Source organism: Eubalaena glacialis, chromosome 18 (assembly GCF_028564815.1).
Source record: "Eubalaena glacialis isolate mEubGla1 chromosome 18, mEubGla1.1.hap2.+ XY, whole genome shotgun sequence".
Classification (NCBI taxonomy): Eukaryota; Metazoa; Chordata; class Mammalia; order Artiodactyla; family Balaenidae; genus Eubalaena; species Eubalaena glacialis.
This window is the reverse complement of record NC_083733.1, coordinates 20095687-20156634: the sequence shown is the minus strand read 5'-3', so window position 1 is coordinate 20156634 and position 60948 is coordinate 20095687. Positions and strand designations below refer to the sequence as shown.

Here is a 60948-nt window from a genome sequence, read left to right as displayed (position 1 = left end):
TAATCCACTGCCAAAGCCCAGAGACACTGGGCACAATATTATTGTTATTAGACTCTCAACAGTGGAGGGCTGACGTCTCCAAGAGCTTGTCAATTATTTTAATAACTGTAACTCTTCAGGGTGAAGAGGCCAAGGGGATGAGTGTTACTCATTCCGCAGATGTGTGAGCATTTGAAGTGAGCTCCCCCATCCGGCCCCAGCCTCTAGGAAAACGAGGGCGATGCGGATTCCATAGCACCCAGGAGTAGACAGGTTTTGGAAACATCTCCTACCTGCTCTCAGAGCAATAAATACCTCAATCCTTCCTTCCACAGGTCAGATGGTGGGAGCCTGCGGGAGTCCCAGGAAGGGTCTCTGACTGATGCATTCCCCAGGCAGGGGGGCACTTCTCATCTAGGTGAGGGGCTCAGGTGGAAAGGAAGAAAAGAGGCAGGAAGAGAAACAGAAAGGGAAAAACAAGCTGGGTGACAGCACTTCCCAGGGTCCATGTTTAGCAAGGGCCTGCCAAGCCCTGCCACGCTCCTCATGGCCATTCCTGGGAGTCCCTGGGGAGTGCCTCCCTCTGCTGGAGGAACTGGGCCCTGTGCCTACCACGTGCCATCTGCCCTTTCCCTGCCCTGGTTCTCAGCAGTGTTCATAACTGCTCTGTGACCCCTGCCACCACCAGCCCTGCCTGCCACACGGGGGAGAGCAACCCTTGGTGGGCTGGGCTCCAGCCATTTCCTGTGACATCTCTGGGCCGGGAGATTTTTGCGACAAGCCCCAGCCACTGTGGGTACATATAGCATCCTCTCCAAGATGCCGGGGTGGGAGGACAGAGAGCTCTTATGGCCCCGGACATCCTGTTAGGAACACGGTGTTTAAAAATTAAAACATTACCCTGCTGGTACAAGGATGCTGCAGGGACCTAAAATCACTGGCATAGGAAGCACTCCAAAATTATCACCAGGTTTTAAGTGAAGGATTTATTGGCTATCACAGAGCAAGATTTTTTTTTTTTTAAATCATATTTCCCCCAAAACAGATGCTCAAATTGAGGGGAAATTGGACTGTTTGTTTGCAAAGGCCCAAAGATGGTCCCGGCATGTCCAGATGCCTGGAAGCAGAGGCGCTGCCTCCCCCAGGTTTCTGGTCCATCACCAACAACTGGGCTGAGAGACACATCCCCACCGGGCTCCCACCCTCACCCTGTGCACACGGCCCCCCACCCTCACCCTGTGCACACGGCCCAGGAGTCAGTCCAGCCAGAAAGGGCCGGAAGCCAGAGTGCTGCCCTCCTAGCGCTGCCTCTGGGCCCGGGCCACCAGGGGCACCTCTCACCTATGTAGCGTCAGAGAATTGCGTGCACAGGTGCCACACTCACACAGAGGCTGGGACGAGGCCTTCCAACCTTCAGGTACACCAACCACCACTCGGGAGAGGCCAAGGCCTGTTTCCCTAAGTTCATAATCAATCCTTCCCCGTGCCTGCAAACAGCCTTCTGGAAGCTCTCCCCACCCACCTCCAAAATTCAGGAGCTCCAGTGCTCCAAGAGCCCTTGCTTGCCAGCCCCAACTTTCCTGCCCAGACTGTCCCCGAAGAGAATGTTCTTCCTTTCTCTTGCTTCCTACTTGACTCAGGAGACAGCCGTGCCTTCAGTGCATTGTTACAGCTGAGCGGAGCTAAGATATTCTCTGAACTAATAAAGATGGTTCATGCCCTAGGGCCCATGGTGTCCCTTTGGATGGAAAAACATTTCAAAAAGATGTAAGGCCACTGTGTCTCTCCCCTGGGCCACAAACTCCCAGGAATTCCAAGGGTGAAGCTCTTCACACATGGCCACTATGGAGGAAGGGAGCCTCAGAAGCCAGGCTGGCAGCCCCTTGCCCCAGCACAGCACTGGGCACACCAGCCTGGCGCCACAGGCCATTGCCTTGCCGGGGAATCGGCAGCAGCTCAAGCAGGACCTTCGTCACCAAGAAGACCGAGCACCATTCAGGAGCCAAACCATGATTCTTCTAAGGATGGAGAAGTCCCGATGACGAGGTGGTAAGTACCACATCAGCCTCATGCTAGTGAATCACTGAACACTGGGCTCGAGCCAAATACCGCACAATTTTGTGAAAGTCTAGAAATGCTAACTGTCCTCAGGAGCTGCTCAAATCAGGAGAAAATGATGATGCTGGCTGCATGCACTGCTGCCCCCGCTACCCACACACACACACACACACTCCCACGCACGTGTGGGGCTCTCCAGCAGGGAAGGCAGGGCTCTTGGGATGAGGCAGCCTGGGGCAAGAGATTGATCATTTGGGAGTCACCAAAAGTCTGAATGGTGCTGACTCCACTGTCACTGGCTGTGTGACCCCGGGGAGTCCCTTAGCCTGAGCTTCAACTTCCTCCCCTGGGATGTAAGACCGCTACCTCGCCCTCGAGGATGGTCTGAAGGGCTAGAGACCATGAGCCCAGGGTCAGTCAGGTGGCTCTTCCCTAACTTAGAGGAATCCAGAGGTGGGAAACCACCGGGAGAAGCACCGGGGGAATGCAAGGCTGCGACACCAAAAGGCCGCGACAAACCCATTGGTCCCATCATGTCATTTACCCATGAGGGCCAGAATCCCAGGATAAAGACACTGGTAAAGGAGAGAAGACCATTAGGAAGACAAATGTGCCCAGATAGAAAGCCCTCCCGAGAGTGGATTGTTCCAAATTGCTCGTGAGAGCTAACTTGGCAGCAGCGGGCATTTCTCTGGCATGATCTTCCCCGTCCTATGGACCAATCTTCCGATCCTCTGGAATTAGTATTCGGTGCCGGTTTTGTTCAAAGAGTTCTAACATTTTCTCCATGTCGTGGTCAGCCTCAATCACCTGGAAATTAAACACACAGGTCACAGGGCTGCCCCTGACCTCAACATCATCCTCCCTTCACTGATGAAGAGAGAGAGACGGGGGCAGGCAGAATGAGGCAGGGAGAGGCAGGGAAGCCCAAGGTCACAGGCAGAGAAAAAGGAAGGTTAGGGCCAAACAGCTCCCGTTTCTAAGTCAATCCACATTCTCAACTATATTTTCACTTAAGAATCCACGATAGTCGTCCCTGCGGCAAGCTCATGAATGATTTTTTTCTCATCATTTGATATCAACCATTTTTCCATAATGAGGGAAAAAAAATAAATTTTCTTTAAAAATCCAGTACAGTAATGTCTCACTTTCCAGCAACCTCACTGCCTGGAAGAGCCATGAGTACAGCGTTTGAGCAGCCCAGACAGATGTCCCCAAGGCCATGCACACAAGTTTGTGCACAGCCCTCCCTCAGATCCCACACTGTACACGCGTTCCTAACAGTCCGAGGGACCCAATGGCCTGCCTAAAGAAAGTCGGCAGCAGCAAATCAGAAAACGAGAGGACAAGGAACTGGGGAAACACTAATGGGGCAGAAGCATCAACACAGTTAGAAATGGTGAGTGCCAGCAGGAGAAAGGAGGGTAAAAAGCAAACACGGGAATTCAAAGGCATTAGTAGTCTGGGGCAAACAGTCCTACACACCTCAGCACCTCCTAAGGGGGCATCATTGTGTGACAGACCAGAACAGCAAATGACGTTCCTTCAGATGCCCTGGGTCACCAAGAAAAGGTGCAATGAGGCTTTGGGCCTGCCACCCACTGGAGAAGGTACGGGCACGTCAGAAAGACCACCCCCCCAAGCAGTTAAGGCCAAAACCCAGGTCCAGGGGCTCCGGCCATCGGAACACTCCTTTGCTGACAATGCTGGATAAGTGAGATGCTACTGTGCCACCGGTGTAATGACACTGGGACAGGTCACCTTCTTCCAGGTCTGTCCAGCTCACTAAGGCTCAGTCCAGAACAGGGACTGTGAGACAGAGTCCCTTCCACCCTCCCCGCTTTCTTCTTTCAAATTCTCCAGCTGCAGAGTGGCCGACGTCCCCCGAGTCGCTCCTCCTTCTAGAAAAGTCTCCCGCCCTGTTAGGGGGGCTTACCAGAACAGGGGCCGCCACGGGGAAAAGGCTCCCTTTGATGAGCCACTCCTCGTACAGGTGGTGAATAGCATCCAGGTATTCCTGCCGGAGGGGGGAAAAATGCAAGGGCTGCTGGGAGCACGTAGGGGGCAGACCTCTCCCCCCCAGGGGTCTCAGGGGCAGGTGAGGTGAATGTCAGTGACCACAGGGCAGTGGCTTGGACTAAGGACCGCAACAGCCACCCTGGCTCAGGTGGACAATGATAAACGCGGCCAAGCACTCTGCAGGCCAGCCCACGTGTCGCAACAGTCAGAAGCGTCCCTCTGGCCGCCCGCCCATCCCTCCAGCGCACTCTGCTCCACTGGCGCTTTGGAGGTCCTCCCACCTGGCTGCTCTCGTTTCCTGCCACTTCTCCATCAGCAGGGCCTCTGTTCCTTCACGGGAGCCTGGGAAGCCTCTGAACCCTCCCTCTGTCCTTCCCACCAAGAGGACTGCGGCCCTCACTGGCCCAGGAGCCCCACTCGGCTGCTCTCACCCCAACAGACAACTTGTAACCTATGGATCCTTGAAAGCTTAAGGGCCAACTTCAGAAGGAGGACAAGGTGAAACCCAAGGGAAAAGAGGCCCGGACCCGCCCCTAAGGCATCCATGCCTGCGCATCCGGTAGGACTGGATGGCAAACACCTCCTCAAGCAGCAATTTACTCCCAGCCCTGAGGCTCTCGGGTAAACCACACTGCTGCCTCTTTACCCACCACCGAGTTCTCCCTTGGCAACAACAGACTTGTCCTGGAGGCCTTGTCAAAACCATTAAGACAATGTCCTGGACAATGACTTGGAAGGACTCCAGATCTGTCACTTCTTCCGAACATCTGGGTCACTGCACAGAGCTGCTGTGCCCCGTCCCAGCTTGGTCCAGCCCCGCCCCATTTCACCCTTACTCTAATCACTCCTGTCTTCAGATTTCAAAGCAGCTGCCCAGAACGAGGCCTGGGACTTCATGGCTGGAATCCACCTTGCTGGTGCCTGGGGCAAACAAGGCTGGGAGGGCCTCAGGAGCTGGACTGGCCTTCTAGGACCCCAGTCCAGCCCATCCTGGGCTCAGACCCCCATGATATCCCAGTAAATGCTTGCCCAGCCTCTGTCTGTGTACTTCCAGTGGCATTCACATGGGGTATTCCAATCAATATTAACTGAGCAACCCCTAGGTGCCAAGGCCTGGGACACATTCTAGGGATGCAGAGGGAATAAGATCTAATCTTAAAAAGTTCATGGTAGTTTTCTGAGGGATGGGGAGCAAACACATAAAGAAATAGTTTCAGAATATTTGTCCTAATGGCTGTGATCATAATAAGCACAGAGGCTGGGGGACCACAACAGAGGGAAGGTCAGAGAAAGCTTCTTGGAGGAGGTGACACCTGAGGCAAAAGAAACCACTATGGCAAAGGTACATTTGTGTAACTCCCTGGTGAGGGGTAGGGGGAGCGGGAGTGGGAGAGGGAGCGGGAGAGGGGAGAGAGGAGAGGGGAAAGGGGAAGGGGAGAGGGGGAGAGAGGGAGAGAGGGGAAGAGACAGAGCGAGAGCATGTGTAGCCACAACTAGTTCTTTATGGCCAGAGCATGAAAGGCAGGGAGTGGAAGGGGATGAAGCCAATCATGCAGGATCTCGGATGGCATGCTACAAGTGGGGACTTTATCCTAGACAGTGGTGAGGCACTGAAGCAGGTGGGGTTAGGGAATTGCACGTGTGGTGTTCTGTACTGCAGACATCACCCAAGCAGCAGTGTGGAGGATGGATTTCTGAGGGGGATGCGGATAGTGAGGGACCAGGGCAAGGAGAGCAGTCCAAGCCTGCTAAGACAGCCCTGACTAGAGTTGATGTGGCCCTGAGCCAGAACCCAGAAGGGTGAGGCACTGGGCAGACACTAGTGAGTTTCACCTCCCACCCAGGCACCGTGCCAAGCACTGGCAATGCAGCAGCGAGCAAGTGAGCACGTCCTAGCGAGGATCCAGGGGATGGCACAAAGGCAAGCAATTTTCAGGAGGTGGACCAAACAAGCCCTGGGGACACCTGGGCGGGAACGGGAGAAGGGACGCCTCTGAGCCCCGGGGGTGCCCACCACTGAGTCTGGGGCCACAGGAAGTGAAGCAGACCTGGACACCGCACAGGGTCTCCAGCTCAGAGGAAGTCAGAGTTCACCCTCCAACGTGCTCAGTTCCTGTTTCTCTCCCTGCAACAACAGCACAATGATCTCACAGAGGGTGGGGCCAGGCTGGGATGAAGTTGCACCTTTCCCCGGGTTAAAGGGGCTCTTACCAGTGGAATGACCTTCTCCTCTTCCCTGCATCTCATCTTTAGCCTCTGGTAACAGGTCTCAGGAGTGGTCTGGAGATAAACTGAGATTTTAAAAAACATATATGGGGCTTTAATTACTCTGTTCATGGCTTGGAAGTGAAAGTGAGGGGTAGGGGGAAGGAAGGTGTGTGGGCAAGGCGTGGAGAGAAACATCTGCCAGCAGCCCTGAGCAGGAGAGGCAGACCAGCTGTGTGGCCAGACAGGCATCTTGACCCTCATCCTGACTTTCATTCTCTTTCCACGTCACCAGCCCCACAGGGTCACCGTGAAGCTGAATAGGTTCCGTACATTGACAGAGCTTAGCACAGGGCCTGGCACCCGGCCTGTCTCAGTAACTGTCCAGGTTCTGTCCCTCCTCCCTCCTTTACAAACTAGAAAAAACCCATCATAACACAATGGACCGAGGGGAAAGCAGTTTGAGGAACTGGCCAGGGTGCTTCTCCAGGAGGGACCAAAAGCCCCAGATTCTATCTGCCCTTTGGGAGAAGGCTGAGTCAAGGTAGGGGAAGAATCGCTGATGGTGAGGGCCCTGCCCACCGCCCCTGCTGCATGGGCCCAGCCAACTACCTCTTCACTGGGCCCAGGGGAGGGAGGCCAGGGAGGGACTGTCTCACCGATCAAGTCAATGGACACGTCGATGTTCCTCACAATCCAGTCAAACCATTCCGACAGGACCACATAGTCCACTTCAGGCATCTTCCCACTGTAACGAGAGTTGTAAGGGTTTTATTATCCCATGAGAAAGTTCCTGGGCTGTGCCATTCCCCCAAAACATCTGGGCACTGCTTTTATTGAAAGGGCAGTGCCAAGGGCACCATGACATAGTGTGATCACATGATACTGGGCGGGTAGTGACGACAAGGACCCGAAACACCTCCGACCTCCCGCTGCCCAGGGACGGTTGATGGTATAATGCAGCAAGTATCTTGGCATTGCCCGAGGGGAGAATTCATTTGGGATTTGAACTCCAAGCCAAGGAAGGGGCTATGAAGCCTGTCCCCTGAGAGCACGGACAGCGCTCAGGATGGGAGGTGGAACAGCAAACCCGTTTCACCTCTAGAAATTTATTTTGTGGAAATAATCGTGGCTGCCCTCTGTAGCACTATTTTAAAAATATTGAAAAACTAAATCATGGTACATCTATCTAACAGAAAACCACACAGCAACTGAAAGATGATGCTATAAAATAATATTTAATGACATGGAAAATGCTCATAATCAAATTCTCATTATTCAATGAAAACAGGAGGATATAAAACTGTGCATACAGCACGACCCAACCATACTTTCAAGAGTATTCATCCACACATTTTGGAAAGGAGACTGGAAAGAAAACCACCAAAAGGTTAACAGTGCTTTTCTCCGAACTGTAGGACTATGGGAGACGTATTTTTCTTTCTCTCTCTCTGTATTTTCCAAAATTTAACAACATACTAGTTCTCAATTCGCGGCGGGGGTGGGGGGAAAATTTCTACATATTTAAAGTAATAACTGAAAAAGAAAGGAAGAAGCAGATCACAAGTGAGAGAGACCTGGCGTCTGTCCTCTGCCCTGGAGGAAATGAGCAGGGAAGAGCGGGAGGAGGGACAGCAGCTGGAGGAAACAAACCAGGCAGCTGCCCGGTGACCCTCAAAGGCCCAGGAGAGGAATTCTGCCTTTCAACATCCTCCACCCGTCCTGAATATCATCTTGGATCCACTCAGAACTGGGTTTGGCAAGGCGGGCTACGGGGGAGTGGAGGTGCCTGAGCTGTGTGCAGCTGGGGGTCTTCTGCCTGTTGACTAAAGAAGGGGAGGCGGGGAAAAGAGGCCGGTGGAGAGGGTGGTTTGCAGCTGCCCCCGCCACGGGTGGTGAACTGACTCCCACCTGGGGGAGGGGGCAGAATGGGTGTGGAGGAAGGCGCTCTGAAGATGACAGGCTCAAGCAGCCCTGCCTGGGGGCCCAAACTATGGGGCGGGGCACAGACTGGAGGGGGACATCCTCCCCTAGTCCCTGAGACCACCCAACACCCTCAGCGCAGAAGAGCTGTGCCTGGCAGAGCAGCAGGAAAATGCACGGCGCCTGGGAGAACAGCAGGGGCAGACGGGCAGTTGTCGGCGCCTTGAGGGGTCTCAGGCATCAGACTTCAGCAGGGAGACCAGAGCAGACTAACGTGTGAGGACCAGCACCCGCCTCCCCGAATAAGTGGGGGAGGCTTTGTAGGGGAGAGGAAAGGGAGGAAGTCCCAGGACATTGCAGAAGAGACCAAAATTCAGATACTAAAGGTAACAACTTTGTGATCACGGCTCATATGGTTGCCTATCCCCCAATTCTTTCCTCCTACCTCCTTAAAAGTAGCCCATGATCTATTCAGGGTCCATCCCACAGGCCTGAGTGTTCAGGGAAACCTGACCCCAGCCCAAGCTTCAGAGTAAACCAACTGGTCTGAGGGACGTCCTCTCCGCTGGCCAGGCTGAGTTGATCAGCCCAGGCCAAAGGGCCCAACCTGACCAGTGAGACATGAGGGAGGTTTGCTGGGGTTTATGGAAACCATGCTTCCTCACGCTTAGAGGAGAGCCACTGAAAGACATCCACCCTCTGGCCAGCAATGAGAAGCCTGGTTCTGCCACAGGCATTGTGTCACCAAGAGGGAATCATATTGAGGACACAAACAAGATAGAGTAGGAAAACAGAGAGAAACAGCACTAGGGCCACCGAATGAAACCAACCCCAAAGGCTGCTGTTAAGACAGCCCGTAACAACCTCAGTGTTCAGGCTACTTTGAGCTGGGCTGCAGTTAGTTGCAGCTGAGAGTATTTGATATTCAGACACCAAACCACTCTTCTTGACATGTTTTCCTTCTCTGGAACAAAGCTGACTCCGAGGGAATGAGGATTTGCAAAAAAGAAGCTGCTGATCAGCCCCACTCGCTCCACCGAACACGCAGCCTGGGGACACAGCACAGACTGGCAACTCGAGGGTGTGGGCCAGTGAGCAGCACGCGTGGAGGGAAAGTTGCCCAATAGCCTCCCACGTCATGGACGCTGGACAGCTGGTGTGAGACTGCCCCTGAGGACTTCACCGGTGTCTGTAAGGCTCAAGGGAGGTTCCGTCAAACCCCAGAGCTGGGAGGATACCCTTAGCTGTGGCCACCAAACTGAGTCACAATTCAGGATACAGGTAGCACAGTGTTAACTAAAACCAGACCAACTGACACCACAAAAAGTGTTGGGGCCTGAGAGCTGCTGCTCTGCTGGAAATCGGCTTCAGGCGGTCTCAGGACACCTCCTGGGTGGCTCAGGAACCTCCCATTCCCACCTGGCGCAGGTAAACCTGGGACTGCGAGGAAACAGAGGAAGCAGGTCCTCCCTTCCCGATGCTCTCCTCAGAGGTCCTCCGTGCAGATGGCTCCGGGGCAGCCTCCCTGAGGGCAGCGTCGGCCGGCAGACCTCCAGAAAACCCTTCCAAGACTGCCAGGAGCCATGTGCTGGGGGGTCCAGGACAACTGGCCACCGGCTGAGCAGAGTGAGGAAACGGAAGCTGCCTTCCATGATTCTGAAGGATGTCAGGCAGCGGGCGCTGTTTTATCTGTATCTGCAGTTTTCCTCCTGGGAATCTGCCCGGCTCCTCCTGTGTCTGCCTCGAGAATGGGGCGCCCAGCACCACCACCAAGGCACTGCTTTTATTTCCACAGAACACACAGAGGGCAGCACCTCTCTGCAGACCCACCAACGGTGGACTGAGGGGGTTTCACGGTGCCTTCCCCTTATCCTAGGGGGGCAAAATTGAGATCATGGGTCCACACGAATCCTGCTGTTTAGTTTGGCACGGTTTGCTGCCGCCTTCCCCCTGAGGCCCAGAGAGCATGGGTTAAAACAGAAATCACACACTCAAATGCCAGCCTCCTTGTACACATGACTTTCTTTTGTTTCTCACAAGACCTTGTGAGGTCAATTTTAGCCCCAACTTATAGATGAGGAAAACTGACGCCCAGAGAAGCTCAGCCCAGCTCTGAGCCAGGGACTGAAGCCTGGCTCTCGGCGGCCCCCAAACCCATATGCTCCTGGCTGCACCACGTGCCCCAACCCCACCTGCCCCGTCTGTCAGCTGAGGGGGCTGCCCCTGGGCCCGTCCAGTGTCTCTCTAGCCTCAGCCTGAGGAAAGCCACCGCTCGCAGGCCCATGACCCAGGCAGTGAGTCCCCAGGGCCCAACAGGGCAGTAGGCGGACCCGCCTGTTGTTCCAAACGCAGGGCCTTAATGGATGTCCGCCACCCGCAGCCGCAGGTGAGTCAGTGTGTCACTTCCCCAGCTGGGCCCCATGCAACTCCCTTCCTTCTGCTCTTAGAAAACACCAGCCAGGCGATCCTGTAAAACCTGTGTGTTCAACTAGCCCCCAGGGTCGGGCCACACAGTGGCCTGCGTGGCCGCTTTAGCTGCCTGAGTCTTTCTCGCCACCTTCAGCTGTTCATTCCAGCACAGCGCCCACACCTCAGAAGTTCTTCAGGTTCTTTAAGTCTTTAAGGAGACGGTGGAACCAGAATCTTCCTTGTTGGCAATTAACCCCTGGTGGCATAATTGCATGTATGTTCTGCCCACCCCAAACTCGCTGGGGTGAGGATGGGGGCAAAAGAGGTGGGTCTCTCCCTGGAGCTCCTCACTTGTCCGAGGCCCAAAAGGCAAGAAAGCCCTTCCAGAAATTTGGCTTTGGGGGATGCAGAACTGCAGAATGTGGGCTTTTCTGGGCACCCGAGCCTGCAACTGCAGACAGCAAGGCCATGCCTACCGTACTTCCTTCCATCCCAGTCCCTCCAGATTCCAAGCCAAGGCTGCAAGGGCTGCTGTGAAAGAGAAAAGGACCAACCCCAAGGCTGAAGGGGCAGCAGCCATGCACCCCCACCTTGTGTAAGGGCTGTCCCCACACAAGCTCCCAGGCAAGAGCTGACAGCCCACACAAGCCGTCTTGCGGTTCCCAGTACCCAGCCGAACTTCCACAGGTGGGAACCAAAACATCCTATTCTGGGTATGAGCAAAGGATCCAGCCAAACCCAGTTCTAGGCATCATTTGGTTTAGGCTCAAAATGATGGTAATCTGTATTTGGGGGGCATGGAAACATCTACTTTCGCAGCACCACTTCACTGTGGAAGGCCCATTGCATGGAGAGAAGCTGGGTTTCTAACGAAAGTGACCAAGAAGAAAGCCCACATCCTTCCCTTCCTCCCACTTGTCACTTCTTTAGCTCTGACTAGAAATGCTATTTACTGTGCCTCCAAAAAGAAAATCTTTGGCCTACAGCTGCCTCACTCCTGACCTAGGAATACACCCAGAGACCCTGAAAACAAAGGTAATACAACAAAACCCCCAACAACCAAAATCTGAAGCCACAAATGTGAAATGAAGAAACTGCAGGTGGTGCAGGAAGCTGAGGAAATCCTGCTCCATGAAGAACTTTCACTCTGGCTGGCCACCTGCCCCGCTGCCCCCCACAAAGACAGCCCGCAGGTCTTGCTTTCAACGACCCCTAAGGCCCAGGTGAGGCCCCAAGGAAGCCACGGGGCAAAACTCCCAGGGGAAAGGACCATGATTGGCACAGAGGGCCCCTTGCGGGCCACCTGGCTGCTGCCTTCTTCGGAGGCTGCCCCTCCAAGTGTGACGCCAACCAGCAGGATGATAGCTACCCAGGGTGCTTGTCTGCTAGAAATGCAGGCTCTCGGGCCCCACCCTGGAAGCAGCATGGGTGCATTAACAAGATGCACAGAGTCTGTGGGAGAAGCTGAGTGTAGGGCCTGGGTGGAAAGGGGCAGAGGCCTGGTCCCCCGTAGCCAGCACACTGGGGGCTCCCCTGGGGCCTGAAGCCTCTGGCCTTAAAGAGAGAAATCTAGATGTCTCACCACTTCCTCCTTCACTGCTGCCCCACATAGCAGTGTGCAGGTCAGCCCCCCGGTCAGTTTCCTGTCCAACCAGGAAGGAGCAAGGCCTTCGAACCCCACGTGGTTCCTGATCTGCCAAACATGGTCAACAGTGCCCATCTCAGTGCTGCCTTGAGGGTTCAAACAGAAAGACAATAACTGTAGCTCCTGCCCACGGGTCCCTGGCCTGCCCCTCAACCGCATGAGCCGTGCCTACTCTCAGATAAGCTGGACCAGTCCCACAAGTGCATGGCCTGCACTGGGAAGGTGCCCCTTGTTGCCCCTGCCCTTGGATCTCTGCCGCCCAAACTCGGGCTCTCTGGGGAGTGTGGCTGAGTGAGGGGGACTCCCAGCCACGTGCTGAGCACACTGGTCGTTACAGATACAATCACAAGGATATGTTATGGGATAGAATGCAAAGACTTCGAAGAGAAGTGTTCAAAGAAATTTCCAGTTAGTTAGCCGGCTGCTTTGGGTACACAGGCTGGGAAAACCTGCAGGGAAGCGGCAGCCTGGGTGAGCGTTTCTCTGCCTTTGGAGACTTCAGGGAAAGGGTTTGAGGAGCACTGCCTTCTCCCAGCTCCCTGAAACCAAAGTGGCGGATGGCCTGGCCCCCCAGGGTGCCACGGTGATCCCTCGGGCCAACCCACAGCCTTTGGGCTCCATCAAGTGATACCAGAGATCAGTCCCGAGGCTCCAACAAGATCTTCAAGGAAATCCGTGCCCTCTGGAGGCTGTGTGAACTTAAAACAATTAGGTCCCGGGAACAGAAACAAGGACGTTGTGAATTTCTTCTGTGGTTCACTGTCCCACAGAAATCCTACCCACAGATGCCAGGCATTCTGGGAGGGCCAGGGGGAGGTATAAATATGAAGGAAAAGAGCTCAAAAAAATGAAAAGCTACAGCCTTTCCCTACCCACCAAACAGCCCAGGGCAAGGCCCCATTAAATGGACCAGTGACCTGGACCACAGCCACGGAGATCAGGGAACAGAGAACCACCCATCAGAAGTGCTGAGATGAAGGACCATGGGTGTGAGGAACCAAAGCCCGGGACATCAGCTAAAATTTAAAACTGCGCCCAGGACCAGCAACACAAGCTCACCAGACGTTAGGCAGCCTGTTGGGGGAGGGGGGTTCAACTGGCAAATTTCGTGCAGACCAAGGTGGGCAAGGGACACAAACCTTAACTAGGCAACCACTCCAAAGGCTTTCCAGAGACGGACAACAGAATCAGAGAGCAGAAGGGGTCAGAGAGGTTCAGGAACCTGGGTGTGCTCACAATGCCTCCAGAGCCAGGATGGAACTGAGGTGCACTGAAGTCCACCCTCCACTCTCTCCCCTTGACTTCCAGTCATTCCATTCCAGGTCACCCTCTTCAAAAACAGCCACTGGCTGCCACACAGAACTAGCCAGGCTGACTGCGATTAGCAAACAGAGACAGCCCAGCTACGCGAGGGTCACAGGGAATCCCACCCACTGCCGGGGTCCGCAGTAAATGAACACCGGAGGGGTTCCCTCGTCCTCCTCTCTCCTCTCCTCTGACCGTCCTCCCCGTGGCGGAGGCACTAATGAGCAGGAGCAAGGGAGGGCGAAGGGCTGTGTAAACCTAGCAGTGGGCATGCCAGCCCCACTAGACACCCAGGCAGCCAGGTGCGGATGGGGCTCCGGCATCAGGAATGCTGCCTGCTGGAAGGGTAGAGCCCACAAGAAAGTTCTGAGGTCAAAGGACAAAGCTACAGTCAGGACTTGCCCTGGCTGCCAACCCTGACCCCATAGCACTGGGGATGCTTGGAGTGGGTGGGGGCAGAGGCTCTCACCCTGGGACCACACAGGATCTAGGGCACGATCCTTGGCAGCTCAGGACCCAGGGAGAAGCCTTTTTGTGGCGCCCTCAGAGGAAGGGGTGTGAAACATCTGGGAGACAAGTTGGGCTGGAGACCAAAGACCAGCCACAGGTCCTGACACCCAGCAATAGCTAACAAGTATCACCCAGGTGCCAGCTCTGTGCTGGGTACCAGCTAGGCCAGCAAACCAGACGTGCTCCCTTGCCTTTAAGGAGCTTATGGTCCAGTTGGCGGGACATGCAACAGACAAACAAGTAAATAGATACTAAGTTAAACCACATAAAACTGCCATTTTTGCAGGTCAAAATTGGTCAAGTGTTAACAATTTCATATGGTTCAACCTAATTAGAAGTTGTCTTGAATACCACGAAGAAAACCAACAGAAAGAAGTAATTAAGAATAACAAGAGGGGCTTCCCTGGTGGGACAGTGGTTAAGAATCCACCTGCCAACACAGGGGACGTGGGTTTGAGCCCTGGTCCGGGAAGATCCCACGTGCCACGGAGCAACTAAGCCCGTGCGCCACAACTACTGAGCCTGAGTTCTGGAGCCCGCGAGCCGCAACTACTGAAGCCCATGCGCCTAGAGCCCATGCTCCAAAACAAAGAGAAGCCACCGCAATGAGAAGCCCGCGCACCGCAACGAAGAGTAGCCCCCGCTCGCCACAACTAGAGAAAGTCCACGCACAGCAGCGAAGACCCAACGCAGCCAAAAATAAATAAAGAAAAGAAAAGAAAAAAGAAGAATGAGAGGCTCAACCCACATAGACAGGGAGGCTGGGACCACAGCTGCAGATGGGAGGGAACAGGGAGCCACGGTGTAGAGTGGAAGGCAGATATAAGGACCAGCTCTGTGAGGGAGTGAAGCTCAAAGCTACCAAGAAGGGAGACGCAGAGAAGAAGCTGCAGCCCATTCCCCAAGACCCCCAAACATCAGCAGTCAACTGAGCGCAGGAGTGGAGGACCCCACACCTCTGAGGTCACAGCACTGAAGGCCACCAGAAGCCCCCCCAGCTAGGTCTGTGTGACAGAGTCTGCTCCCGTGAGGGCAGAAGACAGCTGTGAGTGAAACCACTACAAATATCATGCACACTGCTGGACTGATTGCTCTAGTCGCTCTGAATCTTCACCCCTCCCTGTCTTCTCCCCCTTTGCCATGTAACCCACAGGGCCCTGCCCCCTCTCAGACTGGGGTGGGCTGGTGTGACCTGCTTTGGCCAATGGATGTTAGCGAACATGAGGCAGAGACCTGAAAAAGAACTACGGTGCTTTCGATCTGCCATCGCCATGAGACGTGAATGCCCAGGCCAGCTTGCCGGTCCCAGGAGGAAGATCAGCAAGCAGATAAGAGATGAGTCACCCCAGTCACCCTCACCGGGCCACCCTAGACCAGACAACCCCTGGACATATCACTGAGCCAGCCAAGGTCAGCAGAGCCGCCGGGCCAACCGCCCTGGACGGCTGAGCCATCAGCGCGGAGAGCTGTCTGTCACTGAGGTTTCGTGGTTGGTTGTTACACAGTGTTACTGTGGCAACACAGTAGGTACTCAGTATGTGTCAATTAGATAAATAAGTTCCAATTTCATTTCTAAAAATTTAATGGTTTAATAAATTATCGATTGTGCAAACTACGGTACCTTCTATACAAGTTTTCTACAAAAACGTATCTTGCGCTGTGAATCGACCGCTCCATCAACCGTACAGGCAATGTCTACAAGAAAACAAAAAGTGATTCACTAACTCAGGCAAAGAGGAAGGGGTCAGGAAGCCTTGAAGAATGCCTGTTGCTCCCCCTGCCTATGGTCTATGCTGAATACAAGAATTGAGAAGCCTCAGGAGAGGGAGGTGGACACCAGAGAACCGTGTGTCCCACGTTAGGCTCCCTGGGCCCTGGACCCTCCCCATACCATACCCTGAAGCTCAGTGGTCAGTGCAGCAAGGCTGGGCGGAGGGCCTGTCAGCAGCAGCCTCCTTCACAGGAGGGGTGAGGCTCCACTGGACTGTGGGTTTGGGGAAGTGCTAGAAAAACTGCCAAGTGCCCCCCGGGAAAGTGGTGGCAAGCACAAAGTGTGGTGATTATCATGGACCTAAATAGGATGCATTTGCTTAAGCAGAGGCAGAGCTCCGAGAGGGCTGGGCTGTGGCTTTATGGAACCCCACCAGCATGCCTGCCAACTTCACCGCCTCCTCACAGGGCTGGCTGGGGATCACTGCTGCCCTTCAAAACTGGAAAGGGCTGTGCCCAGGAAGAGGGAGGACGACACTGACGTGGTCCCTCTCTGCCAGCATGCACACACCCTCCACAGAAGGCCTTTCCCTTTGTCCACAGTGTCCCATTGGGAAGCCAGAGGTGCTCTTACTCTTGGCACCAAGTGGGCAAACACTGCTCTCACTGAGCCTGGCCCACAGCACCCAACGGGACCTGGACCAGCAAATCAGAGGCTGATACAAAGCCATAACCCAGGAATTTCCTGACTCTCCTATTTGTCTATCTGTCCATCTGCCTTCTTTTCTATTTTTCAGTCCTCTCCTTACTTATGACTCTCTGCTGCCCATCTTTTGCTAGTTCCCCATTTATCCCTCTCTCCTTCTCCTCTTTCCTCGTCTGTCCATCTCTCTTTCTCTGCCTCCTTCCTGATAGATTTCCTTAAACAGAGGAACACACATACAGCCCATTATATTCAGATATACTAGATACAATTTACATTTGCAATCGAGTGCCCACTCAGGAAAAGTAGGGTGCATGCCAACCTCAGACCATACTCTGACATGTATCTTTTAGACAGATTTTTGGGGAGATAGAAATTCATACGGTTCTGCTCGTATCTTTTTCTAATATTAAAAGACACAGATTTGTAGAAGAATGATAGCTATGGTTGCAAGTGCCCAGCCTTGCATCAAACCACTGAATGGCTGTGTCAGAGAAACTGGCCGATGGATCTCCTGTCTCCTTCAAGGAGAGCCTCCAAAGCCAGTCTCTTAGGTTGTACTTGCCATTCTGAACCACAGGTGCCAATCGGATCTCTCAGTCAGCCTTTCTTCTAAGAGACTCTGCCCCTACTCACACGCCGCTGATCGAAGGGGCCTAAGTGGCCGTGTTTGTGACCTGCCCCAATACCTGACTGGACCAGGGCTGGACACCTGACCCAAGCTGAGCCAATCAGATTCTTTCTCTCAAGAACCTGAACTGAGAATGCGAACAAGCCTTGTGAAGGTTAGATCAGCAGTTCTCATGCAAACAAATTTGCAAACAAATAAGGGATGCGTTAAAATCACCTGGAGAGCGTGATAAAACCCAGATTGCTGGGCCTCACCTCAGAATTTCTGATTCAGCAGGTCCAGGCTGGGGCCAGAAAATGTGCATTTCTAACAAGCCTCCAGGTGCCGCTGCCGCTCCTAGGCCAGGGACCACACTTTGAGAAGAACTGAGTTAAAGGGAGCTGAGCCCAGGAGCAGTTGGGTCATGAAGATTCGGGCTCACACGGCATCATAGCAAGTTCTTGCCTAGCTGAGGTTGGTGGGTGGGGGCACTGGAGGCTGGTCCTCAGAGAGCTGTAGGAACAGAGACCTTGGCCCCAGAGACAGAGAAGCCTGAGCAGCTCTGAAGGCCCAGCGGGGCTTCCTTGTGAGGTTTCCCTTCCTGGCAACCACACGCCACTCATTTGAAGAAAACTGTGTTTAAGAAGGTTGAAACCAAGCATCTGAAATGTACCTGAGGACGAGTGTGCTGGTCCAGCATGGTAAGCTGCACATATGTCTGCAGCGTGAGGCCCCATCGACAGGCGTCCTGGTACATCAGACCCTAAAGAGGGGAGAATGCAGTGCTGTATCTGTAGGACTCCCAGCCCGGTCACGGAGTGGACAGAGACAGACACTGGAGCAGTTACAGGACAGCCTGGGAACAGCTATAACAGAAGCCTACATAAAGTCCCAGGGAGCATTCATTCAGGCATATCAATCATGTTCCCTGAGCCCCTGCAGCCTGCTCTCTATCCGGCAGCCAGTCAGCCTGTTATACTACAGGAGCCAGTTATCATCACTCCCCTGCTCAGGACCCTCCCTGGCTTCCCAAGGCATTCACAATGAAATCCAAAGCCCTTACCAAGGCCCACAGGGCCCTAGACAATCACTTCCATCTTCTCTTGTCTCCAACCATTCTTCCTTTGGCTCTGTGAGCTTCCAACCACATGAGCCTCCTTAGCGTTACCCAAACACCCAAGTGCGATTTCACCTCAGGGCCTCTGCATCTGCTGTGCCTTCTGTCTGAACACTCTCCCCCAGATACCTGCACTGCTCACTCCCACACTTTGTTTAGGTTTCTGCTCAAATGTCACTTTGTCAGAGGTGCCTTCCCAACCATCCTCTCTAAAACAGAATCCATCCCCCCAATCACTCGCTACTGCCTGTAGATACAAAATACTTCCTGCTCCATGTTCCACTTGCTAATAATCCTATTCTGCTCTTTTCCACATTTTTGCTTCTTTTTCTCTTGGTGCTAACTAATGAAACTCCGGTGCTCTGCATTGAAAACTGCAAACTCCTAACTGCGGGTGAAAGAATCTCAGAAAAGTTAGGAGAAACACTCCCTCTTGCCTGACAGCTGCAGGAAAAAAGACCTTTCTGCATCAGAAAACCGATTCAGATAAAGTGATGAACTGAGACTTTTCACAAAACTATCAATCTTGCTCCTCTGTCTAGAGTGGAAACTTGTGTAAAAATGTCTAATTCTATTTTTTTTTAATCATAAAACTGTCATTGGCAATGCTCTTTGTGCCACGGTACTCAGACTTCTGAGACTGGGACTGGGTCCTGTGAATGTCACCTCTAACCCCTAACGTTTGCAACTCTAGTTGTCTTACATAACGATCCAGCCCTGGTTCCTCCCGGTTTCCTAGAAGACAGGAATGTTTCTGAGCTTCCTTGTTATGCCCACGACTGGCATTCCATCTTCTCCCCCTTGCTGAGAGGTGAAACTCTTTTCCTGTCTCTGGGATTCTTTATTCAAAAGCTCTGAGAGGTTTTGCCTTATTTAAATAATATTCTTTTACCTGCTTTAGATGCCTTCTTGGCTCCTGTCACCACCCGCCGTATCACACACTTTTTAATTGCCTTCTGCCTCCCCACACTGGGATATTAGGGCCAGCAGAGCAGAAGCTTAGAGGTGCTCACCGCCCCAGCGTCTAGAATAGTGTCTGGCACGTGGCAGGCATGCAATGAATACTGGCTGAATCAAGCAGTGAACAAGCACCTACTAAGTGCTCAGCACTGTGCTATGTTCTAGCAAAAAACGGTGAGCCAAATTAGACACAGTCCCTGCCCTTAGCGGAACTCAGAGTCTAAAGAACCACACAAGGAGATGCCAGTTGTGTTGCTAGAAATGAGGGGACAGCACAGGCTCCCCCTAGTCCAAGGTTCAAACCTAGATCTGTCATTTACCAGCTGTGTGACCTTGGGCAACCTATTTCAGCCACGGTTTCCTTACCTGAAAAACGAAACTAATCGTTCCTCCATCATGGGACAGGAGCCCAGAACCAACATCACTTTCTTGAGCTCACTCTTACAGGACCCAGACTCCACCCACCTCTTTCAAGCAGCCAGAGTTGAGCCTTCTGAACGGGGAAGGAGGTGGGAGGGGCACAGGCACATTACAGCCCCTACTTGCTAGGTCCACCCTTGGGAAAGCAGACTGGTAGCTTCAGGGTGAGCCTGAGGCAGCCCCTGGGCATTGCCAAGTGCAAACCCCAATCAGAGGTTTACCAAGGAAGCTAGTTACTTAGGGACAGGTCCTGGGGGGCTAGGCCTGAGGAGACGTGGGTTTCTTCTAGGAGAGGGTGGGGTAAGAATGAGCAGCAGGAGACGGACCCCCCGGTAGCTGGGGCCCACCACCGGGGATAGTTTGGGATAGCTGACAGGAGGTCCCCGGGCTCCTTACATGCCCAGCCAGGCCTCAAAGAACCTGGACCTCAGACCATCGACATGCCGCCATTTTCCCTTTGTCCCCTCCCTCTCCCCCACCACCCAGCGAAGAGCAAGGACACGTCTGGACGGGGTGCAGGCTCAGGCACCAGCAGCGCTGTTCCTGCACACTTAGGGGGCAGCTGGCGGTTCACGCGTCGAACAACACACTCACCAGAGGATTATGGCCTCGGACGTTTCTCCACTTGGGCACAGGCTCCGTTAACACCTGTCAGGAAAGAAAACATCAGAGAGCTGCTGCTCCTCAGTTCTGAGCTCTGTGAAGGCTCGTGTTAGGGGTGGGATGGGGCAGAGAGTCAACATTTGGGCGCCCAGGGTGGGCCAAAAGAGTGGAGCAGCCCTCCCTGAGAGGCCACAACTCCATGTAGACATGGCTCCGGGCACAGCTTCGAGAAATGACTTGAGAACCACTCTGTCCACCCCTGTATACGAGCATATGCACACGCCACTTCTCCTGCTGCCACGGGAGCTCCCCGGGGGCAAGATGGGTTCTCCCAATCCCTCCTCCATGTGTTCCATCCCGCCCCTTACTGCCCACCACATCAGGAAGGCAGGGAGGTGAGAGAAGCCAAGAGGGAGGCTGCTTCTTGCACTTCAGGCTGCAGCCTGCACCCAGCTTCCGGCCTGGGGGCTCTCCAGCGACCTCGGCAGCGTGCTCTGCCTCCCTTTCCTCCCTCTGATCTCTGTGTTGGGCACACTGACGGTAAAGAGTCCTGTTTCTTTAGTAGCCTCCCTAAGCTGTGCAGGTGTGTGCTGGAAAGGGTTTAAATGGTGCCCTTGGGACTTCCCTGGTGGTCCAGTGGGTAAGACTGCGCTGCCAATGCAGGGGGTCCGGGATCAATCCCTCGTCGGGGAACTAGATCCCGCATGCATGCCACAACTAAGAAGTCTGCCTGCCGCAACTAAGACCCGGCACAGCCAAGATAAATAAATAAGTAAATGGTGCTCTTGGGGCCAAGATTTTGAGAATATCCGGATCCCTCTGGGGACCTTCAAGTCCATGTGAGTAGGTGCCACAGGGCACAAGAGACCAAAGAAAGCACTGCATGGGACCCTTGAAGAGCAACCTCCCCCCACCTTTTACCCCTCTGTGCCTTTGCTCATGCTGTTGTTCTGCCCAGTATGCCCACCTCACCTCATTTCACCTCAACTTTCATTACATGGAAAACTCCTATACATCCTTCAGAATCCAGTTCAAATATCCCTTCCTCTGTGAATCATTCCCTGCTCCTCCCAACCTCCCTCTCCTTCTTCTGGGTCTTCAGCACTCTGATCCTGTCCCCTGAGTAGCATATGCTGTACCACTCAGGCCACCAGAGGCTGGGACACAGGCAGCCTCAACCTGTGCCCCATCTGTGGCACTGTCACTCAACAAATACTGAGCACCCACTGTGCCAGGTGCCACGCTAGGTACCAAGGATTCAGCAAGAGAAAAACCACCCCAGCCCTGCTTTCATGCTTTCAACTTTAAACTTATTGGGGAAGCAGACATTAATCAGGTCATCACAGAAAGCAACACATGTTTTCAAACCCCGAGAAGTAGTACAAAATAAGGATACAGAGGAGCCAGAAGAACCTACACCATGGAGGGTAACCTAGCTGGGGAGGTCAGAGAGCAGAGCTGAGATCTGAAGGCTGGGTGGTTTTCCTAAAGCCAAAAAAGCTCTGCATACTATAGAGCCAAACAAGGGCATGGCCCCTGAAGCAGACAGCCTGGGCTGGGACATGGCACCACATGCACTAGCCGTGCGACCCTGGCCAAGCCATGTCACCTCACTGAGCCTGTTTCCTCCTCTGCAACTGAAGTAATAACAGGACCTGTCTCATAGCGACTACTCCTGTAAGGATGAAATCAATTAGATAATATAACGACACCTCAACACAGTGCCTGGCATAGAGTATTATCCTCATTAGCTGTTCACCCTCCTTGCTGATGGTATTGTTGTTGTACATTGGCTCCAAGGTGTTCAGTGAGAATACATGTGCTTCTAAAGTGTCAGCGAGAGTTACACAGCTCAGGACAGGTGTGTCGGGAGTCCCCCAGATGCCCGCCTCCCCGGGTCTGAGGATTCACTAGGAGGACTCACAGGATACAGCATATAGTCATACTCATAGCTAAGATTTATTACAGTGAGAGGTTACAAAGCAAAATCAGCCAAGGAAAAGGGTGTGTGGAGCAAAATCTGGGGGAAAACCAGGCACAAGCTTCCAAGGGGCCTCTCCCTCCTCTCACACAGGACGCACTCCCCCAGCAGCATTTTTCTAGGGCAGGTCTGGTTTGCACCCTTTATAAATGCACCAAGCTTTTGCAGGTTCCTTCAAACCTGGTGTGGAAGCCGTACCTCGATGTCAGTTGTGTTGGAGAAGAACTCCAGGCACGTCGTCTTCCCGCTTGCAATATTGCCCTCGACACAGATCTAGCAAAAGACAAACTCACGTTAGGACCAGAAATCGAGTGCCTGGGGGAATACCAGGAAGAATGTCTAGGGAAGGGCTCAGGTGAACAGCATAACTGGTTCAGCCCAAGAGTTCAGTGTCTATACAAAAATCCCTCTGGAGAAAACCCCCAGGGTCCTGTTGTTAGTAATAGCAACCACCTGATCCTTCCCCTCAGTGGCAGGCTCCAGGCCCACCGCTGCTGGCCACCAGGCCACTGCCCTCCGGGACAGACACTCCCTTAGGTCAACCCCTAGACCCCACACAGCTTGCCCTCGGCCGCGCTAGCTCTGCCCTTCCCTAGCTCAACCCCTCAGACTATTAGATTTTAGGCCTAAATGTCCTGCCTCCTTCACCAGAACCTAATGGCTTTCAGGTTGGGAAGCACGTGTACGTTACCTACAACCTAATGCACTGCTCCGTGCAGAAAAACATGTTTGGCCGTGGACTGGAAGGTATGAGGACAGGAGAAAAGGACTAAGATGGGCAACATACACCAATCCTGCACTTAGCCTTGCCAGAACCTGAGAAGCGGGTTCTAACATTTTCACAGAAGAGAAACATGAGGCTCTCGAAGGGCATAAGGCAAGGAGTAGAGCTTGAACGTTCACTCTGCCCACACTAAGTGTACTGGGGGGAAGGGGTTGTCTTGGCACTGGTGGGAGGAGTCTACCCACAAGAAAGACAAGGAGCCTCCTACAAGTACCCACTGCAGGGAAAGAAAGCAACTGAAGCTGTGGTTCTGTCTTACGCATGTGCTACAATCACCTGGGAACTTTTAAGAATCCACACAAGGAAGCCACAACCCAGGCCAATTCTGGCATGATCTCAGGGTGGGACTCAGGCCTCAGTACCTTGGAAAGCTCTCCAGGCGATTTCAACGTGGAGGAAGCTGAGTACCACGGACCCATGGCAGGGTTTCTCAATGAGTGGTCCACAGACACCCTGCTCCAGAAGCACCAGCGGAGCACCCAGACCCTCTGAATCAGACTCTGGGCTGGGACCCTTGAACCTGCTGTCCAGCAATTCTTACAAGACACTGCTCAGCCAGGACTGGTGGTGACACAGGCCAAATGGCTTTGGTTCCATCAGATCACGAAAGGAAATGGGCAGTTCCACATACGTGAGAAGACAAACTTGCCCTTGACAACACATATTACATGTCCCCTGGGGTACACACAGCCAGAGGGGACCTGTCCTGCTGCACAGTGACCTTTACACCCAGGTTGGAAGCACCCACAGAGAAACGTGAGCCACTTAAGTGACTTGCCCCAAGTGCCAGGGCTGGCGGGGGAAAGAGCTGGAATTCACACCTAGGCCTGGCAACTCCCTTCTCATGACCCCAGTGGAGCCTCAGTCACACCCTGCATAAAACACAGGGGCACAGTGGGCTGTCTCACCTTGCCCCACTTCTACAAACTCTCCCCAGCAACTGGACTCTCAGTTGGCTGCGAAGATTTCCTCCTGCCTTGATCCTAACGGCTACCTAGGAGAGCTGGACGGACAATCGCAGTTCCAACAGAGGCCTGGCGCACCAACCCGGGCTCCCTGTCAGCTTACTCCTTCAGCACAAGAAAACACAGTGAATGTGCAAAAGGGAGACCCCATCAGGGCACCAGTGAATTTTATTTTTATTGTTGTTCTTTAAAGGAAACAACTTTTCCTAGATATTTAAAAAGAGCTCAACCTAGACATCATTCTGCACAGACTGTTTCTTTCCTGTTCATTGCAAGGAACGTGTTGTTCAGATGAGACATTCTTCCAAAACTATGTGTTCCTATTCCCACCACGAAATCCTGAAAGTTGGTAAATCTAGGGCCTTGCATTACCAACTGGTTTTCTCATTAGACCAGGCAAGGCATGGAGAATCTCACCAAGTTCCCCCGTCATGGAGGGAAGAAAGAGGAGTCAAGCAAAGGAAGTCTTTAACTTTTTTTTAAAGTGATGTCTGAAAATATTATAAGAGGAGTGCACGCCCAATGAAAAAAATTGAGAAAATCATAAAGCAGAAAATACTGCCCATAATCCCACCACTGGGAGATAAACATCACTACATTTTAGTATATTTCAGGCAAGTACTGTTTTCTCTATACATTTCTCATCTTTGAGAGTCTTTCAACTGCTCACTGAAGGCCTTGCATGTGCCAGGCAATGTGGATTCAGGAGCCAGTCCCAGCACCCACTGAGTTCATGAGTGTGAAGATGGGGAGGAAAGTAAGAGGCAATTACAAGAAAAGATGTTCACCATGCCATGGGAGCACATGGCCAGCCAGGCCCACCACTCTGCTATTAGGCCTTGATTCCAAAGTCCCATGATTATAACTGATGCTGTGATGCACCATCTATCCTTATTTTTAAATAATAACATCTCATCTTTTCTGAAAATAGACTTTAAGCATTCTCACAGTAAGAAATACGGAGAACTAAAAGAAGATAATAAAAATCACTCATAATTCCAGAGATAACCATCATTTAAATGTTTAATCAGAACCAAACTTTCCAGAGGCAAATAGGTTACAGCCCCAAAGCCCCCACTGGAAGAATCAAAATATATATTGTCCTATTAAAGACCCTGAGAAATCTGCCATAAAAAGGAAACTTGCCCAAATGGCCAACAAAGTGGGGTACGTGCACAAAACGGAACACCATAGTATCGCTATTTGGCAATAAAAAGAAATGAAGTGCTGATACATGCTACAACGTGGGTGCACCTCAAAAACATTTCGCAAAGTGAAAAAAGCTAGACACAAAGACCAAATACTATATGATTCCATTTTATAGGAAATATCCAGAAAAGGCAAATCCATAGAGACAGGAAGCAGAGTAGTGGTTGCCTGGATCTGGGGGAGTGACTGCAAATGGGCATGAGGTTTCTTTTCTGAATGATGGAAATGTTCTAAAATTAGACTGTGATGTTGCACAACTCTATAAATTTACTAAAAAAATCATTAAATTGTAAACTTAAAATTAAGTGAATTTGGGGGTATGTAAATCATAACTCAATAAAGCCATTTTTTTAAAAAAAGGAACCCAGTTTATCTAACATTCAAAGAACTAAGAGAATCTGACTTCCCACCCTCACCCCCCAAATTCTCTCTCCCTCTCCCTCATACACACCCACTGTTATGACTTCCCAACTTTCCCTTAACCAGACTGACAATTTCTTTCCTTTCTTTCCTCTATGAACAGTTATTATTTCATTTGGATCATACTTTATATTTTTTTATTCTTTTCTTTTTCATCTCTTACATACTGAGTACCTTCCTATGTCATTAAATATTTTTCAAAAACATGATTTTGAATGGCTGAATAATATTCCATCATATAAGATATATCATGAATTACTGAAATCCCTACTGTTGGATGTTACATTCTGTCCAGTTACTTTTATTATAAAACTGTGTTGTGACACCCACTTTTTTGATATGATAAGTTGTGCTGTGGTGAACATTCCTGTACATAAATCCTTGTCATTGGCTCTGATTATCCCTTCAATAGACTTCTAGAAATATAATCACTGCATCAAAGGATAAGTGAGTTTTTATAGCTGTTGATGCATGATGACAAATTACTCTCTAAAATGCTGACCCAATTCACACCCCTTTTAGAAGGATGAGAGTGAGCCTATTACCATACTGTGCCAATACTGGGCATATCCCATCCTAAATCTTCGTTAATGTCATTGTTAATAATAATAATGTCTATAAAATTAGCCCCTGTGGGTTCTGTACTTTGCAAACATTGTCACATTGATCCTCACAACAATCACAGCTACGAATATTTGCACAGATGGGGAAACTGAGGCTCTAAGAGGTTAAGGACTTATCCACCTCTACTAAACAGCAGAGCTGGGACGGGAACCCAGGTCTGAGGTCTGATCCACAGCTTTCATCACTCCATCTCCCAAAGCATTCTTTCTCTGTTAGGGAGGTTGAGCACTTTCTTATGTTTATTAGCCATTAATAAATTCACTCAGGAAATGTCTGTTCAGATTTTGTTCACCTGAAAACATTAGTCACTTCTTTTTAACCCGACTTTGGAATTTATTTTGTAATTCTGTGGTGGTGACTCACTTCGCAGCTGCAGCTCAGCCCAGATATTCCCTGTCCTGTCCAATCCCATGGGATGTCCCATGGGCACCTCAATTTATCACCCCCCAACACCCACATATGGCTTCTCTTCCCATTCCTGTCCTCAGGAAAGGCTGCACCATCCACCCAGACACCCTCAAGGCCCTGGATGTCTTCTCTCCTCACCCAGCAACTCAGCAATACCTCTGGGCCCCGCTTCCTACTCACCTGCAGAACCTGGCCTGTCTCCTCGGCCCCTAGTTAAGGTCTCTAACCCTCCTTGTGGGAGCAGCCTCCCTGCTGGCCTCTCCCCCTCCAGTCCAGCCCAGCCAGGTCCCTCATCCCCTATCCATGGTCCACCACCTCTTCCTGAGACGCAAACCAGATCACAGCTGGTAAAGTCTTTCAGTGGCTCCGGGCGCTGGGATCTGTCTCCGGTCCTGCTTCCCGACCCCCAGGCCCTCCCCAGCCATCTCTCTGGGACTGGCCACAAGCCTCAGTCTCTCATCCCTCTGTGACTTACCCCTGCAGTTCCCTCTGCTCCAACACTCCTGGCTCACCCTCTCCTCCTTCTCCCAGGAGGCCTCAAGTCTCCCCTCAGTCATCATCCTCTAGAAGTCCTGCCCCTACTCCCTGTTGTTCTAGATCCACCATTGTCCTATTCAATGCCATCCCCACCCCATCCAACCACAGGCTCACTAACAACAGGGGCTGTTGGATTCCCAGGTCCTCAGGTCCACAAAGGAACTCAGAGGATTTGAATGACTAAGAGCAGCCCTGGGCCTGAATGCAGGCTCCACACCACTTCCCATGGACCACCTACTGTGTGTCTGGGGTATAACAGACCACACCCAGAAAGCACCTAGGACAGGGCCAGCTCACAACAATGCTAGCTCTATAATTAACAGTACAATACTGCATCAATTCCCATCCAGCTCAACTTACCAACCCCTTCCCCCTGCTATGATGCCTATGCCATACCCCACCCCACCTCTAGTTTCAACAAACTTCCATAAATCTCAAGCATTTCATCACCAGTCCTCTCCGTGTGACTTCACTCCTTCCCAGGCCCTCTCCATCACCCCAAATACCCCAGGGGGCCTCCCCACACCTTCCGCCTTCTGCATATCCCAGCCAAGGTACTCCTGCCCACACCCTCCAAGCAAATCCCTTTCCAGCCATATCTACCAACTTCCAGCTCCCTTAAGGAACTGAGCCTCTGGATCAACGGGGACCGAAATACTGCTCCCCGCCGCAGCCAGCTAAGGTCTTAAACATCCCATGGGCATGTCCAGTTTGACCCTCCTTTGACCTTCAACCTCACACCAGCCACAGTCCCACCCCAGAGGTAGCACCTCAAAGTCACTGCACTGGTGGAACCCTAGTCTGTGGACCCCCATGAATTCTCTGTTATCCCTCCCCCACCCACCAGTTTCAGCATTGGTATTCTGGGGGCAGCGGTCAGCAGACCTGCCCTCACAGCCAGGCTGCCACCCACTAACCCAGTCAAACTAAACTTCCACTTTTCAAATCCCCTTGTAATCATTCATCAAGCTAATAGTCCAAATCCACCTAAAGGCTATGAATACATGTATTCTCCCACCTGTGTAGATTCTCAGGAAGGACATACCAGAAACTGGTTACAGAGGTGGTCTCTGGGGAAGGAGTCCGGGGCCCAGGAGTGGAGACAGACTTCCTTATCCCTGGAAATCCTCTTGTATTCGTTTTTTTAACTATGTGCACATATTCCTTCACTTCCCTCCTCAAAACATGTGTGTATTATGCGTGTGTGTGTATTACACATATATAATCCTACACTGGAAAGAGTGCACATAAGAGGGAGACTTACCACTGATTTTTTCTCTCTTTCATTTTCTCTATCTTTATCTAGAAAAGAAAGGAAATCAATTTTTTAACTTAGTTTTAAATAGCTCACTCTTCTTTGTCCTAATTTTCTAAACCACGACAAAAACAGTAATTTTTATGCTTGCTCCCTGGCCTAAAAACGTTTTCCAGTGACACCTGGGACCCTCCCTATGTGGACGGAGGCAGGCCCACCACTGCTATCTACCTGTGTGACACTGAAACTGCCGCCGGGGTCCTGTTGGCACGTCAGGGCCCCAATTGTGCTCAGCTTTGGTCACTTAGTATATTCTGCTTTCCATTTTCCACACATTTTATATTTATGATCCTCACTGATGGGTGTCCAGCTAGTTAAAACTCAGAGTGACCTCCACTCGTAGCTCCGGTGTAAGAGGGGTTGGCGGGCGAGCCACTGAAACCCAGGGGTGGGTTTCAGCACAGGACTCAGGCTTCTCCTGCAGGCCCGGGGCTGACATCGCGGCCCACCCACCCCACAGGGGTTCTCAGGTGCCACTGAACACCCCGAGGCCAAAGAACGCCAGAACTTGGCCACAACAAGGGCTCTCACTTCTGAAGGGGAGGGTCTCCACTCCCAGCGGGAGAAGGAGCGCACCGAGCCTAACCCACCCACTGCTCGCCGGCATCTCCCCCAAGGCCAAAAGAATGGGCCCAGGAACCTTGGGGGAAGGGGGTTCTTTCCGCTCTTTAGAGGGCTCCCCAGCTCCGAACAAGAGTTGGGCCCGGAGCCCCAAGGCCCCACCCGCTCCCTGCCGGCTGGCGTCTGGGACACCAGCCAGCGACCGCCCCGCCCCTCCCCCCAGGCCGCCCGAGGAAATCCCGGCGCCTCGGAGAAGGGGTTTCGGGTTCAGGCTGGTTCCGGGAGCTGAGGGCGCGGAGTGGGACTGAGGGCCGCCTCCGGGACGCCAGCGAGGGGAACTGAGAGACGCGTTACCCCGAGGCCAGGCCCAACGCTGCGCCCCTAGCGACCCCGGGCTGGAGGCGGGGCTCCGGGGCCTGTCGCGGCGCAGCGCCCGGGAAGCCCAGCTCCGCAGCGGCCGCAGCAGCATTGCCCCGCGGGCGAATCCAGCGGACCCGACCTTCCTTGCGGCGCACTTCGGCGCGAGCGCGGCCCAGCGACTGGGCCCGCCTCCGCGCACCGCCTCCAGCCCCGCGCCCGCCCCGCCCTGCCGGCTCTTAAAGAGACCCCGTCTCATTTCACCCTCTCTCCGAGAGGGTGAGGGGTTCGCCCTTTGCAGCCTGGAAATCTTCCCGCCAACGAGACGCTGGCAGAATGAACCCATGATTTGGCAAGACTCGGGGCATGGGTGGCCAATAACACCAGCGACTGATTGGTTAATTAACTATTGGAGATTAGTTAATTGAGCATCTGTTGTATCCAGGCACCTGTCACGCAAGGTGTCATTTATTCTTCCCAACAACCGTATAGGTGGATATTGTCAATCCCATTCTCCGGGCTGAGCTGATCCTTGGAAACTTAGGTAACTCGTAAAAAGTGATCAGAAACATTCATTAAGGGGTGGAGCTGGAATTCATGCTCATCTATCTTGCTTCACAGCCAGCACTCTTTCCTCTGAACTTTGACATTTCCAGGGTCTGGACTGTAAATATATTAGATCCCTCAGGAAGTTATTAAAAAAAAAAAAAAAAAAAAAAAAGACAACAGGCCCCAAATGGAGTCGCTTATGCTAAACCCCACTCACCAAACCAAGACTTAATTATAGTTTTGGCTCTCCAGTCAATCAGGCTTCGTCTGATCAGCACTAGTTAGGTGACCTGCCTGATAGACCCCCTGCCATCCCCTAAAGAAAAGTAACCTTGCAATAACCAACTTCCTTGTTCTCGCTCCCTTCTGCCTATAAAAGTCTTTCATTTTGTACAGCTCTTCAGAGCTCCTTTCTATGTTAGATTGGGTGTGATACTGAGCAGGATCCTGTGGGGCTGCTGGGCACAAAAGCCTTTCTATGTGCCCCATCTCTTTGATTACAGGAAATAGGCTTCATTCAGCCTCTATGACCTTCCCTAAATTCCATCTGGCATATTCAAGCAGCTGCTAATTAGGGAAGGAAGGGGATGCAAGACAAAGGAGAAACAAACAGTCGAGAGAAACAATAGTGCAGACTTGGGGCAAGGTCCTGGCTCCCCATCAAGCGATATACACAACAATATCTTTCAGCTGTTTTGCAGATACTGAAACCCCTATCAGATGGGAGAAGTCAATGGTTAAGGACGGTATGCTGCCCACAAGCACGCAGACCCCAGACACCTTGGAACCAGAAGGTTAATGATGCTGACTCCCACTTACCTCAGCACCAACCAATCAGAAGAATGTCCAGGAGCTGATCACGCCCTCTTTGAACAATTACTGTAAACTACTGTAAACCTTCTGACTAACCTCTCCAAGTTGGGACACACAGTTTTGAGGGCATTAGCGCGCTGTGGCCCCCTTTGCCTGGCAAAGCAATAAAACTTTTCTACTTCACCCAAAACTCTGTCTCCGAGATTAATTCGGTGGCAGGGTACAGAGGCCGGATTCAAGTTCAGATGCCACCCGATTTGCATCTATTTTTGTTCAAATAAAATCTTAAAATTTTTAATATGCCTCAACTTATCTTTTAACAAAGGCACAACCAACGTTCCCACTGGACAGACAACTAGGGGGTGGGGAGAAGCTGGCCTGCTTGGCTCCCCTCTAGGTCTGAGGAAACGCTGCGCGCGAACCCTGGCTTTCCGCATAGCGGGGGCCACCAGTAGGTGGCGGTGGACAGGGTCGGGGTGGCTGCCGCGTGCACCCAAGTGCGGCCCGAGGTGACCTGCGCATGCGCGCCGCGAAGGCGGGACGCCTTCAAGGGCGGCTCGAAGCCGCAGTGGCCGTTGCAGCTGCGGCGCGAGGCCTGGCAGAGCGATCCGCTGAGGAGGGGAACTGACGGAGAAGTGCTGATGCTGGGTCTGCAGGCGAGATGCTGACGGTGAAGCTGAAACCGAAGCACCGCCCCTTCTGCTTCAGCGTGAAAGGCCACGTGAAGATGCTGCGGCTGGTGAGGGCGGGGCCTCGGGGTGAGGGACGGTGTCCCAGCGCGCTCCCCCGCAGGGAGGTAGGGCTGCAAAGTACGAAGCCGATGCCCTGTCCTCTCTTTCAACCTTGTTGAACCTCTGTCAAGGCCTTCCTAGAGGCAAGGCATTTCGCTCTGCACCCTGGGAGTAGAAGGGGAGAAATAGGGTGCTGTCCTCCCCCATCAGGGGCTTTACAGACCCACTCATAAAGCAAAATCCGCACACCTACATGAATGGCCCACACTTGGACCCACAAACCAGGTACCCAGGTTACCAGGGGAGGCAGCTGCAGTTGTACCACTCAGATGCCAACAAGATTAAAAACAAAAACAAAAACAAAAGCACTGAGGGGTTTCAGTGGATGCTGTGTTTACCTGCTAGAACTCAGTAGTTTTTATGTGAGTGAGCTCAAGGCTGATATAGTCCAGAGCAAGGACGATGGAACTCCTGGTTCCTGGGGTGTCAGACATGCCAAGAGCATTGCAGCAAGTTCTGGCAGAGGTTGGGAGAGAATGAATCGTCATTTGGAGGAAGGCAACCCGGCTAGTTAGAGAAGTGGAAATTATCATAAGAGAATATGTTGAAGGAATGCAAGAAGAGAAAAGGGGAAGGAAAAAAATAATTCTTAAAATTTAAAGACGCGACATGTAAGGAGAGGAGGTGGAAAGTTAAAGGTTACAGGGAAACAGTCCTGCTTATTATGAGGAAGAATTTTTTTTATTGGGAAAGTTGCCAAAATTAAGTGGCCACTTGGGAAGGCAGTACATTCCCAGACAGAAGAGGTAGCAGGCACAGATGAGCACTTAGCATGTTGTGACGGCAACTTCAGCTTCAGGTGAGTGGGCACAACAAACTGCATGCAAGGTCCTTCTCACACCAAAGTCTGTGATTCTGAGAAATAACTATGACGTAATGCAAGTCAGAATGCATGAAAGAGGTTTAGAAAACTACTCTGGAGTTCAAAAAATGGAGAAATTACCTTGGGTTGGGAGTAAATAATCAGGAAAGAAGTGACCTGAGGGTCTGGGGTTTTATGCCAGGTACTGAAAGCTTTGGAACACTGGAGGAGAAATGGGATTTTGTGAGAAAGATTCCATTTTTTAAAAATATAATTATAAATCTTTCTTATCATTTGCATATGCTTCAAAGTATTCTATAGTGTGAATGAAACACATTTATCATTCCTCTATTTCTGGTTTGATAGTCTCCAGAAAGGTTTCATTTTTGATATATTAATTCCCTCAACAAAATTTTGAATATTTAATGTATTCCCAGCCCTGAGTTAGGACTTGAAACAACAAAGACACCCAAGACAAAAGTCCCTGACTATGGAGTCCTTTAGTTTAGTCAGAGAGAGGCACACAAGCAGATAGCTGTGATGTGTGACAGGATGAAGTTAGAGCACAGAGTGAGGCATCTAACCAAGGAGGTGTCAGGAAACTTCCTAGGGGGACATTGGGTAGGGTTTAAGGGACAGCCACCTGAGCAAAGGCATGGAGGCCAAAAAAAAAAAAAAACCCAGCATGATTTATGCAGGAAACCATAAGAAGTTGAGTTTTGCCTTATTTTTTTCAGCCAACAGATATTTATTGAAAGCCTGCCATGTGCCAGGCACTGTTCCAGGCTCTTGGGAGATATCAGGGACAAAGCAAAGATCCCTGTCCGCATGGAGTTTACATATTGGGGTGGGAGGGCAGGGAAGACAAACAATAAACACAATAAATAAATGGTGTAGTATTCTAGAAGGGGGTAAGTGCTGTGGAACAAGAGAAAACTAAAGCCAAGTAAGAGAGTGTAAGGGAAGGTAGGGTTGGAGAGGAAGATTACAGGAATAGAATGGTCAAGTTAGGCCTTGTTGAGGTGACTACTGAGCAAAGCGTTGAGTGAGATGAGGGAGTTAAGCTATGAATATCTGAAGGAAGAGTGTTTTAGGCAAAGGAAAATCCAGTACAATGGCCCTATGGCAGGAATGTACCTGAAGGGTTCAAGGAAAAGCAAGGAAACCAGTATAGCGGGAGTGGACTGACATAGGGACACAGTGGGAGATGAAGAAGGTTTTGAGTAAAGTTGTATATGATCTAACATTTTAAAAAACTACACCAGGGGCTTCCCTGGTGGTGCAGTGGTTGAGAATCTGCCTGCCAATGCAGGGGACACGGGTTCGAGCCCTGGTCTGGGAAGATCCCACATGCCGCGGAGCAACTAGGCCCGTGAGCCACAACTACTGAGCCTGCGCGTCTGGAGCCTGTGCTCCGCAACAAGAGAGGCCGCGATAGTGAGAGGCCCGCGCACCGCGATGAAGAGTGGCCCCTGCTTGCCGCAACTAGAGAAAGCCCTCGCACAGAAATGAAGACCCAACACAGCCAAAAAATAAATAAATAAATAAAAACTACACCAGCTAATATGTTGACAATAGATTGGGAGGTGGGGGCTGGTGGGGACAGGAGGATTCCTGAAGAGGCAAGGGTAGAAAAAAAGGAGATGAGTTGGGGCTATTGCAGTAATCTGGGCAAGAGATGATAGTGGCTCAGACCAGGCTGTTAGCAGATAGTGGCTCAGACCAGGCTGTTAGCGGAGTAGGCTATAAGAAATGATCACATTTCAGATATATTTTGAAAGTAACCCCAACAAGATTTGCTGCTGAACCAGATGCGGTGTGAGAGAGAGAGAGGAGTCCAAAATCACTCCAAAGTTTTTGGCCTAAGCAGCTGGAAGAATGGAGTTGCCATCCACTGAAAGCCTGTGGGTGAAGTAAATGTAGGCAGAGGATCAGAATTTCAATTTTGGATTTCACTTTAGAGATGTCTATTAGACATCCAAGTGGCAATACTGAACAGGCATTTGGAATATACAAGACTGGATTTTAGGAGCGAGATTGGCACTGCAGAAATAGAAGTATTTAAAGTCACAAGACTGATGAGATCATCAAGAGATGAGTGTACATAGAGTGGAGAAGAGGACCATGGATGGAGCCCCAGAACACTTCAACATTAAGAGATTGGGGAGAGGAGGAGGAACCAGCAAAGAAGAATGAGAAAGCACAATTGGGGAGGTAGGAGAAACTAAAAGTATGGTGTCCTAGAAGCCGAATGAAAACTTTCTCGACGGAATGATCAGCTGTGTCAAATACTGATGATAGTTCAAGATGAGGACTGAGAATTGAACATTGGAATTATCCTGTGGATAAATTGTGAACAACTCTTTGCTAGATAAGTAGACAGGAGCTGAGTCATGGAAGACTTTGAATACCGTGGTGAAGGTAGGCTCTATTCTAGAAACCATGGGGAGCCATTGAAGGGTTTTAAATAGGTGAAGAATTGCACACATTTTTATTTCAGAAATTTTACTGTAGTATCTTTGTCATGGTAATTCAAGGAAAAGATACTGAAGGGCAGTAGTTTTAGGGACAAAGTGGATTCCCAAAATGCTTAGGCATTAAGTCAGCAGGACCTGCTGATTGGTCAGTTGTGAGGAGTAAGTTGGAGCAGTGATCTTAGGTTTCCAGGGGCAGGTGAAAAGATAGATGGTCATATCACCAATTAAGATAGTGAATACAGGAGGAAGGGGCAAGGTGACAGTTTTGCACACGGTGCATTAAAGATTCTAAATGGCTATTTATGTGTGAGATGTTGAGGATAGACCTGGGACAGAGACCCAGGTTGTGGACAGAATCTAAAGGAATGCCATCATTTTAAAGAGATGGGTAAAAGGAAAGCCCACCGAGAGAATAGTTTCAGAGGTATTAGAACTAGAAAAGGTGACATGGGAGCCAAGGAGTAGAAAAGTAGGAAAAAGCCAATGGCAAATAAGTCATGGGGGGCCAGTAGGATAAGGATTGAAAAATGTTTGTTAAATTTAGTAATTTTGCAATCATTGATGATCTTGGCAAAAGCAGTCTACATAGAGTGGTGAAGAAATGTTTGAGGTATTAGTGGAATATTTAAAAGCTAACTGAAAACAAAGGCCAGGAGTTAGGAAAGATATGAGCTGTTAGTATGGATTAGGGGAGAACCCAGTGTGACTGAAATCATGGGAATTAAGAAAATGGATTAATCACCAGTGCCAAATTCCAAGGTTACAGAAGATGGGGACTGAAAAAGTGACCCTTGATTTCATAAACCCATGAACTCAAGACCTTGGTTCAGTAGAGTAAATGAAGTGATTTGAGATGACATGTTGCTGATCATAATTATATTAATTATAAAGAATGAGTTATTTAGTAACTAGTTATATTTACTGTTACTGCTTACACAGTTATATTTACTGTGTAAGCAAACTGACCAATTTAGAAGTTTAAAGGTAAGCTGCTTTTACAGTAGTAAAGTAATTGAAAGAATTATGAATAAGTAGCCTATATAGATCTAAGGTTAAAAAGAGAATGTGGATGCTGACAGACTGATCATAAAAGTCTAGCCAGGGAAGACTCTTGACAAAACCATTCTCCAAGAACACAGAGACTTTGGATAGAGCTGTGTCTCCTAAGAACATCATGACATTGACAGACTCCCAGGGACCTACCAGCTTATTTTTTCCTTTAAGTCACTTTTCATTTCTGTTTTCTATATCTTCATTTGGAAATGAGGAAATTGGATTAGATTAATAATCTTCAAGGGTTTTTTTTTCCACTTAAGTTTTTGTTAATTCTGATTGCATTATGTTTAGATAAGAGGAAGTGTGCTAAAAAGCGAAGCATCAGAATTGTTGGGTTTTTTTGTTTTGTTTTGTTTTTTTCCTTTTCTTCCTCACAGGATTCTTTAGAGAATTGTTTTTCTCCGACAATTTGTTTTCCACTTTCCTCCCCAGTATTTTTCATGGCAACATTCTAAGTTTAAATTTGACAGCAGATTCCAGATTGTTAAGAGTTAAGGAGTGATGAGTGGATGATAAGGAATTATAGCAGCCAGTATACAGACTTTTTTGAGAAGCATTACAGGGAGAAGTAGAAAATGGGAATTTCTGTGGGGAGCAGGGTGAAAGGAAGGTATGTGTGTTTTAAGAGACGATAACTTAGATATGTTTAGAGGATGATGAGGAAAGGAACTAGTGGAGGAGGAGAGATTGAAGGTACGAGAGGGAAAAGGAGATATTTAGTGGAAAAAGATCAAGGGAACAGATGTGGGAAGTGATGGTATTAGGTATACAAGCGGAGTAATTAATTAGACTTAAAACAGAGAGGGATACCTAGTTCTCTAAAACACAAAGAGAAGTCAACATCCATACATTTTAGTCTTCCTCTTTTAGATGTGTGTGTATATGGAAGAAACCCATTTGTTATTTTAGAAATGATCATTTTTACAGCTTAAACTTGTATTCAATAATCACTGAATATATCATGTTTTTTTTTCCTATAGGCGCTAACTGTGACATCTATGACCCTTTTTATCATCGCACAAGCCCCAGAGCCATACATTGTTGTCACTGGATTTGAAGTCACTGTTACTTTCTTTTTCATAGTTTTATATATACTCAGACTTGATCGATTAATTGACTGTATATTTTGGCCTTTGCTTGTAAGTGTTCAGTTTCACTGTTAAATTTAACTACTTTTTCCTGCCATAGAGAGACATTTTAATAAACTCTGTTCTTTAGTTTTCTTAAGCCTTTAAGGAATCTCTGACAGGCTTAGGAAGGAGGAACTCTACCTACTGCTAATGTGCTCTGGGGAGATTCTCAGGGAACCAGGGCAGCCACGGAGCATAAATTCTCCTCTGAGCTCTATCAGTAGATATGGCTAACCTTTCAGACCTTTCTTTCTAAGGAGAATTCATGTAGGTGTAGATCTTCAAAAGAAATTTAAATTTAAGATCATGGTCAATGAAATTACACAGCATTCTTAATCTTTACCTCCTTTTTAAATGCATGTTGATATGACCTCATAATTGGGGAATAGAAATGGAGACAGATACACAAGTATCTACATCTTACACATCCCTGATCACTAAATGGAAAATCAAAATAATTTAGAGGCTGAATAAAGCACAACATTTTCTTACTTCAAAATGTCTATAATCATTAATGCCACATAATTTTTAACTCATCTTGTAGAACCTTATTTAGTAGCATATGGACTTTACCTGCCATACTCACAGCATTAGGAATAACTGTCCAGTGGAATGCCCAGATGGTCTGGAAACTTTCAAAATAGGCACGTTGAAGATATTAACTAAGGGATACTTGGCCCTTCAGCCTGGACCATAAGCTGGTTCTAGGAACCAGTGACTGAGTGACTTCACTGCTACTCTTTCAAGTCTTATCCCCAGAATCCTATCTCCATAGGTCTCCTTTCTGAGACCCCTGCTGCCCTTCCACCCTTTGGCTGGGCTGGTAGCACCACTTGTCTCATCCTCTTGGATTCCAGAGTGCTGATATCCAAGCTGATAACCCGTATTAAGAAGAGAGGACTTCAGAGCTAGTCTCAAACCATAAGCATCCCTTAAAGTGGTGCCTTCTGGAACCACTTTTGAAGACCAATGATGAGCATTTCAGGCTAATCTCAAGCTGAGAAAGTCCCCAAAGTGGAAAGCTGGGAAATAGACAGGATCGTCACGGCACCTCTCCAAAATCCTCCTTGATCTACACTTTGGAGCTGGACCTGACTGAAGTAAGGTCTGGGACAAGAGATTACAAAGCCTTCCTCAGTTGGCCCTCAGGATATGTAATACCATTTAGTGGCAGAAAGGACTAAGCTAAATTATCCCAAGGATTTCTTCAAGGAGATGACGAACATGGTCCACATCCTGTTAATCTTGTACCCAAAAAGTCGTAGAGTTGCTCTTCACACTCTGCTTTTCCAAAGTTAATAAAACTAACACATTTGAGCATTTATTTTTCCTCAAACTGTAGTAATTCTCTGGAGCTTCTTACACGTCCCAGTAATAAACTTGGAGTCCTAAATTTAACAGAACACACTGAGAAGGAGTGTGGCCTATGTATAGCATACTGAAAGTAGTCTCCAAATCTCTGAGGCTCACACTTGGCTGATACTGTACTCTTAGAAATGGTGCTATATTGGTCAACTAAGTTATTACTCCATCATGAAACCCAGATTCCTCTCTGCTCTTGATCTCATGAAATCATTTATTCAACAAATATTAAGTATCTGCTAATCCCAGATTCTATACTAGCTTCTTTGATAAAACAAGACACAAATCTTGCACCTGAGAAACTTTCAATGTAGCCAGGAAGTAAGATAGGCGAGCAATCCAGTATAACAGGTGCTGTGATAGATGTATACCCGGACGGTGTGGAAGGGAAGGGGACCAAGTCACAACAGGCTTGCCTGAGGAAAACTACGCCTGTGTTGAGGGCTGGAGGATGAAAAGTAGTTAGCCGACTGTATGGGGCTGAGAGAGCTTTGCCAGTACAGGGAGCAGTGTGAGGGTCTAGGGGGAGAAACAGCTGGACCCTCAAGGACCTGCAGGAGTTCTGAGTGGCTGTGAAGAAGAGAGGGGCAAGAGTGGAGGTCAGAGAGGCAGTAGGAGGTCAGAGCATGCAAGGCTTTGAATGCCCCGAGTTTTAATCCAAAGGCCGCTGGAAGCTTTGGGAAGTTTTTCAGTAGGAGAGTGACATGATTAGCTCATATCTGAGGAGATCGCTGGTGGCAGTGTCGATAATGGCTTGAAGAGGAACAAAACTAGAGGTAGGTCTCAGGGACCGCTTAAAAGTCTCTTATCATAATCCAGACATGGAAATGAGAAAGGCCTAAATTAAGGTTAAAACGGTAGCTGGTGAGAAAAAGTGTTGATGAAAACTGATAGGACTGGGTAACAGGAAAATCAAGGATAGCTGCCATTTAAAGAACTGTCTTAAGAGGATAATGAGACAGGAAGTATAGGAGGAAGGACCAAGGAGAGTGGTATGTAATGAGTTCAGTTTGAGAAACAGAAGGTTTTAGTTGCTTATGGGATATTCAGATGGAAATGTTCAGGTCTGAAGCTTAGGAGAGAGAAGTCAGAGCTGCAGCTTTGCGAGTCATCACCTCGTGATGGTAAATGAGCTCTGGGAAAATGGCTCGGAGGGAGAGTAGAGCAAGATAAGGCAAGACTGGGAAATACCAACATCTGGCGTGGAAAGGAGGAGTGGCCAGAGAAGGACAGGAGAGGACCCAAGGGAGACCCATGTCCCAGAAGCCAAGAGAGGAGAGCATTTCAAGAAGAAAGAAGTGGTGACTAATGTCACAGGTAAAGGAAGAAAGCCCAGAAAAAAAAAATCTATATTCACTGACTATATTAATAGAGTCCCCCAGTGACCTTTCCCAGAGTGGTTTGCCTTGAATGGACAGGTGACAGTAAAGCAGTGGGGATAGTTAGACTGAGCAGGGAAGGACACAGCTGTAACTAGAGGGGCCACCACTGAGTTGAGGAAACCTGGCCAGGCACAAAGGAGGGTAATAAACAGTGAGGTCCCAGCAGAGTGGTTGACGGGAATGGGGCCAGAGCACAGCTGGAGAAGTTGTCTGTGGCTCTTTCACTATAACAAAAGTGAAGGACACAAAGATGGCTGAAGATTCCAATTAATCTGTAGGTGGGGAAAAGGTAACCTGTAAATACTTCTATCTGATGGCCACTGTCTTCACTGATTAGGAAAGAGCTTGGTCGTCTGCACACAGATTTGTGATATGTGTCATTGTCCCAAAGTTGCAGTAACTAACACAGTTTGTAGAGCAGGCTTCCTCTGACTGTTCCCCTCAAGTGCTCCAGTGACAGAAAACACACAAAGTGAGCCAACCCAGGGCTTTGTGGTGATATGTAAGTACAGGCTCAAAATTTCTATGAAATCTCCATTTTTGTAATTAAATTCATATTCTACTCCATGGCATACTGATGTTTGGTTTTAATAGAAAAGCAATGCTTTAAACCACCATTAAGGATCACTGATGTTCTGGAGCAGGTGCATCCTTTTTTTCCCCCCTGTGATTCTCTGCACTCCCTAGAACACCATTTTTATCTGAAGCCATTTATATACACTTAGCCAAATTACTAACAGGAGGCAGGGCTGCCTGTCTGAAGCAGAGGTGTGGTCTATTGCCTTGAAGCAGAGCAAAATACCCAGGACAGAGGAGCATTAACCTAGAACTCAATATCTCCTGCAAACGAGGACTTTTTTTCTGCCTAAATGTATCTAATCTTGCCCTGTCCCTGTTGAACCTCTTCCTATTTTCTTTGTAATAACTACTTTTCTAAGTTACCAGAGTTTTGAAGTTTGATATTTCTGTGTTAAAAATTCCTTCTTGCTACCGATATCTGCAAATATACATAAACCATTCCAGAATAAAGACAATTTAACTTTCCCACAGTTTACATCCATTCAAAATGTAAGTTGCACCTCTTAAAGCCACAGTTCAGAATGAAAATGCTTCATTTCAAGAAATTATTAAATGAATGAGCTACATCATCAAAAAATAATTGCATAATTGGCCAGCTGTTGCATACAGATATGTGGGAGCTTTTTCCCTAAAATTACCACTTTCTCCAGCCCTAAGTTTTATTAATTGCATTTGGAGTAACATTATAAAGTTGTTTATTTTATGGTGTAGAGCACTCCACACTTTCTCTTATATTATTAAAATTGAGCATCCTGACTTCCCAGTGTACCATTCTACTTTAAACGTTCCGCATAATACAGCATCCACTCCTAACCAGATGAGTTCTCCCTCCAACTACATTTAAATTAAAAAGACATAAGCCTGTTAAGGAGTTAAATGATTGGTGTATCATAGGTTAAGAGACCCATTAGGCATCATTATAGGCCAAATACAATATATGTGTCATTTTACTGCAGCAGTTTGATTTCCTAAAACTAAATAAAACTATTTAAACTAAATAAATTTAATAAAATGGAACTTTCAAAATCTTTAGGGAGCTGATTCATTTTGTTGGTGATCTTCATGTAAAGCTGACCTTTCTATTCTGTGTTTTCAGGATATTATCAACTCAGTGGTTACAGCAGTATTCATGATAGTTATATCTGTGTTGGCACTGATCCCAGAAACCACAACATATATAGTCCTTGGAGGGGTAAGTGGAGGTATTTCTGGTTTCTTCCTTCAGGTTTGATCAGAATTCAAATTTACTTGAAAAATAAATACAAGAACGGAAAGCTAGACTGTATTCATCCTTGAGGCTTCTATGCCAGTACACAGTACCTAATGGCTTAATACTTTTGTGTGTGAACACGTGCCCTGATTAATGTCAAGGAATATGATTTCACGCTAAAATTGAAGTTAACCAAATAAAGAGATTCCTCCATATTTCTCATAGATATGTAGGGCTAGACTAGACTGAGAAAAGCTACTGGAATCAGTTACAGTACTAAACTCTCATAAACCTGATGTCAAGAAAAAAACAAACCATGGATGAATTTCAGAGCTCTCCCTTTTCAAGAAAAGGATACATCCCACTTGTTAAGGTGAGACAGACTGTTCTGAGCTCAGTTATTTCTTGTCCAGATGCTGCTTCAGATGGAATTTAATAGATGTGTCATCGTAAGGGAATGGTGGTAGGAAGCCTTGTAACTAAAGGATTATTTTGAACACTGAAGAGAAGCAAATCAGTTTAATTTGGAAGGCAAGCCAAAACAAACGAAGAGTCAAGTAATTTAGTTAACAGTTCCATCTGATATTCTTCTGAGATTTCTTATAGGGGGTTCAAAATCATTTGGCTTTTCTAGGTTCTGATTTAGAGAAGTGAATTATTAAGTTCTTCTTAAATAAATCTCCCTCCTACTTCCTTGTCTTTTCATAGTATGGGCCACTTAGGAGAACTGGCCACATATGTCAGAATCCATGGCTTTTCAACTCCTTCATTAGGCCCAAAGCAACTTCATGAGGGATGGGAATTACTCTAGAAATGACATAGTGCTGTAATAGCAATTTCTCCTAGTTGTCTTTAAAGATAATTATGGAGAAAGAGGGATGAGGCGTAGGGTTTACTTTCACTCACGTATTTACTCATTCACTCATTGATTCATTCTTTAAGTGCACTTGAGTAGGTGCTGACAAAGTATAGAGCCACAAGCCACAGGTGGCTATTGAGCACTGGAAATGTGGCTGGTCTGAATTGAGATGAGCTGTAAGTGCAAAATACACACTGGATTTCAAAGACTTACTGGCCCCAAAAGAGAGTGTAGAATTTATAATTTTATTATATTGATGACATGTTAAAATTACATTATTTTGGATGTATCAGGCTAAATAAAATATATTATTAAAATTAATTTCACTTGTTTTTTCTTTACTTTTTAATGTGGCAATTAGAAAATTTTAAGTTAATTATGTGGCTTACATTGGTGACTCACATTATATTTCGTTTGGACAGCTCTGGACTAGAAATGTGAGCCCTATATCCTCAAGTTGCTTAGAGCCTAATACAGGAGACAAAAGTGCAAACAGCTGTGTCTGAGCTGTTAGCAGAGTGCTGTGGGGCACAGAGAAAAGGAAGCAGCTACCTCTCTCCGGCAGTGGAATCGTGGTTTGCCAGGACTAAAGGGGAGGAAACGGGGATGGTTCCAGGTGGAGGAACCAGCAACATGCTGTGTACCAGAGTCATGAAAGCACCGGTAGGAGGTACTTAGCATGGTCAGAACCTAGGAAGCTGCGTTTGAGATTCAGGATGGAAAAGGAACAGTGTCTGAAGCCAGAAGGCCAGATTTCTTGGCAGTTGGATGGAGCTGGCGAAATAACACTGGCATCCCCTTTCTCCAGCCCCGGCACCAGTTCTCAAATAGCCATCAGAGTACCTAAAGACCATGTTCTAGTTTATTCCCTTTACCTCAGTTTTGTTTTCCTGAGGCCTATTTAGAATCCCACCCCTTAAGTGGATGTAGCCCAGCCTTTGAGAATTCACTTTGGGTCATCTTATCACTCCAGTTCTCCAAAGCTCTTATCACAGCTACTATCACCATGGTTAAATCTTGAGCTGGTGTTAACCTGACCTTTTCTCCAGTACAGTTTGCACTAGGAAAGTCAAACAGTTGATCATTGGGTATAGAAATGTTGATTGGTAACTAAGTATCATCGGCAGGGCTTTGAACAGTATATCCAGGAGCAAGTCAAGAGATCCATACAAGTATTTGTTTCAGAGCCCACACCACCTCAATATTGTTTCTGCTCACTTAAATTATCTTTCCCTTTCTCTAGGAAGGTACTGGGAAAACTTGGGAATGAGAATAAAATGATCTCTGAAGTCTCTTCCCATTTTAGTATTAGGTGACAGCATAGGGAGCAATCCTGGTGCCCTCGCAGGAGAGGAAACCGGTGGGCAGACCACCTAAAACCTGTGTGACCATGGCCACAGCAGTGACACTGTGTCTTTGTTTCAGGTGTTTGGACTCGTGGCCTCGGTGTTCTGTATTGCCGACGGGGCCCTTATTTACCGGAAGCTGCTGTTAAATCCAAGTGGTCCTTATCAGAAAAGTGCTGTTCATGACAAACTATAAGTTTTGTAAATTTATATTCCTTTTTAGTTGATGCTAATTATTAAACATATCTCTTTATTCTAACACATGTTTTCTGCAGTTCTCATTTTAATCTCTATATGGGAGCTGGAAGAAGAGATTTAGGAACTGTGGGCCCAGCGCTGTAACTTCCAAGGGAGCGCTCGAGCGCCTGAATCTTATGGGATCCGGTTTTCCTGTTCCTGGGCCCGGGAGGCAGAGGAGAAAGGCCGGGAGGCCCGAAATGGTCTTCAGAGCCCGCTCCCCGGCTGGCAAGCAGCACAGAGGTGGTGGCGTTGAGGGGACCTTGAGTTCCCAGGCTAGGCAGCGGCGTCGCATCCCGGTGGCTACGAGGGCGGCTGAAGGGCTTGGTTTGTCTGCCGGCAGCGAGAGCTGAGTGCGCGCGAGGGAGAGGCGGCCGGCAGCCGTTGCGGCGCGACGCTGGTTCCCAGGGGAGAGCCGGCCGCCGCCGTGCAGGCTCAGAGCCGAGGGGCCCGCCAGACACCACCAGGCTCGGGGGTCCACCATGAATCCTGAAGACGACAACGCACGTTCGGGGGACTCGAAATCCGGGGGACGTCCCTCCCGCTCAGTAAACGTCGCCCGTGCGGCGCATCCCGAGCGCTCGGCGCCATCCACAAGCTCGGTGCGGGACACAAGCGCGGCGCCCTCAGCATCCCGGGGGCGCACTGCACCCACACTCAAGCCCACTGCACAACCCGCGATCCCCAGCCAGCGGGAGAAGAAGGCCATACAAAAGCGTGCTGAGGGCCGCGCCAAAGTCCCGCCCAAATTCAGGGACAGCCTCAAGCGTTTTTTCTTCTCGCCCACAGGCATCTTGAAGATCGTTAGGCTGGTGAGCAGAGAGAGCTGCTGGCCCGCTGGGCGGATGCAAGGGCGGATGCAGGCCGGCTTCGGCCGCAGGGAGTGAGTGATTCCCAGGGGCGCCACCTGGGGGAAACTTCCCTAATTCCCTTTGCCGGTCCACATTGTTTCGCCTCCCCTTTCTTCCTCCTCTCCCTTTGCTCCTGCCACACACTCTACCCTTGCTACTAAATTTGGCACGCTTCCCCCCACCCCTCACTTTTATATTCCTCAGGTTTCCCCTCACAAAGGGAATTAGGGAAGCAATGGAGATAATAACAGCCATGTGTACATTAGCAAACAAGAATAATAGACTTGACCAATAAAGTTGATAAACCACTGGCCAATGTAACAGGAAAAAATGGGGTAAAACAGGACATATATTTAAAGTTAGAAACCAGAAAGGGAAAATAATGCAAACCCCGAAGAAACTGAAAGGATTCACAAGAGCACTTTGCAAAACAAATAAATATGAATAATTGGATCAAAGAGTTGATTTTCTGGGAAACTATAAATTACCAAAACTGATCCCAGAACAGAGAAAAACCTAAACAGACCAATATAAGCACAGGGGGGAGAATGAGAGTATCTTTCAGAAATGTGTCAGGCCCAGACTTTTTCACAGGTTAACTCTTTTCAAACCTTCATGGGATGCAATTCTGATACTATTCAAACTTTTTCAAAGAATAGAGAAAGAAGAAACATTTCTGAGCTATTTTTACAAAGTCAGTGTAACACTGATATCAAAACCTGACCAAGTTCAGAAAAAGAAAACTAAATAGAAATCTCACTTGTATCAAAGCAGCAGTATTAATATATTAACAGAAAATGCTCATCAGTGCTTCTTCAAAACACACCATGAAGAAGAAACATAAGGATGATTCAATATTAGGACTCTATTAAACTAATCTGCCATAAGTAAAAGGAGAAAAAATTAGGACACTCTATCAAATAGGGTACAGAACACATTTGACAAAATTCAACATTCATCTCTGAGTGAAAAAAAAGTGAGCAAGGGAAGAAGAGAGAAACCAGTTAAATAGGAATACACAGATATTTCAGTGACATTATAAAAATAAACCCAAAAGTCAGCATCGTATATAATTAAACCTCAGAAGTATTCCCATTAAAATGAGGAACAAAGAGGATGCCCACTAGTCACCACAATCAGACAGGAAAAAGGAATACGTAAGAATATTTGAAAAGAAGAGGCAAAATATATCATTTCTTACAGCTGATATGATCAAAGATCTAAAAAATAAAATCAACTGGGAAACAATTTAGAACAAGATAATTTCTACTAACTCATTAGTAGAAATGAGCAAACAAGCACTTAAAATAGAAGAAAATGTTTCTCTTTACAATAGCAATCAAGATGACAAAATATCTAAGATTAAATGAAATAAATTTGAAAGACCTATATGAAGAAAACTTTAGAACTCTATTGAGAGATATTTTAAAAACCACTAAAATAACCGGAAAGATATACTTTGTTCTTGAAGAGTTAAGACTAAATTTTGTAATCTTTCCATATTATAAGTTAAAGGAAATCCCAATTAAAATACCAACAGGCTTAGCTTCGGGAACTTGACCAAGACAAAATTGAGAAACATAAACAACCTGAGAATGAGTACCGAAAGGGGGACTAAATCAGACAATAATACAACATAAAATGAGTTGCTTGTAATTTCAGAAGTACTAGAAAAGAAATCAGCAACTCAATAGTAGAAAAGAGTTTCAAAAGCATCCCGAATACATACGAAAATTTAGTATATGATAAAGGTTGGATTTCAGATCAGTGCTGTTTCCCAATAAATGATGTTGGGATAATCAACAGCTGTTCAGAAAGAAAGAAAGCTGGGACTCTACCTCACTCTTTCTATCAAAATCAATATATTTTTACTTTACTTGACCTGTATATACACAATTCTTTCTGGTATGAAATATACACTGTTAACAGTGATTACTTTTAAGGAGATAGACTAGGGTTGGGATGAGGGAGGAGAAAGAAACTTCTGTACTGTGTGCATTTTTTGTGTGTATTATTTCATTTCTTAAACATGTAAGGAATTTTAAAAATAATATGTATGTGCAAAACAATACAGGCAATTGCAATATAATCAGGTTTACAGTCTGACCGTTTATGCTTTTATTTTGTTTTTTAATAGCCCATTTGCATTAAAACAAATCCTGTTTCTTTTACTGCAGGGCCTTCTCATAGGGGCACTAGTTTGTTTCATCATTGCTGAAGCCCAGGAGTCCTATATAGCAATCACAGTCCTGGAAACCTGCATCGTTCTTTATTTCATTCTAACATATATGCTAACCCTTCACCACTTGATGACTTATTTACATTGGCCCTTACTTGTAAGTGTTCATTTTCATAATTTTCATATAAGCTTTGCCCTCAGCCCCACAGTAAAGGTTCTCCTCAAGGAAGTGCAACAGAGAGATGTCTCTGGACAAGGACATAGCTGAGCTATGACAGAGTGTCACCCTCATCCCAGAGAGGAAACTAGCCTAAAGCCCAGAAGGATTCCTTGAACCCCTCTGTCTATAGGACAACCAACACACACACCTGCTTCCATCTCATTACGGCCCTAAACACGTGGTACTTTTCAGCTGGTCCTAAAGAAAATTTTACTCAGTATGTTCAGTAGTATATTGCTTGTAAAATGGCACATGCTTCTTCTACTTGTCAAACAGCACCCTCTCTAACAGATTACAAACGTCCCTCCGAAAAGCATGTTTCTACAACATGGCTAAGTGGCAGAAAACTGTCACGTGTGCCCTGAAAGAGTGCAAGAGTCAAACTTTTCATGTGTTAAGGGTCCATCTTTTCCAAAGGGGTGCCGTATGGTGGAGTATTCAGGAAAAGACACTGCATAGCCTTCTTCAATAGCTTTTTCCAGAATTTCATACTCTTTACCAACTGAAAAATTCCCAAAGCTAATTCCTCAGGTCTCAGAAAAATCCTTTTTATTCCAGAGTCTGAGGCTCTGTATCCTCACAGACTGGAGAGGAAGCATAGTTTTGTCCAGATACAGACATGGGTCCAGTTCCTGGCCCTGCCACCTTACTAGCTGTGAGAACTTTAGCCTCAGTTTCCCCATCCGGGAAATTCAGAGAAGGAAAAGTGTGATGATAAGAGCCGTCTGTAGGGGTCCTGTAACATTTAAATGTGTTTAAAGCAAAGATCACAAAAGGCTTGCCACAAAGTAAATATTCGCTACAAAGTGTGGGTCGGACCCCCTGAGGCAGTTGGGTGGCTTTTACCCTTTTATCTTTTGCACCGTGAACCATCCTAACTCCGAGCCCATGCCTCTTCCACATCATACTTTTTTATGGTACCTTTTTTAAACTGTAAGGTAGGATTGGTTGCTATTGAGCTAAAACTCAAAATACTTTCTTCAAGCGTCTGAGGGATTTTCTGAAAAGGCTGCTGAGCTCTCTCTGTCCCACAGAGTGCTGAGCAGCAGAAAGCACACGAAGCAAACTCTGAGCAGCTTTAACTGGACACGTGGAAGACCCTCTCAGTTATGGAGAGCTATAACCATGGAGAGGTTTCTGAGGGGAAACTAAAATCTCTGTCCATGGAAATGTTCAAGAGGGGAAGGTAAAATAACTGTTTTTGAGCACATGCCACGTACCAGATACTTCTTCATATAGATTACCTTATTTAATCCTCACAACAACCCGGCGAGGTTGTGGTCATCCCCCACTCCCCCTTTAACAGATGAGAAAATTGGATTAAAGAGACTGTGTTGCCCATGGTTGTATCTAGGCACATGGAAACTCAGATTTGAGCCCAGGTCTGTCTGACTCTAAAGCCCAGACTCTTTCCAGACTTTATGCCCTATAGCCTTGTGATGGTTTATCTTCACCCTCCCTACATCTTTGTCTTCCTCACATTCTCAAAATCTTATCTTCTCTGAATCCTCTCCCATTTTCTCATGGTTTCCTTAAAATGTGCAACGAACGGTGAATTGATTTTCCTGGAGTGGAGGGCAGGGTACAAGCCTCTGAGGGTCGACGAATGAGGGCTGCACCAAGGTCAGCAGCTGTGGTCAGGTGGGCTGGAGCCCTCTAAAGGTCCACGGCCACAAAGCTGGAGAGCTGGAGAGAGCCTCAAGGCCCTGTGCTTTGCTGGAGGGTCCAGGGGGAGCGTCCAGGAAGAGTCTCAGGGAGAGGCAGGAGCCAGGGTCTCCTAAGCATGAAGCAGGTGCTGTGAGAGGAGCTGTTCCCACAGTCACGGGCAGCTCAGGCCAGGCTTGTGGAGAGCTGCAGGCCTCTAGACAACTCGGTAAAGCCAGGCTTGTAGAGAGCTGCAGGCCTCTAGGCAGCTCCGGTAAAGCCAGGCTTGTGGAGAGCTGCAGGCCTCTAGGCAGCTCCGGTAAAGCCAGGCTTGTGGAGAGCTGCAGGCCTCTAGGCAACTCTGGTAAAGCCAGGCCCCCTTTTGCTACCTCTGTCCTTGGGGGAGGGCATCATCTTTTCTTTGGATAGCTATGGGAGCCCAGAGCGTGATACAAAGCCCCTGCCTTTTTCTTGCTCCTGTCCTCCAGGGTGTGGCCAGCTTTCCTCACCCCACCTGTGGTGGGGTCACTGTCTTCATTGTTAGATTTCATTATCAACTTTACCCACCCTAGTCTTATGTCACTAATCAGTGTACCCAAGAAAAGTATGAAGTATAATTATTGTCTTCTGAATAGCCCATATTTTAAACACTTCTACATTGTAAAAAAGGTATTTCCCCATACAGTCCGAGAAACTGAGTTCTGGTCAAGCTGATGTTTTTTCCAATAGAAAGCAATTTAGAAAAAAGAACATAATAAACATATTTAACTAGAACTCTATTGAAGGGATGATTGCAAAACTACCAGCAATATCTTTACATTTATAAGTAAAAGGTATCAGCTTCAGAATGTCCCCTTCAAATTCTGGTGATGACTGATCAGGTCTGCCATGTGTTTGGAGAACTCCAAGGCACAAATACCGTGTAATGTTTACTGTATCCTTCTTACAAATACCACATTTTGTGAAACAAAGTGTAAATGTTTGACTTCTTCCTAATATTCAGTGATTTTAAAAAAAAATAAGCATTCACCATCAAAGCATCTTTTTCTTTCCCAATTTTAATTCTATACAGTTTTGTTTATCTCAGGGAACGGTTTGGGGGCTTTACAGAAAAATAATAGTCAAGTCACAAACCCATCTCTCACTGTGTCAGAGGCAGCTACTTGAGTCAATAAGGTATTTAGTCAAAGGGAGAAAGAAAAATATGATGAGTAAGGATGACATTTATGGGGAAACCAGAAGTGCTTTTGCACATGGCAAGACTCAGCTGTAGTTATACCCTACCTGGGAGAACATATCTTTCTCTCTGTCAAAGATGAGGCCAACAAGAGGGTCTGTGTCTAAGGCAAAAGGGAGGGGGTGTTAGTCAGGAGAAGACCCTTGGGCTCTCAAGTCAGACTGAGGAGGGTCATAGCCACTTACTGGCTGAGCAACCCCAGGCAAGTTGCTTACCCATCTGTAAATTGGGGATAATGAGAGTTTGTTGTGAGAATCAAATGAGATCACATATGAACACCTTGGCACCGTATGTGACACATAGTAAGTGCTCAAGATATGTGAGCTACAATAGAAATGTTAGGTACAAAGAAAGCATTACTTCCAAGGGACAGTTCAGAGGAGCACTTCCTTGCAAGTAAGGACCACAGTAAACTATAATGTCCAATAGTCCAGCGAGGAGATGGAATTCTGACAGGGAGTCAACAATTGGCTAGGGAGACCGAGTCTGCATTTGTTTTGTTACTGTTATCATTATTAGCGTGCATTCATCCAAATTCTCAATGATCTAGACCGCAGTTAGTTAATTTTTAATTTTATAAGTTTACACTCCGCTTGAGTCCTTGTTCACATTTTTTGATATCTTGGTTTACACAATCTTCAGATCCTATACTTCCTGCAAAGCTGCAAACCATTGTACCTGCCCCAGTGTGGGCAGACCTCTCACTCAGCCTACAGAACCCAACTGGAACTGACTTCCAACCCTCACCAGCCCTGCACCATGTGCCCCCTCCAGTGTTACTCACCAGGCGCCCAAATAACAGACATTAGTGCCTTTCCAAGAGGCAAGTCCCATTCCACAACAGGGCTCCTTTCTCAACAGTCTCAACAGGAAGAACACCTGAAGTTCACAGAAAAGTTTACTATCTTGAAGGCAGATATCAGGAATCTACTCTTTGATGCATTCCCACTACACCTCATCTGATGCTTTCAGATACATTGTGCCACTTAATCGTCAGATGAACCCAATGAATCCCAATCATTATCCCCATATTAAAAATTAGCCTGTTGGGGGAATTCCCTGGCGGTCCAGTGGTTAAGACTCCGCACTTCCACTGCAGGGGGCACAGGTTCATTCACTGGTCAGGGAACTAAGATCCTAGCCTGTTGGCACAGAGGGGTGATAAAACACGCCCCAGGTCATACATCTAGGAATTGGCAGGCCAATTATTTGTCCTTATTTGTCCCATACCATTTTGACCCTCCATTACCCATTCCACAGAAAATGCCAAAGATGGATGCTGCACTTCCAACCTTGGGGGATAGATCATTTCCTCCTTATTTGGGTGTCCCTGATGGGAGGCAATAGTGAGTTGAGTTCTGACTCCACACCTTGGCAGATATTCAATCATAGTCAATTTAATGAACTTCTCTAAGCCTCTGTTACATCTTCTTAAAATGAGGATCCTAGCCATACTGACTTTGGAGGGTGTTTGTGAGGGTTAAATGAGATAACAGGGGAAACGCTCGGCACGCTGCGGAGCTCCACTTAGACCCATTATGATTAGACAGCAGGGCTCTTCGCTGTGTTTGGGCAAGTGCACCGGACAAGCTGACACTACCAAATCATGCCACCAAGACGTAAAAACTTAAAATGTTCAGATTAGTTACCTGGGCCATATGGAGGTTATAAGACCCCGGGGTTTTACTCATCCTCCAACACTGGTGCCACTGACTCAGTGAGTACCTTCTATTTCATTATCACTGTGCTACCAAAGCCCAGGCTCTGCTTATCCTCAGGAGTGTGCCCCCTCCCACTCATCCTCATCCTTTATTTAGCACATGAAGAAACAGATTGGGCCAGCATTTGAAGAACCCAGTACCAATGTCCAAATAGAAGGACACAGATAGCCTACAGATGTCAGGGCAGACTCAATTCTGGCCATGTTTTAGGAAAGAGAGAAAGTCACTTTCACTCCAGAACCTCAGGCTAGCTCCTCAGATGGGTTCCTGCTTCTTGGGATGTGGGACCCTAAAGAATAAATATGATCCAACTTCCAAAGTATCAGTTCTACTGATTTGCAGATTTGAAAGTAGAATTAAATCAGTAAAGTGTTCATCTACATTCTTATTTTTATATTAAAACAAATGTATTATGGAATAGAATGCAGAATTTACATTAATTTAAAATATAAAACTTCAATAAGATCATATTTATGGAGGGTCAACATGGGTGAGGCCCCTAGACCTCTAGGTTTTTTTCTTGCCCATTTTCCTATGACCTTTAAAAAGTCTGATGGAAAAGTTGTCAGTTTTTTTTTTTTTTTTAAGACTGTTGTTTAATGAAGTTAAACCCATTTCTGCTGACGATCCTATCCAGAACCTTATAATCACATAAACTCATGTCTCTGGAAGATATAAGAATTATGCTGCTGAGAGTTCCTCTTAATATTAATCAAAGGGAAAGGTTTTTTTGGGTTTTTCTGTTTGTTTTTTAATAGATCTTTATTGGAGTATAATTGTTTCACAATACTGTGTTAGTTTCTGTTGCACAACAAAGCAAATCAGCCATATGCATACACATGTCCCCATATCCCCTCCCTCTTTAGCTTCCCTCCCATCCTCCCTTTCCCACCCCTCTAGGTCATCGCAAAGCACTGAGCCAACCTCCCTGTGCTATGCTGCTGCTTCCCACTAGCTATCTATTTTACATTTGGTAGTGTATATATGTCGATGCTACTCTCACTTTGCCCCAGCTTCCCCCTCCAACCCCAAGTCCTCAAGTCCATTCTCTATGTCTACCTCTTTATTCCTGCCCTGCAATCAGGTTCATCAGAACCATTTTTTTTTCTTTTTAGATTCCATATATATGTGTTAGCATACGGTATTTGTTTTTCTCTTTCTGACTTACTTCACTCTGTATGACAGTCTCTAGGTCCACCCATGTCTCTACAAATGACCCAGTTTCGTTCCTTTTTATGGCTGAGTAATATTACATTGTATATATGTACCACATCTTCTTTATCCATTTGTCTGTTGATGGGCATTTAGGTTGCTTCCATGTCCTGGCTATTGTAAATAGTGCTGCAATGAATATTGTGGTGCATGTCTCTTTTTGAATTATGGTTTTCTCAGGGTATATGCCCAGTAGTGGGATTGCTGGGTCATATGGTAGTTCTATTTTTAGTTTTTTAAGGAACCTCCATACTGTTCTCCATAGTGGCTGTATCAATTTACATTCCCACCAACAGTGTAGGAGGGTTCCTCAAAGGGAAAGTTTTTAAAAGGCATCCATCCTTAGATGGGTAACTGACCAATTTAAATATTTTATGAAATTACATTTTCATGTAAAGTTGACAATTTTCAATTCTGTATTGCAGGATCTTATCAACAGTTTCATTACTGCTGTGTTCCTTTTCTTAGTTGCCGTCTTGGCGATGCAACAAAAGGAAAGAAGTCATTTATTCTACGTTGGAGGGGTAAGTAGAGGCCTTCATGACTCCATTTAAGATCAGTATTTCAAGACTCTTTGAAAAAGGGAAACTGGCAAACTATCATTATTTCATTTATAGAACACCATCCCCACCACCACCCTTTCTCTTTCTTGCGCTGACTTCTTCAGAAGATTTGAAGTTGCACAAACTCTAAGCTCATTCTCCAAATAGGTACGAAAACAATCTACAGAACCTCTTTTGAAAATCATACACACTATTTTTTTAAATGTTGCAACAAGATGTTCTTATCTATAAGTAGGACTTTGACTTTTCTGGACTAGAAAAGTATACTTTAAATCACAAGAAAAAAATGATTGTAGAAAAGAAAAAGTGCATCGTCAAAAGTGAGTGACTCAGCCTGTTGAGGAAGGAAGAAGAAGTTCCCACACCAGGCTAGGCACGTTCTGTTTTAATCTTTATAACTCTCATTTTTACAGATATGGGAACTGAGGTTAAATACCTTACCCTGGCTCACAAGGCTGGGACAAATCCTCATCATATGAAGACCACAAGAAATGGCAGATTAAATGCTTGGAAGATAGGGGGTGGGGAATGGGGTGGTGAGACTTTGATTCAAGAAGTTAAGCTATGGGAACAGAAATTAATCCAGAAAAAAAAAAAGTTTAAGTTCTTTGAATTCATTCTATGATCAGTAAGTATTTGTTGATCCCATTGGACTGCGCCAGGCCTGAGCTCAGTGTTGGAGATAGAGTCCTTTCCCCCTTAGGGAGCTCATAGATTAGCTAGAGCAAGACCTACCTAGGAAAAGTTCATGAAGGCAGCCAAGGATTAAGTGACCGTAAAGAGAAACAGACAAGGTAGACAGGAGCTGGGGAGCACTTGGAATCTAGGGTGTTGTAGCCCGCTGACCCCCATCTGCTAACTCCGCCACCAAGCCTTCTCCTACCTGCCAGGAGCTCCCACCCCCTGGTCTCCATCAATTCTTACCTGGATGGCAGGGGCTCCCACCACCCCCCACTGGTCTCCCTGCCTCCAGCCTGGTTCGCTTTCCATTCATCTTGCGACAAGTGGGCTTTCTGAATCTGGAACCTCCCCTCCCCTCTTGATGAAGTCCCAGATCCTGCACCTCCCCAGCCTCAACTCTGCCCCCACCCTCACCAGCTCCAGACGTCTCAGCCACACCAGATTCCTTGGAGACCCCAGTCCAGTACCTGGAGTTCTTCTCCTCCCAGTTGGTCCCCTTGGAAACGCCTTCCTGCCCTTTCAAACATAGCCCAAGAGTCCTTTCCACTGAGGGGCCTTCTCAGGACCCCACTGCCACCCGAAGCCTCCTAGGATCAGTGCCCTACTCCCGTCCTGGTGCCTCAGACCTTAGGCAAGGCCGTCACCGGCAGAAAAGCCCATTTCCAAAAACCCCTTCTCTGGGAATGCCAGAATAGGCTGCAGCAGCCAACTGGGCAGACACCAGGAAGGTAGTGGAGGGTCAGAGGGGGACAGGAGGCCGCACGCCCGCCGCCCGGATAGGGAGGCCAGGCTGCTGCGGAGCTGCAAAATAACCCCGCCTTTCCTTCCCGCATTTGGTCTTGTGTCTGACAGTCCCTGTGTCTCACAGCAGCAATCGTGTGTCTCATCGATGCGACTGTGGTCACCAAGACGGAGGAATACCATGAAAAAAGCCCTGGGAATCGAAACCAAAACCAGTGCCTCCGCCGCCCAGGAACCCATCCCACCCACAAGGGTACCCACAAGGGGAAGCCCAAGGGCACCTACAAGGGCAACCATGAAGCAACGCGGCCTGTCGGAGCCACCCTCGGAAGCACCCTCTCGGCCACCGTCGCGGGCACCTTCGCAAGCACCATCGTCTTCTCCCTCCCGCCGCTGAGCTCGCACGCTGTCACCCATTTCAGCCCACATGTGATCATAAAATCAGGGCTGCCAAACCCGGAACACTTCTGCTTGCTCGTGCTGCCTTGTGTAAAAGTCGCGTTACATCTTCAGGCGAGTGCCAATGCGCCCGCGGGGCTCTGGGCGCGGCTGCCCCAGGAGGCCACAGTTTCAGCCAACCCGACCCGAAGGCGGGAGCAGCGGCTACAGCCCCCGGCAGCCCCCAGAGGCCTCGCGAGGCCTCGTGGGGAGTGCTCCGCGCGGAGGCGGGACCACCACCTGAGCCGGCGTGGGCGCGGGGGCTCCCGCGCAGGGTCTGGGCGGCCGCGGACACCCGAGGCGCTTGCTACCGGGCGCGCCGGACCCCGCGTGGGGCGCCGGGGGCGGGGGGCGGCTGGGCAGAGGGGACTCGCGTGCGGAGACTAGGCGCGCGCCGAGAGGACGCTAAGCGCTGGCCTTCGCTCGTCCTTCCCGGCCGTTGGCTGAGCGCGGCCTCTAAGCAGGTCGGTGGGCATCCGGCTCGCTCAAAGGCCAGGCCTGGCCGGAGACAGCAAAAATTGGGCAGGCTGTGAGAAGCTGAGCACTCCACGGCAAGATGGCTGACAAAGGCAAAAAGGGCAAACCCGGGGCCGCAGCAGCGCCGACCCCGGCCCCGGCCCCGGCTGCCGCCGCAGCCGCGCCGGGGGCGGCCCCTCCTCCGGGCGACAAGCCTGAGGAAAAGACAGAGAAGAAGAAAAAGTCCGAGCAGCCCAAGGATGAAGTGGGAACGAGGAAGGGGTGTCGCCGTTACAAGTGGGAATTCAAGGACAGCAATAGAGAGTTCTGGGTTATGGGGTACGCTGAGGTCAAGCTCATTAGCTTGGTAAGTGGGCCCGTATCCCTGGGCAGGGCGGGGTGGGGGGGAGTGCCCACAGACGGGAAGGGGGAGAAGGAGCGGGCTCCCCGAGGCCTCCTCTGGCCCCAGCCCTCTGCCGTGGCTCAAAGGGCATGTCTCCCGGCAGGGCTGCCTAATAGGTTCGCTGATGATGTTCACGGGGACCACTGTGCACCCCTTCCTGACACTCATCATCACCATGGAGTTGTCCATCTTCATCTTCTTCATCATTATCTACACCTTCGCCATCCAGAGATACATGTCCTTCATCCTGTGGCCCATTTCTGTAAGTGAGGGGCGGTGGGGAGTGCCTGAGCCTGGTGTGCGTTCACGCGTGTATCTTGGCACCTGGAAAGTGACTGAACAGAGAGATACGCCTCATCTCCCTTATTTGTGCTCTGGGCATGGGCTCAGACCTTCCGGTGGGGCCAGAGCAAGGGCAGCTGAAGTTAGGTAGAAAAGGCTTCCAGAAAGCCCAGCTTGGGGGTGGAGGGCCTCTTTCCTACCTGGTGGCCAAAGGAAGGAGTCTTTGCCTTCCTGAGGCTTTGCTCTCCTTGGGAGCAGGGAAGGTGTAGCAACCAGCGGTTCCTTCCAACCCCTGTGCCAGCTCACACCTGACAGGAAAGACCACTCTGAAGGTACCCCATCCCCAGAATTCAAAGAAAAAAATCAGTAATATAAAATGAGAATCAAAAAAAAAAAAAAAATCACATCTAAAGCAGCCTCAGATCTCCAGTGACTATCCCTGCAAGGGATATTAAGCCCAGAAGGATGTTCAGCCCAAAGCAGTCATCCACTGGAATGGGACTGAGCTGGGCAAGTTACCAACCACTCCCAGACTCTGTTTCCTCATCTGTAACATGAAGACAGTAATAATCTTGTGTGAGATTGTTCCTTAGGGGTAAAAGTAAAGCCCTTGATGCTGTGCCTGAAGACTCATGGACTTGAATCCCTGCCCATTACCTCTGTAATCACAAAGCTTACCTACCTAACTCCGGACTAACCCAAGGTCCCTTGTTCATTGCACATTCACAGCATGTCTCCAGAGCCCTATGCTCACTGTTTCATTCACTTTATACATGAAATGGGTTCAGAATGGCCAAGTAACTTGCCCCCAGGTAACTCAGGTAGTAAGTGGCAGAAAAAGGATTCAAACCCAGCTTTATCAGTAGAGTCTTGAGTCCCTAACTACACTCTGTCCTGCCTACTTATTAAAAGTTATTAGGGTCCAGGGATCCACAGGTCTCAGTGGGGTAGATGAGGACTTCCAGTATCAGGAGAAAGGAAAAGAAGGCCATATAAGACTCTTGGGAAACGGATAAGCAGAGGACAAAGTAAAGGGACAGGCAGAGGACAGATTCCCAGCCAAGGTGCTTGAGAAGATACTTTTAGTTCCAGCAAGATGAAAAATCATTGAACCCTGAAAATCCTCCTGCTGCACTTACCTAAAACTACTAGAGGAAATGTAAACACTATTGCTTTAACTGAATGGCTGAGCTGGCAAAAAAAAGAAGGGGAAACACAGAGGTGCTAGAAATGGAAAACAGGAGCAGTGACAAATCAGCTGCTTCAATGTGGGTGGAAATGACCCATGAGATATTATCCCAGGAACCTAGAATATGGATTCTCATATACTCTCAAGTTAGGAGATGAGGCCTTGGTCCCAAGCAAAGTGGGGATTTAGAACTGAGAATCCTGCATAAGGCCAGTACCCTGCAAAGACTGCACCCTAAGGGAAAAGACAGAGAAGATACCTTTCACCCACACAGAGGAACAAGAAAGCATGTTCATCTCTGCCCGAGTTTTGAGTGGGGAAAAGCAAAAAAGACCACCTTGAGAAATACAAACCTTAAGCCTACACTTTGTACAGATTTGGTTTAAGTTTTTCCTACCTTCAGCCTAGAAACCTTCATGCAGCTTAGAAAATGTAGTGCCTGGGAACTGGCATAAAAATCGATCCCAATTTGATGGTATTCTGAAGAAATCCATGGGACTCCTGAAAAACAAATGCAAAATCATAATCAAAGCATAAAGAGATTCTCACAGGACAGATATGGGTGGGTGGGTGGGGTACAAAAATGAACTCACAGTTCAAAACTACAAAACACCTGATTTTTAAATCCCCATGACTAAGAATCAAGAACCAGCAAAAATAAGAAATGGGAGGATTAGAACCCTGAGAATATGAGATAATAAAAGAGCTGTCAGAAAATAATTTAAAATACACTTAAATTATAAAGACATAAATAAAAGCCCTAAGAAAAGAATAAGACATTATTAGGATGGAATAGACAGATTTTTTTTTAAAGTACAAGATATAATGTCTAGAATTGAACATATAGTTATTGAAATAAAAATGTCAATAAATGGGTTAAAAAGCATATCAGACAAAAGCTGGGGAAGTAATGAGCTGAAGGATGTGGGGAAATTACCCAGATTATAGTACTGACAGATAAAGAGAGAAAATATGAAAGAGAGAAGTTGAAACATAGAATATGGAATGAGAAAGTTCATCATAAGCCTAATAGGAGTTCCAGAAGAAGACACTCAAGAGAATAGAGAAGAAATATTCAAAGTGATAGTGACTGAGAACCCGCCATATTTAATAAGAGTGACATCACTAAAAATGGCAGAGTAGGGACTCCAAATCTCTGTCCTTCCACTAAAGCAATGATTAGGTTCTCAAAAACTGTCAGAATCGACTTTTTCAGAACTCTGGAATCTAATTCAAAACAAAACAAAACAGGAGAATGCTCAATGAAGAAAGAGGCTGTTGAATTTTGGTAAGAGAATGTTGTAGCATTTTACTTAACCTGCCTGCCATTCCCTTAATCCCCAGCTTGTCAGTGGTCACGAAGACAGCCCACATTCCTGGCCACATTCCTTGCTGGTGGCAGAGGGAACAATAAAAACCTTGTTCCCAAAGAATTAGAGTTGTGTGCTTGACCTGTCTGGTGGCTCCCTGAGGGATTAGCCAGGGACTTGCCTTTGTTTCACCTGCCTCAGAGTTTTCTCAGGGCTGAAGCAGTCTCCTAGATAGCATTTGTTAAAGCATTTAAAGGCATATATACTAATCATAGCCACCCGGGGCAAGGTTTCCCAAGCAGTAGACAGACCAGAAGTTTGGGAAGGAGATGCATGGGAGAATAAGAGCTTTGAAAAGCTCCCACCTATACCAGGGAATCTAGAAGGACTGCACATGCCCAGAGCTGGACACATGCCCAGAAAAAAAACCTAAGCTTTCACCTTTGGTTGACCTTTAGGCCCTACACAAGCAGCAAGTAAAAACTAAGAGCTCTAAACATCCTGGAGAGGTGTTGAAGGAGTGCCCCAACACAAAGGCAATCTGCAAAGACTTGTTTGTTTCCAGATATTTAAGGAAATCTCCATCAAATCACTACCTGACCATTAAGCTAGTGAAAAACAAAGACTTCAGTGGCCACACAAGAGAAAGAATAGTCTTTCAAAACATAGTTTAGGAAAAATCATTAAACATACAAATGACTTTAACTCACAACAAGCAGCAACAACAAACTCTGGGGAGGAGAGGCAATATGATTTCCAGAGTAACTATATTATAATATTCAAAATGTACAGTTTTCAAAGAATTATAAGGCACACAAAGAAAGAAGTATGGCCCATTCACAGGAAAAAAATATTAATAGAGACTGTCCTTGAGGAAGCCCAGATATTAGACTTACTAGGCAAAGACTTTAAATCAACTGTCTTTAAAATTCTCAAAGAACTAAAGGAAACCAGGAGAACAATTCATGAAGAAATATAGAATGTCAATAAAGAGAAGTTTAAAAAGAAACCAAATAGAAATTCTGGAGCTGAAAAGTAATATAACTGAAGTGAAAAATTCACTAGAGTTGTTTAACAGCAGATTTGAGCAGGCAGAAGAATGAATCAGTGAACCTGAAGAAGGTCAATTGAGATTATTCAGTCTAAGGAACAGAAAGAAAAAAGAATGAAGGAAAAAAATGAACAGAGCCTAAGAGACCCATGGGACACCATCAAGCATACTAACATAGGCAGAGTCCCAAAAGGAGAAGAGAGAGAGAAAGGAACAGAAAGAATATTCAAAGAAATAATGGCCAAAAAACTTTCCAAATTTGGTAAAAGCTAGGAGTCTACACATCCAAAAAACACCAAGTAGAATAAACTCAAAGTGATCCACACTGAGACACATTATAATAACTGTCCAAAGACAAAGACAAGGAGAAAGTCTTGAAAGTTGTAAGAGAGAAGCAACTTATCTTGTACAAGGGACCCTTGATAAGATTAACAGCCAATTTCTCATCAGACACCATGGAGGCCTGAGGGAGTGGAATGATGTACTTAAAGTCCTTAAAGGAAAAAAAACTGTCCACCAAGAAGTCTATCTTTTAAATTTGCTATCTGTTATGAGTTGAATTATGTATCTCCCAAATATGTTGATGTCCTAACTCCCAGTATCTGTGAATATGACCTTATTTGGAAATAAGCTCTTTGTAGATGGTCAAGTAAAGATGAGGTTATCAGTGTGGACCCTAATCCAATATGACTAGTGTCTTTATTTTTAATTTTTTAAAAATATTTATTTTATTTGGTTGCTCTGGGTCTTAGTTGCGGCAGGCAGGCTCCTTAGTTGTGGCTTGTGGGCTCCTTAGTTGTGGCTTGTGGGCTCCTTAGTTGTGGCATGCATCAGGGATCT

The 60948-nt window shown here is 47.9% G+C and overlaps 3 protein-coding genes across 5 annotated transcripts in view; 2 read left to right on the top strand and 1 right to left on the bottom strand.

The window, feature by feature from the left end:
• Positions 1-968: 968 nt before the first annotated feature.
• Positions 969-29497, bottom strand: TK2 (thymidine kinase 2). 3 transcript variants are annotated; one of them, XM_061172588.1, is made up of 10 exons: positions 29335-29497; positions 28369-28406; positions 22356-22430; positions 20168-20221; positions 17750-17839; positions 15675-15748; positions 6921-7009; positions 6268-6347; positions 3974-4054; positions 969-2847 (listed from the first exon to the last, which is right to left on the bottom strand). In XM_061172588.1, the coding sequence occupies exons 1-10, from the start codon at positions 29447-29449 to the stop codon at positions 2749-2751; spliced, it is 795 nt and encodes a 264-aa protein (XP_061028571.1). In that variant the 5' UTR covers positions 29450-29497; the 3' UTR covers positions 969-2748. The 3 variants fall into 3 exon arrangements, with proteins under 3 accessions (XP_061028571.1, XP_061028572.1, XP_061028573.1); XM_061172589.1 differs by lacking the exon at positions 969-2847 and adding an exon at positions 3577-3591; XM_061172590.1 differs by lacking the exon at positions 969-2847 and adding an exon at positions 6105-6181 and having other exon boundaries at positions 3972-4054.
• A 1863-nt stretch (positions 29498-31360) lies between these two features.
• On the top strand, positions 31361-43889 carry CKLF (chemokine like factor). Its single transcript, XM_061173440.1, has 3 exons — positions 31361-31438; positions 41375-41470; positions 43773-43889. The coding sequence occupies exons 1-3, from the start codon at positions 31361-31363 to the stop codon at positions 43887-43889; spliced, it is 291 nt and encodes a 96-aa protein (XP_061029423.1).
• A 12084-nt stretch (positions 43890-55973) lies between these two features.
• The window catches only part of CMTM2 (CKLF like MARVEL transmembrane domain containing 2), a 20049-nt gene continuing 15074 nt past the window's right edge, over positions 55974-60948 (top strand). Inside the window, exons 1-2 of the mRNA XM_061172430.1 lie at positions 55974-56240; positions 56380-56538. Of these exons, the coding sequence (XP_061028413.1) occupies positions 55974-56240; positions 56380-56538 (426 nt within the window). The remainder of the gene's footprint in view (positions 56241-56379; positions 56539-60948) is intronic.

Bases quoted from the DNA above. Each gene is read 5' to 3' on its own strand.
- TK2 (XM_061172588.1), bottom strand. From the start codon at position 29,449: ATGCTGCTGCGGCCGCTGCGGAGCTGGGCTTCCCGGGCGCTGCGCCGC. The intron at 28,407-29,334 runs GTAACGCGTCTC...TTTCTTTTCTAG, and splicing joins GCGTTGGGCCTGGCCTCGGG to ATAAAGATAGAGAAAATGAA. The intron at 15,749-17,749 runs GTACATTTCAGA...GTTTTCTTGTAG, and splicing joins ACCAGCACACTCGTCCTCAG to ACATTGCCTGTACGGTTGAT.
- CKLF (XM_061173440.1), top strand. From the start codon at position 31,361: ATGCTGACGGTGAAGCTGAAACCGAAGCACCGCCCCTTCTGCTTCAGC. The intron at 31,439-41,374 runs GTGAGGGCGGGG...CTGTGTTTTCAG, and splicing joins ACGTGAAGATGCTGCGGCTG to GATATTATCAACTCAGTGGT. The intron at 41,471-43,772 runs GTAAGTGGAGGT...TCTTTGTTTCAG, and splicing joins CATATATAGTCCTTGGAGGG to GTGTTTGGACTCGTGGCCTC.